Source organism: Ichthyophthirius multifiliis, assembly GCF_000220395.1.
Source record: "Ichthyophthirius multifiliis unplaced genomic scaffold scaff_1120509250733, whole genome shotgun sequence".
Lineage (NCBI taxonomy): Eukaryota > Ciliophora > Oligohymenophorea > Hymenostomatida > Ichthyophthirius > Ichthyophthirius multifiliis.
In genome coordinates this window covers 30,200-100,784 of record NW_004086489.1, presented here as the reverse complement: position 1 = coordinate 100,784, position 70,585 = coordinate 30,200, and the positions used below count along the sequence as shown (strand labels likewise).

Below are 70,585 nucleotides of genomic sequence, written 5' to 3'. Positions count from 1 at the left end.
TTGATGAATAGCTAGTTATGCTTTCGTAAAAAATTTAAACTTTTTCAGAAAGTACAGAAGAAAGAGTTACAAAACAAATTTTTAAATTATTTTATTATTTATGCTTTTTCTTAAATATTTGATTTAGTATACATATAGTCGATACTTCTGCAGTTGTTTTTACAGTCCCTGATCTTCCCAAAGCTATACAATTTACGTTTGATAAAATTAGTTTATTCTCTTCTTCACTTAATAATATTTTCTTAATGTCATATTTTTTTTCTTATAAGTTTTATAAAGCTTATTCCATAATATTTTACTAAAATATTTTATTAAGAAAATAACTTTTTATTATCCAAATTCATTATCCAATTCTTCATTTTAAATGTCAAATTTATTTTTTACATATAATTATAAATCGAAAATAGAAGGTTAACTTTACATATATTCTTTTTTTTCTTAAATTTTCTAACATTCATTTATTTATGTTTTTAATATTTATTCTTTAAAAGATTAGCTTATAAAATAATTTTTCAGCTTAATTAAAAATTTTATAATATAAATATATATATATATATATATATATATATATATTTTTATATATATTATATATATATTATATATATTTTTTTTTATACCAATTTTTCCTTAATATTAAGGTTTTTTTTTTAATTTTTAATTTAATTTATCTTCTAAAAGTTCTTAATTTAAATATTTTTTATAATTTAAAATATCTTTCATTTTTTAACTATATTAATCTTAATCATTACTAGAATATGTTATTTTTTATTTTTATTATTTTTAATTCAATGATAAATAATTATAAGCAAAATTATAGTATCTTTCTTCATCTTCATCTTCTTCTTATTTATATTATTATCCCAAATACATTTTTTAAAAAAAAATTTTTTATAGTTTTTAAACTTATTATTAATTTATTATTATAAAAATTTGTTAATTATATTTATAATATATTATATAATAAATTATTATTTTATATATTAAATAAATATAAATACTTATATTTTAATTTATTATATAAAAGCATGTATAAATTAATCTATTTTTATTTATTATAATAATTTATTTTTATAATAATTAATTTTTTTTTTTTCAATATATTTGCAATAGTAATTACTTCTTTTAATTTTTTTCTTTTATTTGATTTATTTATTTTATTTATTTAATAAAATTGTTAGAATTTTATTTTTATTTTTTTCATTGATTTTTTTTATTTTATTTTTTTAATTTACGCAACAATATACAACAACAAAATTTAATAAAATAAACCTGATATATTTCAAAAGTTTCTTTAACTTTCTAATGAGTAAATTAAAAATATAAAAACTTTCTAAATAATAATTAATTATTTTGGATTTAAAATAAAAATTAAATGAAATAAATATTTATTTATTTTCTAATATATTTTAACTTTTATTATTGAATAATGATAATTTAAATACGATATTTTATATTATGACTTTAATATAAAAAAATATAGATAAGTATTTTCTGTCTTTTAAATGTGTAATAAAGAAAATCAATATTCTAAAAAAATAGATATTTATTGTTTAAAGTTCTTGGATAATTAACTTTTAATTTAAACAATAAGATTATTATTTATATTAAAAATAAAAGAATAAATAAATTATTATAAAATACATAAAGTATATATTTACTATAAATATTTAAAATAAAAAAATTACAAAATATATTATTTTATTTTAATTTTTTATTTATTTATATAAATTAAATAGTAATTAAAAAAAAATCCGAATTCCCGGGTTCGAACCGGGGACCACCGGATGACTACATAACTTTACAGTCCGATGCTCTTCCAACTGAGCTAAATTCGGTTTGTTAACATGTTTCTTTAGTTTTTTCAAAACAAAATTAAAAAAAATCACATTTTTTGTAATATAATAAATATCTTTATTAAAGAAAAAAGTATAAATTCATTAATATTAGAATTTTATTTTATGAATTATTTATAATATTTTTATTTTATATTTATTATATAAAAATAAATACAAATAAATATTTAGTTATATTAATATATGAATTTATCATCATTTTTTTTAATAATTTAAAATGATAAATATTTTTTTTAACAAAAATAATATTTTAGCTTCAATTACACAATTGTTTTTGTATCGAAGTCATCCTATGTTTTGGCCTTTTTTGTACTTCATCAAACCTATTTTAAAGTATTGAATCGTTATTTTCTTCCATTAAATATGCTTAAATTTGATTTGATTTAATTTAACTTTTCAAATTACTAAAAGCCTTAGTACCAATTAATTATTTTCTTTTCAAATTTTTATCAAACGAAGAAATATTTTATTAGAATTCATTACATAATTTAAATATTTTGTTAAATTATTTTTCTTTTGACTCATAAGATTTATGCTCTTTTTAATTATTTGTTAAATTGCCGAAATTATTTCTTTATTTGCTATTTCTTGAAAAATTATAATTTTAATTTATATGTTATTTCCCTATAAATTAATTTAAGGATTAAGAAAGTTTTTTATCTCGTTTCCATTTTCATCATAAGAATAAATCATTACTTTTTTCTCCTTTTTTTACAAACCTATTTTTTCCATATATTATTTTATCTAATTATCTCTTCTAATTTAAGTTTACATTGTATTTTCTTAACTTGCAATATTTTTTGTTGTTTAAGATTATTCTTATTAATTTTTAGTTATTTCTTATTTAATATTAGTTTTTTTAATCTAAAATTATCTACTGTTTTCTAAACTAATTTAATTTGATGATTTTGTATCTTTCATTAATGCTTTTTCTTGTTGTTTATTTTAAATTTTAGTCTCTGTTTTAGCTTAATTATTAATAATATCAATATCTTGAAATATTTTATCAATTTCTTTATTTGTTTATATAATTTTATTATTTATTAATTCTATGTTATTTTAACTACTTGATTTTACTTTTTTTATAAAGTAGCAGCTTTATTTTATTTCTATTTCATCAAACCATGAACTAAATTTTAAATAATAGAAGATTCCATATATATATATATGAAACAAAAAATGCTTTATTTTTTAAATTAAAAAAAAAATATTTAAATATAAAAAAAAATTATTAAGTATAAATTATAATTAGTATAAAAATTAAATATATATTAAAATAATATAAAAAAATGAACGATACATATATTCATTTCCAAGATGATATAAAATATGATAATGATATAAAATAAAATAACGAAGGTTAATAATCAAAAGCTGACATAAAAAAAGAGAATACAAAAACAAATTTTAACTAAATAAACAAGAACATAAAAAGTTTTAATAATATATAAAAGAAAAGCAATAAAAATAATAATAATTCTACGAATAAAATGGCAATTAACAATAAAAATTATTAAATTCTAAAGAAAAAAGTTTTAATTAAATAAACAAAAGAAATTTTGCTCCAAATAATTTCTAAAAAAATAATAATATTCAAAAATAAGAATAATTTAATCAATTAGAAAAGGCTGAAAAATCTTTTTTGCCGAAAAACACAGAAAATATTGAAGATTAGCAAGAATTCTAAAAACCCCAAAAATTTCCACAAAAAACAAAAAAAATCCAAAAGCAAAGAGACAAAACTTTCGAACATTCTAATTAAAAAAAAACTAAAAAATTTGTAAATAAATACGAAAATAATAACAAAGATTAATAATTAAAAGATCTAATAGATCCTTTTACAAACTAAGAATAAGAAATTTAAAAAAACTCTATTTTTACTACATAAACATTCGAATAAATATCCGAAATTCATCAAAAAATAAAAAATTCTTTACAATTAAGTCATTTTGAGAAAATGACAAATATCCAAAAACAAGGTATTCCAGCAATTATTTAAGGCTAAAATATAGTTTTAAAAAGTGAAACTGGGTCAGGAAAAACACTAACTTATTTAGTTCCTTTAATATCTAATTTATTACATTTAGGAGATTAAAATAAAGTAATTTTTTAAAAAATACAATATATATATATAAATAATTTTTAGATAAGCAGAAACGATGGATCATATATATTCGTCATATGCCCAACAAGAGAATTATGTATTTAATGTGAAAACGTGGCTAAATAAATAACTTTAAAATCAACCTTTATTATCACAGGAACATTAATAGGAGGTGAAAATCCCAAAAAAGAAAAAGCACGTCTCCGAAAAGGAATTACAGTACTATTCGCAAGTCCAGGAAGAATTCTATATCACCTCAAAAACACTTAATCTTTTGTTTTTGATAAACTTAAGTACTTAGTTTTTGAAGAAAGTGACCGTACATTAGATATGGGATTTTAAAAAGACCTCGAAGAAATAGTTACTGTTTTACAGTAAAAAATAGACTTCGAAAAAGTTCAAAAGATATTAATTTCAGCCAATTTTAATGATGATATAGAAGCTTTATATTTAAAAATGTCCATCTAAAGTATAAAATATATAGGGTTTTCTAAAAAAAATCAATAAAATGAATAAAATCTAATAAAAAGTGAACAAAAATATGCAGTTCCGGAGTCTTTAATATAATATTATACACTAGTAGGAGAGGAGCATCGAGTTGCTTTTCTTCTTTCTTATTTGAGAATGTTAACAAATACCAAAAGTATAATATTTGTATCCACTTGTGATGAAGTAGAGTATTTTTCATTTTTAATTTAAAATATGACTTTTAAAGATTCTAATGGAGAAGTTCTTTAAGGCGAAACATTTTTGGGAGATATCAAAGTTTTTATTTTGCACGGAAACATTTAATAAAAAGTAAGATCGGAGACATATTTTAACTTCAAAAAATACCAAGGAGGGGCTATTTTAGTCTCCACAGATGTAGCTTCGAGAGGTTTGGATTTTCCAGAAGTTACCCATTCGATATTGTTTGATGCGCCTACTAGTATATCTGAATATTGCAATAGAATAGGAAGAACTGCACGTATTGATTCTAAAGGAATTTCCTTATTAATTTTAAATAATGTCGAAAAGCCTTATATAGACAAAATGAGAGAGTTTAATATCAATTTAAAGTCTTTTAATGACGAGTTAGTCATAGAAGCTACTCAGGAGTTAATATAAAAGAAATATAATATTAATATGGATGCTTTTTAATATGTAGAAAGTCTCATTAGATAATGTACTAGAAACGACAAAAGTAAATATATTCTTGCAAGAAGGGCTTATGTGAGTTCTTTGAGAGCTTATGCTATGTTAAAAGATAAGGATATTTTTAGAGTCAAATTATTAAATTTGAAGGCTTTAGCAAAAGGGTTCGGAGTAGGAAATGTAAAGGCTGGAAATGAAACGAAATCTGATAGATATTAATAAGAACTTGCAGAGGCAAATAAGAATCGATATGATAAAATGGAAAGGTTCTTTAATGAAAAGGCAGAAAGAGTTAAAAATTAAAGAAAACCAATGAATACTAAATAACTTTTTAATATGGAGTTTATGTGATTTTTTAATATATTATATTAAAATTTATATAGAAATATATTTTTATTATATTTATTTATTAAAATAAAATAATTAAAATAAATAAAATAATTATAGGACAAAAAAAATAAAAAAATTGATTTTAGTTTCAAAAAAATATATAAAATAAAAATATAAAAGATGTAAAAGAAATAATATTATTAAAAACCTAAAAGGTAAAAATATACAAAATTATAAGATTTGCTTAGTTATAATTTTAAAGAGAAAACAATATAATGTGAGTAATAAGTTTATGTAGTAAAAGTATATATTAAAAATTATTTTTAAGTATTGTTTTTAAAAAATATAAAATAGAAATAAATTAAAAAAAATAAAGTGTGAAAGAAATATATATATTATAAAATTATAGTAAAAAAATTAAATAAAAAATACAAAAAAAAATATATATATGTATTATGTATATATTTATAAATTATATATGTATATATGTATATATATATTTATATATAATTCTTTATATATTATTATATATATGTATATATTTATATATAAATTTTATTTATATATGTTTATTTTATTTTTATTTTATTTTTTATTTTAATATATTATAATTTTTTTTTTTCTATTTAGTTTAACCTATTCTAAAAAAATTAACAAATTTTCATTTTTATTTGTCTTTAATTACGTCGTTTTAAAATTTTATTTTTTATTAACTTTAAAAATTCGGTTTTTTTTAACATGTTTTAAACACATGTATTTTATTATGAATATTTTCAAAACTATTTTCTAATGTATTGTACATATTTATACTTGTTTAATCTACATTCTGTCCTTAATATATTATTTAATTTGTATTATTTTATATATTGAATTCACTGCTTATTCTTTTTTCAATATATTATATTTATTTTAATATTTATAGTTCTGACAAATTTTCTTATTTTTTTTTCTAATTTTCCTAATTTAAATCTTTTTCAATATTTTTTATATCATTATCAAATATTATTCTACTTTTACTTTTCTAAGATTAATTATTTTAAGTTAATAAAAACTAATCATAATTACTCAAACCTTCCACTAAACTACTCATTTATTATTTTTTTATTTAACAATCTTTCATTAATCTTCTCAATAATAGTTCTTTTTATTTATATAAAAATTTCTAAGAAATAAAAACTACAAAATCAAACGCTAAAACAACACCCACAGCAAAAAAAGTTAATAAATAAAAATGGACAGCCTAGAATAGCAATACTGGAGTCAAATAAACTTAGCTAAATTTAATATTTTAAGAAGCAAATAAAAAACCATAATATAAAGCTAAGCTTGTCCCAAAAAAAGCAAAAAAATTTAATATTGTCCAATATCGAGTAAATATAGCTATTTTTATATCTGCAACCTGTATAAGTATATTTTTATATATTTAATTTTATTATTTTAAAAAGAAAATATTACTAAGATTATTGATGTAAATATAATCAGAGAGAATTACCAAAAATCATTTGAATAACCTTTTTTATAGAAAGTATTTACATCAAAAGAAATATATGTTGTTATAAAAATCAAAAAGCTATGTATTATTCCTTATATAAGCCAAGAAGCGAAATTAAAATCAGAAAAAATCGTTTTTTATTAACCTATATAATATAAACTGGGTATTTTTTTAATTGTGTATTTTTCTTTTTTTTCAATATTTTTTTATATTTCAAAGTTTAATTGTCCTTTTTTTAATAAATTTATTTTCATTTTATAATTAACATCCTAATCAAAAATCGCCCTAAAAACTAAAGGACCTGCTGTAAAACTTAAATTATATAAAGTTATATAAATATCATCGAAAATGGTTTAACCACTATATTAATTAAAAAATGAAAAATAAAATTATGGTATTGTAAAAATCCTTTTTTTTAAAAAAAAATGTATTATATATAGTTTTTTAAAATATTTAATTTATACATATTCTTATAAAAAAAATATAAAATCATTTCTGAAATTCTTATATAAGACCATCTTCCATGTATTAAAAGTAATCTCCATAAACATTTAAATTCTCCAAATGAAAAATCTGAATTTTAAGCAGCTTACATACCTTCATTTCCAAAAATACCACAACCTATAAAAAAATAATTTAAAAATTATTTTAAAAATACCTATATTAGCTTCTTATATCATATTAACATCATTTGCCCCATCTCCTATAGCTAATGTGATTTTATTTAGTCCTAATTTAACCATTCTTACACATTCTGCTTTTTATTTAGGTGTAACTCTACAACAAACAACCGATTCACAATATTTAGAAATCTACAAGAAATTATTTTATAGTTCTTTATCATTAAAAATAGTAACTAAAGATTCTCCTTCTATGACAATGCATTTTTATTATTTATTGAGCAAGCAATATTATATAATTTCTAATATCTCGCCTTATAATACTTTTTTTAGTAAGTCTTTATCTTATTCCTATATTTTTATTATTAACATTTAATTTTGAATTAAATTGCAACTTTTTGCGATATTTTCAGCTGTTTCTAATTTATCTCCTGTAAGCATCCATATTTTAATTTCTTTTTTTTTTAAACAAATAAAATAAAATAATTATTTTATAAAAAAATAATTGTTTATTTTTTTACTTTTATTTACATGCTTTTATCAAATCCTATATTGTTTCTGCTACTTTATCTTATAGTTTATCTTCTACAGCCGTTGCACCTATTAATATAAAATTGTTTTCTATTTCATCAGCTAATTAATCTATATATATAAATATATAAATATTTAAAATATATATAGTTTTATTTTCTTTATATATATATTACTTAATTATTCTTCTCTATTTTAAGAATCTAAAAAAGATTCATATTTTGACTTAATGATTAAAAATTCTTCTTCACTTAAAATTTTCATTGCTAACATAAGTGTCCTTAAACCTATAAGACTAAATTATTCCAAATAAGTGTCTATCTATTTTAAAAACAACTAACTATAATTTAATCTTTATTTAATAATATTATCAGCTCCTTTTATGTACATTTTGTAAACTCCTTAATCATTAACTATCACTGACATTCTTTTTCTTGTAGAATCGAATTAAAAAATATATAAAAGTTCTATTTTTTTATCATTACCAAGTATTTTTAATTTTATAAAATCATTAAAAATACCCAAAAACTTAAATCCTATGCAATTTGCAGTGCTCACAAGCGCTATTTCATCAGGTGAAGGTCCCTAGTATTCAACATTAGTTTTATTTTCTGTATCTTTTTAAATTACGCACTCATGAGTGCATGAAATGAGTTAAAAATACTCATAAGCTAGTTCATTTTGAAAATTTAGAACATAATTTTATTTTTCATCCTCTGATTTTAAAATTAAACTTTAAGCAAAATCTCCTTCTTTATTTTCCAATAAAAATTAAAGTTCCTAATTTTTAAATTCTTAAGAATCATTTTCTTGCTAATTTTAATAAAGTCTTTCCCCAATAACACTTTTTGCAAAAATCATCTAATTACAAGTCAAAGTACCAGTTTTATCTGTAAAAATATACTCTACTTAACCCAATTCTTCATTAATTGTTGTTGTGAGTACTTTAGGCCAAACATCTTTTTATTTGCAGTACATTTCTATATCATTTTATATGAAAAAACCTTAAGTTACTTTTACTATTTCTAAAGAAACAATAAGGGATATTGGAATCATAGTATTATAAAGTAGAAAATAAGTAAAAAACCTCAATAAACTAGATATGGAGTATGAACTTGGATTTTTTTCGTCTTTTAAATACCAATGATTTACCTCATTGTTTGATATATAGAAATTATTTAATAAAGCAGTTAGTATTGAACACAAGATTTGAAAAAAAAGTATCCCTTTAAAAATATAGAAATATATTTTATTTTTTTAAATTTACCTAAAATAAATATATTCATAACTTTTTCTACATTAGAGACTTTATTTTTATTATTTTCTGAATTTTTCATTATTTTAGTATCATTTCCTGTATATATTACACAAGCAATAACATATTCGGTATTTCTTAAAAAAGCTCCTCTTGGAAGTAATTATTTAACAGTAATTAAAAGTTTTTTGCATATATTATTAGATTATTATTAGGATACAAATTTCGAAGAAGTTTCATAATTATTATTTTACAGTAGAATGTTTTAATCTTAAAGATAAGTTTTTTGTTGACTTTGATTATAAATAAGCTTTTTTTTATTATTATTATTTTATTATTTAATTCTATTTACCTATATAAATATATATTTTATAAAAATATATAAATATATAAATACATACATCATCTTATACTTCTATAAAACCTTCAAGTCTATATAAATTTTAATTAGGCTGTTCATATCCGAGTATCATTTACTCTAAAACATTTAAATTATAATTTTTAAAAATTTAAATAGTCTCCTTAATAGCCTGTTTTTGCTTTAAGTTTTTCTCCCCGTCTAAAGCCCCAGTTTCAATATAGCAAATTCCATTTTCAAAAGCAGAATCCAAAACTAGCAAATCTGCCGGAAACGATTCATTATTTTTAACTTTTATTAAATTTCCAACTTCTACATTTGCCCAGGTAATATTTTACTCATAAAATTTGTTGTTTTCATCTAAAATTAATTATGTACTTATACTTGAATTTACTTATTTATCATATTTATGTCTATAATAATCTTCTAATCCTTCTCTTATTATTGAAAGTCCTAAAACAAATACTAAAGGAAAAATTGCTGAAACAGGATTTAATGGGGAAACAATTGGTATTGATTAAAGTATAGCTATAAATAAGAAATATATGTTTGCATGTCTTTAAAATTATAATAATAATGATAAAGGCAAAAAATTGTATATTGTGTAATGTGAAGATACAATAAAATTTGAAGGAAATTATGTTTTTTTATTTTTATCTTCTTTTTTTATATTTATTTTTATTTTACGAGGTTAGTTATACTATAATGGTTATCTGTTTAAACACATATTTATAACTTTTTTTCTTATTTATAAATAATAGTATAAATATGATTATATACATGGAAAATAATTAAAATATTATATATTCAAATTAAAGTATTTATTAAAAAAAATTGCTTTTAAATATTACATTTATTAAAAGACAATTAAAAAAAATATATTATATAATATTTTAATTATATTTATTTAAAAGATAAAAATAAATAAATATTTTTGTTTGTTTAAAAATACAAAATACAAATAAATTTAATTAAAATATTTTAATGAAAAATCATTAAAATATAAATTGAAATTAATAATTAAATATACAATTGAAAATAAAATCATGATTAAAATAAAAAATAAAAATATTAATCAATTAAAAACAACTAAAATATAAAAAAGTAATATTTAAAATAAAAATATAAAAACTACAAATAATAAAAAATTAATCGATTAAATAAGTAATAATTATAAAAAAAAATACAAATAATAGACACCAAAAAGAAAAAAAAAAATGGGTAATAATTGTTGTTCAAAATTTAATTTATTACATAAAAATTCTTCTATAAAATATGATAATTAAAAAGTAATAGATTAATAGGAGTATTATTCATTAAATACAGACCAATCATTTATAATAAAGCACTACCCGAAACATACGAAAACCACCATCCATATGATTAATATTTAAAGCTAGCAAATTTAGGTGAAGGTGCTTATGGACAAGTATTATTAGTAAAAAAAAAATCAAATCATAAATTATATGCAATGAAAGTAGTAAAAAAAGAGGCAGTTTCAGGAAACGCAAAAATGATCGAAGCCGCTTTATTAGAAAAGAAAATTCTAATGAAAAGCAATTGTCCATTTATAGTAAAATTAGTCTAATCTTTTTAAACTTAAAAAAAACTTTATATTATTATGTAATATATGCCTAACGGAGATTTATATTCCGTTTTGTAAAAAGTAAAAAAATTTGATGAACACACATCTAGATTTATTATAGCCGAAGTAAAAATATATAAAAAAGTAAATATACACATATAAATAATAAATATTAAAGGTTGTTTTAGGAATATAATATTTACATGAAAAATAATAATCAATGTATAGAGATTTAAAACCTGAGAACATATTAATTTCATAAAATGGGCATATAAAATTAGCTGATTTTGGTTTAGCTAAAGAATTTGCTAATGAAAAAGAAAAGGAAAATGCTTTATTAGTAACTCCATATTATTTAGCACCTGAAGTAGTTTAGAAATAACCTTATGATAAAAACATTGATTTATGGACTTTAGGTGTTTTGACATATGAGTTATTATGTGGACTTCCTCCTTTTGGATTATAAGGTTCAAAAACACTATATGAGGAGATTGTTAGAAATCAACCAATATATACATACCCTTTTTTTTCTGAATAATCTTTAGATTTTATCAAAAAATTACTTCAAAACGATCCTTAGTAAAGATTAGGAAGTAAAGGATTCGATAGTTTAAAAAAGCATCCTTTTTTCGAAAAAATAAATTGGGAAAAATTAGCAAAAAGATAAATAGAAGCCCCTCTATGTAAATATTTAAGCAAAAAAAAAATGGAGAGATAATATAGATTAAAATCAATATACGAAACTCCAAAAGGAGATTGCTAAAAATCTATTATTTTTGAAGGTTTTACATATAATTTAGATCCATTATTAAAAGAATGAAAACAAAAAAAATAATGTAAAAAAAAAAACTAATACATACATGCATACATATATTTAAAAACTCATTTATTATTTAAAAAATAAATTAATTATATTCTTAGCTTCTCTCACTCCAGTATCATATGCGCCATTTAAAGTAGCAAAATATACATTATTAGTAGCTTCTCCTGCGAAAAAGACTTTGTTTTCTATATTTTATGCCAATATATTCCTAATATTTGTAGGTGCGAAACTGGCATATGAATAAGTACCTTCTATATACTTAATTTATGAGTATTCTGTCCATAAATAATCTTCAAGTATTTCCTCAGTTTTAACTTTATAAATGTTATTTAATTTCTAGAGCATTTCTTTAATTAAAATTTTCCTTTTTTTTTCATCATTCATATCCTCACCAATTTACCCGGAAATCAAGCAGCACAAAACAAATGATTTATCACTTCTCAAAAAAGAGCAATCCCATAAAAAGCCAATTTTACTTCTTAAAAAAATCATCCCAGTATTTTCTCCCCAAAACCTCTTTTAAAACTTCAAGTGTAGCTTTCCCCCTTTCCCCATTTTCAATAAATTAATAGCTCTTTTTTTTTCTAAAGGGATTTCCGGCATAAACTATATTGAATTATTCTACAATTAGCTCAAAGGAACTGTAATTATAACTGCATTACATACATAAATAGCCTAATCAGCTGTTTTTATTTCCACTAAATCATCTTTTAGATAGTTAATATGCTCCACTGCCTTATTATATTTTATTAAAGCAATCTCTTTTTCAAAAGCTTTACCCAAAACATCAAAATGAGACATATTTTAGACCAAAAAATTATCGTCGTGGTCACTTTACCATCCCTAATCATACTCAATTTAAGCCTTAACTGACATTTATTTTAATTCGCATCCGTTTTCTGCTCCCCAAAAAGGCTCATAGATCTCCAAAAAAGATTCATTTAGTCCATTTTTTTAAAAAAAATCTTAGACATTTTCATTATAGTCTATATTTTCGACTTATTCAACAACTTTATCATAAAATTCATTTAATTTATATTTTTCGAAAAATTTCTCCCTTTCAACTAGTTTTTCTCCGTTTATATCTTCTATATAATGTATTAAATTAGTATCAGGTAATATTTTAGCACCTACTCTTAATACTAAATCATAATATAAACTGTTTTTTATATGGATTTCCTCAGCACCAGTCTCAATAGGAAAATCGGGAACAAATTCAGTGTTTTTAGATATTCTACCGCCATATATAGGCCTAGCTTCGAGTATTTTCACGTCGAAAAAATCGCTTTTTTTTAATAGTTCATGAACAGCGGCTAAACCTGATATTCCTGAACCTATAATGATTTATTTTTTTTTTATTTATATTAATTTACGTTTCCATATTTTTATTATTTTATGTATTTTGGTTAAAAATAATTAATTAAAACAAATAGATAATTTTAAATATTTTATTAATAGTCTCATAATTTTACACTTATCTTTTAATTATATTAAATTAAAACATTAGAAAATATAATGAATTCTTAATATCCAGGGGTTGGTGTAGGAGTATTTATTTTCAATTAAAAAATGGACAAATTCTTAATGTCAAAAAGAAAAGATTGCTCCAAAATGGCTTTAATAGGGGGTCATTTAGAAAATTTGAAGAAATAAGAGAATGTGGAAGTAGGGAAACATTAGAAGAAGCAGGAATTAATATAGAAAGTGACAAATTCGTAATTTTAAAAGATGTAATTAATGTAATAAGATAAGAACTAAATTATCATTATGTTAGCTTTTTTGTTGGGACAGTAGTTTAAGACGGTTATCTTTTTAAAAATACAGAACCGGAAAAACATGAAGATTGGGAATGGTGCGATTAGGAAAATTTTGAAAGGTATTTTAAAGAAAATATGCTTTATTATGCGCTTAATGATTTATATATTTTTCATTAATAAAATTTCGATAATATGTTATAGTATTTTAGAAAATAATTAAAATGTATTCAAAAATGAAAAAAAAAAAAAAAGTACAGATATATGTATTTTATAAGATAATTTTACATATAAATATATTTATTTTTTAATTAAATATATTTATATATCTATATTAATAAATACAATTTTATTTTACTTTTAATGAAATATATACTTTATTATTTTATTTTTTGTATAAACATATAATATATATATATATATATATATATATATATATATATATATATATAATATTTTTAATTCTATAATTAATTTATTTTTTATATAATACTTTTTTATTTTAACATTAGTTTTTTTATTTTTTCATTATTGTATTTATTCTTTATAAGAATGTATTATTGATTTATTTTTGAAAGCCAAAAAAATTCTTTTTCCAATTTACTAAAATAATCCTAATTAAATCATTTATTTTAAATAAGGAATATATTATTAAATAATATGAAAATCGAATTTCATGATATAATTTACACACAATTTAACATTATATATTTGAATATAAAATTTATTTCTATCTTATCTATAATAAATGGCTATTATTTACTATGGTCTTAATGTCAAAATACTTCTAAATAGAAGTTAATAAAATCTATTTAATATATAATTATCTTAACTAAGAATATTTAATTTATTGTTAATTTTAATTTTTAAGGGTATAGTTTTTTAAATTTATTAAATTATTTAATTATCAAATAAACTAAATCTCAATTAGAATTTTTAATAATAATTATATAGTTTATTTTCCCTTGAATATTTCATTTTCAATTAATCAATTAAATATTAAGATATTTTCTCAAAATCATTTAAATTATAAATATAGTCGCTAATAGTTTTACTTTTATTCATAAATTAAATATTATTTTCACATTAATATATCTACATTATGCTTTTTAGGTTTATTTTTTCATTTATTTAGAATTTTTATTTCTTTAAAATATATATTCTTACATAAAAGTCACATTTTTAACATTTTTAATCTTCCTAAAGTTTCAAACCTAAATTATAACTAAAATTGGATTAAGTCTCATTTTTATTTCTTATTAAAGCCTAAAACAATATGTTTTCTTTTTCGGATAAATTAACAAGGCTAATATTTAAATATTCTCTTACAATTCCATAAAAATTATCTATTTATAATATAACTTTTCCATATCCATAATTAGTAATATTTGTATATTATATTAATTAATCCCAAATCTTTTTTTTTTTTAAAAAAAAATATATAAACCTATATATATACTAATTATTTATTTGTTTATATATTTTTAAATATAAATTAATTTATTACTGCGATTTCAATAAATTTATATTTTTTATTAAATAAATTAACAAACTTATCTTTATTAATATAAAAACCACTTCTATTACAACTTTCTTATTATTTTTTTTTATCAGTTTTTTTCAAAATAATAAAATTATTATCTAAATTACTAGTATTTAAATTTTTTTCATTAAAATTTAAACACGAAAATCGTTCTTAAAACTTTTAATAGTTTTTAAACTTCAAAAGTTCATCTAAGTAACCATCAACAATGTTTTCCTTTATTACATTGTTCATAAAATTATTCGAGAATTAATAAATATTATAAGAAGTGAGTTAAATAACAAATTTTCTGCAATTTTATTGAATATAAATTTATAAATAATATTATTCTATTTAACTATAATAAACTACAGTAATAATACAATAATAATTAAGTATTTTTTTGACTCCTTAATAAATTACTCTTTCTCCTTTTTATTAAATATTCAAAAAAGATGTACATGAAAGTTCCTTTATTCCTTTTATTTCAAAAGGCTTTTTTTTATTTAAAAAATTTTTTTTGTTAAATAAAAAAAAATATTAAATTTACTCTTATATTATAATTATTAGATAAAATATATTATTTTTTATAAATCTATTATTTGACGATTTTTTTTAATGGAATACATAATTTTTTATAAAGCATTATCCTTTAAAATTTAATACTAGAACATATTTGTTAAATAATTTATTAAATAATATTTTATTCAAAGCAATTATTATAACAAAACTCTTAACTATATAAATTATTTATATCACTTTATTCCAATATAAATTTATATTATTTAGTCCTCTAATATTTAAAAGGATGTATATCTAAAACAAATAAAACAAATTCTTATAAATTCATTTACTTTATAGACCTTAATACATATATTTATACATATATAGTTTCACAAGACTTCAACTTCCACAAAATAGAAAATCTCTTTAATTCAAAATATCCGTTAATAAATAGATTTTGGTCTAAAGTATTTTTATTATTAAAATCCAAACAACAAAGTTCATATTTCAAATATTAAAGGGAAAAAGTACTTAAATTTTTAGCATAAAATTCTTACAAAATTATTTCTTTTATTTTTTATTTCATTTATTAAATTTTTTTTTCAGAAACACTTTATTTTCTTTGACTTTTTAATTGCCATTTATAACCGTTTATTTGTTATATTTTTATTATTAATTAATAAGATATTATTTTTTTTAATATATTTGAATTTAAATAGTTTATTTTAAAAAACTTTTAAAATAGAGAATCGTTTTTAGATTTAATTCTGAGTTTTATTTTTTTATTAAAAGAAAAATAATAGAAAATAAAAAATTAATTTTAAAAATCTTATTTTAAATATATTGTAAATTCACTTTTTTATAATATTATTTGAATGCTTTTTATATTTTATTAAATTTTATATTTTTAAATCTTAAATTAGTTATTTTCTGCATTGTTTTGAATTTCTTGAGGCAAAATGAATTTTTTTATATAATTTTAATTTTAATATTAATAATTAATATTATAATATTTATATTTTCTATGTTTTTTCTTATTAATTTTTTATTCTTCTTTTTCTAATTATTTCTATAAAATTTATATAAAAATATTATTATTTGCCTATATTAATTTTTATTTCAAAATAATTTAATTAATTTAATAAAAATAATAATATTCATAAATTTCAGAATCATAAAAATCTTAATTTAAATAATAATCGAAACAAACTTTAAAATTTATATTATTTTCCTTTTATTAAAAAATTCGTTTTCTTTTTTTTATTAATTTTCTTTATTCCTCAAAATTATTCAAAATTAGTTAAAAATCAGAATTTATTATTAAATATTTATTAAGTTTTTATAAGATAGACTTTTTCTATTAAACATTAAAGCCTATATTTAAAATAAACTACTAAATATCAAATTATTTAAAGAAATTTTAAATAAAAAATTTATAATCATAAATAATTTATGAACTCTTAAAATTTTTAACATTAATTACTTTTAATGTAAACTAAGAATATTTTTTGGCTAATTATTTATTTAACATATTTTATAAACATTCATGGAATTAAAAGCATATTTCTACAAAATAAATCTATTTATTTTATTTTACTGTACCTCTAACTAATAAATCATTATTTTAAAAAGGATTTATAGTGATTTTTTTTTGTTATTATTTAAAAATTCTATTAATATTTTATTAAGACTAAACTATATTAATATTAAAATATTGCTTTTATACCTATTTATTATTTTTCAAAAAAATTAGTAATATATATAAAATATTTTTATTTTTTTTGATAATTATAAAATATTAATGAAAATACAAAATCTACAAAAAATAGTAATATTGATATTATATGTATATAAAATATACACTAAGTTATTATCTTTCAGATCTATTTAGACTATTATTGAATTAATATTAACTATAATCAAATTGTTCATAAGAATTCTAATAATTAACCTAACTAACTTATTTAGAAGAGGCAAATTTGCTATTCATTTATTCCGAAAGCTGTATAGATTTTATTTCTTTACTTTAATTATTTCTAACAGCCTCTTCTTATTAAACTGAGGCATTTAAATTTTCATTTGCATATTTACTAAACTTACTTTTCGTACTTTTAACCGACTTAAAAGAATTCATTCTTCTAAAATTCTTATTATCACTATTTTATTTTATTTAAGTTTATTTCTATCTACTAGAATTTTCATAAATGTTATCTTACTAACTATTAATAATACTATTTTCGTTTATATCACTCATTTATTGGGTTAAAGAATATTTAAATTATTAAAGAGTTAAACTACTTAGTTCACTATTTTAAGGTTATTATTTTAAGGATTAATTATAAAATTTTTTTGGTTAAAACTCGTTTTCTGCATTAATAATTATACTATAATTGCTATTTTCCTAATATTCATTTTAAATTATATATTAATTACTTTCATTCTCTAAAGAAAAGGATTCATAAGTATAAGAATTTATATTAGGAATTATACTTTACTTTTTTAACTCTATTTAAGATAAAATATGTTTTGCTGGTTTAGGATCTTTACAAAAATTATCTTAAATCTAATTATTTTCTTAATTTTAATTTGGTAAAATATGAAAAGACTTAGTTTTTCGATTATTTATTTTCCAGGCTTTAATAATTTTTTTTGATACAGTTTTAGTTATTTTTAAAGGAGACTGCTTTTTTATAATATAATTTTATTTTTATTTTATAATTAGAGTTTATTAAGAATTTTATAATTAAAATTAATTTAATTAAGATAAAATAGCTCTTTTAAGAAAAGATTTTTAATTCTATTTTATAAAATAAATTATTAATATATATATATATATATATATATATATATATATATATATATATGTATATATAAACAAATATTTATATTGTATAAATTTTTACTTTATAAATTCTTATTATCCTTAATTTTTCGCAATAATTAGACATCATTTTATTATTTACAACTTGAAAAGATTAATTGAACTAAATAACATTTCCATTCAATTTTTTTTAATAGTAGTAAGCTTAGTCAATAAAAAAATCAACTAATAAATAAGTTCTTCTATTTTTTGAATTTCATCTTTCGAAAGTACATTTTTCAACTCACTTGGAATCATAAACTAAGGTTAAAAATTTTTATATTTTAATTCTTCAATAAAAAGAACTTTTAATTCTATTAAATTATGTAAAATAAGCCATTCATCTATAATAAGTTAGGCAAATGCAAACTAAGTTTTTATATTTTGCAAATGTAAAGAAAGATTCAAATGTTTTTTTACTTTAAAAAATAAAGGATTATCAATCACTTAAGTTCCTATTAAGCTTTACAAATTCAACATGAGTGTAATTTCATATATATTATTGACTTTTTTTTCTGTTTATTATTATTCAAATAATTTTGTTTTAATATAAATCTTTGAAATATCCCATTTACACGTTAAATAATCAAAGTAAGATTTATAGAAGAAAAGAGGGAACATACTCAGCTTCTGTATATTATTAATTACGAATTTTAATTTCCTTTAACTGATTTCTGGTATTTCCATATTTATTTAAATTTCTCTGTCTTTTTTTTCTAAATCTTATATTATATTAATAGTAGGATTATTTTCGATTTTTTTTTGTTATTTTTTATAAATTTCATCATCGTTTTGATAATATTGCGAAAAATTAAGACTTTAGAAGCTTTATTAAGTTTAAGTATTTAATTTTTAGATATGTCCCTTTGTTATTATTTTATCTACTTCATGTTAAAAATTATTTTCGCCTGGTAAATTAAAATTGGCCAAGTTTTATTATTGATTATATGTATTTTATAATTCGTTTATTATTTAGTTTTTTTAGTTAATTCTACGACTTTTATTTCTTTATTTTATTATTTGCTTTGTGTTTAGCTTATTGTAATTGATTTAATTTAACTTTTTCCCCCTATTTTTCCACCAGGATTATATTACTTTAGCACTTATTACTTATTCTCTTTGATTGTATTAATTTTAAAAAACCGAATAAAATTTTGATTCTGTTTACTTAAAATATATATATATTTTAAGATACTAATAAATATAAAAAAAAATACCTAATTATGTGTATCACTATGAATTAAATTTTGAATTAAATTATTATTAAATATAGTGTTTTTAGAAATTTCTTTTAAATCAAAATTTAATTTTAAATTTTATTCTTTTTTTTAATATTTGTCAAATAATTCTTCTTAAATATTTTTAATAGATTCATCTATTCTTATAGTACTAATTATTTTAGATTATTAATCACAATTCGGAGTATATTTTTATATTTCTTTATTATCCTTATAAATAATTTAAATTATAAAATAAATATATAATAATAAAGAAATACACTTTTATTTTAATTAGAATATCCGCTTCTCGTTAAAATATTATTTTTATTTTTTGTGTCTTAATTTAAATTATCTATATTAGAAAATTAGGAGTTAATTAGTCCTATTGAAGCTAATTTATTTTCTTATGTTTAATTAATAGAAGATGACATATTGTCTACTTTACTATTAATTTTTTAATCTATAAATTAATAACAAATAAATAATAAATATATATAAAAATTTATATATATATATATATATATATATATATTTATATATATATATTTATATTTATATTAATACCAATATTATTTTTCGAATAATCTTTATTTGTTAAAACAAAATAATCTTTATTATTCTAATTTTAATTTTCAGGTGTTTTATTTTTTTTATTAGATGCTGGTTATTAATTTGTCTCTTTTTTAGCATCTGCGTTATTATTTGCATTTTCTGTAAGTAATAAAGTCATTAATTTTTTTCTTTTTTAACTTTTAATTTTATTTGATAATTAATTTTTTACTTTAGGCCTATTATTCATACAAAATTAAATTTTTTCCTAAGTTAATGTTTTATCCTTTAAAATAAATTATTTTATTGAAGAATCGAAAATATTATATTTTTATTATTATAAACTAATATCTTATTTTTATTAAAATAATTAATTCATAAGTGAATTTTTTTTCATGTTAGACATATATTTTTTTATCTGAAAAGTATATAGAAGATGAAACTGGTCTTTTGGATGTTAAAATACTCGAAATATTTTTAGAATCGACAAAATTCACAATATTTTCAATCCAATTTTATTCCTATTTTTTTTATTATTCGATAAAAATATCTTTTCCACTATTAATTTAGCTATTAATTTGAATGAAATCATCTGAAATTCGACTTACTTTATAGTTTTTAGAATCTTAAGTATAATCATGTTATAATTAATTCATTAATTATTAATAATTTTTATATTCAACTTAACTTTCGCCTTTTTTATCAAAATCAAAATTTTTATTGAGTTTTGAAATCGAAAGCTATTTTCTATTTAAACTAGCAGGATTTTCTATAATTCTTTGATCATTTTTAATATATAGATTTTAATGTTCGTTTTTTATATTTGAATTTTATTGATCATTTCTTAAATTTGAATTTTATCTACTTTATTAATTTGAATTAAAGACTAAATTAGGATTTTTAATTTAAATTTATTGATTTTAAAATTGCTACTATTTTTTTTTCCTTTCATATTTATATTATAATTATTAAAGAAATTCAGGATCAATAAAAAAAGCTTTTCTATTAGAACTTATAGTTTTATTTTAAGTAATATATTTCCTTTGTTTTATATTAACAAAATTTATATTAACACAACTATTATTTCTTTCTTTAGTAATCTTAAAATCATCTTATTCTTAATTTAGGTTTTCGATAAGTTTTTATTTTTCCAAATCATTTCTAAAAGTTAATAAATTTAAAATTTTTTAAATTTTATTTCTTATTTTCTTCTTCTTATTTTGTTTGCCGTTTGAATACGTTTTTAGTAACTTATAAGCAGCTTTATAACAATTTAAACATTTATAATAATTTAATTCTTATTTTTTAAAATATTTTCCGATCATCAACATACATTCGAATTTGATTTAAGCCAAATAAATACAATTTAGATTTTATTCATTCGAACAAATATCACTTTTTTGTTAATTGTATTCTTTAGAAAAAAAAAAATCAATTACAGAAAGTGCTTTATTTGAATTTGTAAACATTTCTTCATATTATTTTAACTATTTATAAACCTAAGCCTTCATATAATAAAAAGTACTTATATTTCCGTTCTAATCTTAACTACTATTATCTATATATTATTGACTAAAAGTACTTTCCATTTCGCTTAAAATTTTCAATCCAGCTTAAAAATTCTTTTATTTTTTATAAATTAAACATAGGTTAATGGCTATGTTTGCCCTTATTTCATGAAATTCTATATATTAAACCCAAATAAGGCCATTTTAGTAACTTGGCTCGGTTATTTATTTTGCTTTGTATAAATATTCTTCGGCTAATTAATATTGTTTATTCATTAATAAATTATAACCTGCATTATAAAATATTTAACTTATTTTATATGAACATTCCCAGACCTTTATATCAGTAAAGTTATATTATTTTATTAATTAAAGAAGCTTATTTTCTAAATTTAATAATATACTATTGTTTTATTATGATAATACATTTTGAATATTTTATAAAAAGCTTGATTATTAATTTTAATTCATTTTCTTAAATAAATTTAATGTATGATGTATTTTTGAATAAAAATATTTAATTGTTATTTAATAAAAATAATTAAAATAAAAAAATATAAAATTATTTTTAATTTACTAAAAAAAAAATGAATAACATTAATTCTTAATTTAATTATTATTAAATAATTAAATTTTATATATATATATAAAAAAAAATTAATATATTTAATTTAAAAACTTAGAAATCACAAATAATTAGTTGTATTTTATTATTTTCTATTTAAAAATTCTTACATCATCAATTCACTTTCTTCATCATCATCTTCGATTAACTCATCAATAGTAAATGGAATTTAATTATCTTAAATTTTTAAATTTGTCCTTTATTTAATTTGTATAAAATATATAAATAAATAAAAAATAATACGGGTTCCCCTATTTCAAGCCAATAAGTATTCTTATATCCTCCAAACAATTTTATAAAAGCTTTATTCTTTCTGAGCTTTGATTTTTAAAGCAAAAAACACTTGCTGTAGGGTCACTATTTTAAAACTAGAACTTATCATGACTCAATAAAATATAGAAATGATTCATTGCTTATTAAAATGCATTTAGAATATCTTCAAATTTACTAATTCTTGTCAAAACTTCATTTTTCCAAAAATCACATACTACATCTCTCGTATCTGGGCAATCAATAATTCTACAAAAAGTCTTAAAAACAATATTCGAGCTCAACGTAGTATCAATTTCTTTCTTACAAATACTCTTATAGCCGAAATATTCTCTATAAACAGCAAATAAAGGCAATTATGGTTTCTTCAAAACAATACAAGAAGGCATTATAGCCATCTAATTTTAATCAGTTTTATTCTATAATCTTGTATTTAGTTAAAAAACAATTTAAGAATCAATTTTTTTCGACATTGCCTTTACTACAGATCGCCATCCTTATCTATTAGTCCTAATATCATTTGGGTCAATAACCGCTGGTTTACTAGGTTCACCCCCTTATAAATTAAAATTATATGTACCGTCTTTTATTAAATTGTTTAAAGGTATAGTAACGAAAGATATGGAAATTTATAAGTCATTTTTAATGTTACTGTTTTAAGTTTATGGAATATAATGGATTACTAATTCTACGCATATATTTAAATTCGCATGTTTATTTTTGTCATAATTATCAAATTTTAAATATACTATATTATCTTCTCTATTTTTTTATACAAATGACCTATTTTTTTTATATTTTGTATTTTATAAAATAAATATAAATGTAATCTTTATTTAAAATTATATATATATATGTAAAAATATATATATATTTATATTTATATATATATATTATATACCATCTATCTTCATATTGTTAAGTCCAAAAAGCTTCCACAGCACATGTATTTCCAATAAATTGATTTCTTCCACTATCAAAGAATGAAATATATATTTATCTTTTCGAAATTCTTTCACGTGGGAAAGTTTGTTCTTAAGGAATAGGTACACCATTACATTATTTAAGATTTAATTCTGCAAAAAATGAAGGGCAATTATAATTATAGTCGAAGACAGATTAAGAAACAGAAATTTATTTGCTATTATCATAATGTAAATCAGGATAAATTTAGAATTCATTTAATTTAGGTTTTAAAGAAGAACTAGGATAATTCATACCTTTTTAATGTAAGCTTCTAAAAAATGATAAGCGAAAATTATTTGGCATTTATTTAAATGTTTCCATTAAATCTTTTATAGAAAATTTTCTGCTTGATCTAATCTATAAATAAATTCAAAATTATATAAATAAAATATTATTTATAAAATATATATATATATATATATATATATATATATATATATATATATATATATAATCTTATAAAAATTAAAAATATTTACATTAAGAATTGCTGTTTAAGCTAAAAGGCTTGTTCCTTCTGAATTTCTGGTAATAAAAAGTATCATTTCATCAATATCAACTGTTTTACTTCCATCAAAGTCAATTTCCTTAAAAAGAGCTTCTAATTCCGGTTATGTTAATACAACTCCCAAATTCTTAAACACTTATTAAAGTTAAACAATATTAAGTAATCTACTATTATCAATATCTACTTTTTTAAACTCTCTTTTAAGCTCATCAATTATAGTTTCAGCAGTCATCATTTCATTTTTTATTTTTTCCTACATAATAATTTTAAATTCATCAAAACTAATAGTCCCGTCATTATTTTTATCATATCTTCTCATATATTCTTCCAGTTCTGCATTTGAGGCATTTATCCCGATTTTCGCTAATAAATTATTCAGTTCATCTATTTAAATTTACTTATCGTCATTAATATCTACTTGTCTAAAAAGTTGATAAATCTATTATTCTAAATCTTTAGTTAAAGCAAGTCCTTTTTAATTTTTGTTAGTTTATACTATCTATTCATGATCATCCACAAAGTATTACTCGAATTCTGAATATGTCAAACTCCCTCCACTATTAACGTCTATGCAATTAAATAAATTCTAAATTTCAAAATCATTAGGTATTTATTATCCTTATTCGCTTAAAATAGCCTTTGTTTTTTAAACAAAAATCTCCAAATCAATCAAAGGAGACATTCCTACAGGATAATAAATATCGGCGAGTTATTTATAATTTTAATTGCATAAATCCAATAATACTTATCTTATTCTTTAAGCCTTATTTACATCTTTAGCTCCTCCTATCCTTTAATTTCCTTATTATACACTTTTATTTCCTAATCCTAATTATTTTATTAGATTTTATTCTTCAACATGCCTTTTATGATCAAAATTTAATTTTTATAATAATTCGTCTATTTGTATATAACCTACTTAAGAAACTAAAATACTAATGAAAGTATTAAAATTCGCAGAAGGATAAAACCCATATTCTTACATGAATATTTTCTTTAATATGTTTTCCTCTAAATATCCATTATTTTATTTTGCGACTTGAATTAATTATTAAGCACCGATTTTATGAACTGCATTTATTACTTTTTGTAATTCTTCTTAGTATATTTTTTCCATTTTTGAGTTTATTTCTGTTTCAGCTTCTTCTTATTATTAAAGACCTTTATTATTCATACCTTAATTAATATTAATGTTATAAATATTAGGTTACCCTATGATTTAATTATTATTCATACTATTATAGTTTTATTAATTACTTTATATATTTTAATTATTTATATTGTTGTAATTTTAATTATTACTATACATATTTTAATTATGTATGTTATTTTAATTATTATTATTCATATTATAATTATTATTGTACATACTTTAATTATTAATATTTTAAATATTTTAATTATCATTTAAATTCTTACTGGCATTAATATTCATATTTTGTGGATTATAACTTGTTTTTAAATTGTTATTATTATGTATAGGATTATTATATTAATCATAATTTATATTATTATATATAGGATTACAATTCTAATCATAATTTATACTATTATATATAGGATTACCATATTAATCATAATTTATATTATTATTATTTTAACTTTTTCCTCCATAATTATCTTATTTCTATTATTAAAATTATTTGGGATTATTTTCATAATTACTTTATACTACTTTTGTTTATTCATAAAAGTTACTATTATTATTATTCATATTATTATTATTATTCATAGGAAAATCTCCAAATTAATTATTCTAAATATTTGTTCCCATTTAAGGAGGAAATTAATTTTTTTTCATATCAAATTATCTACTAGAAGGAGTATCAAACCTAATATTCTTTTCTTACTTATTATTATTTTACAAAAATTAATTTTTATTTGCCATATATTGACTCAAGGAATACTAAACCTGACTTAAAATATCCTAATATATTTTTTAAGCCGCTCTAAAGTCAATATTCTAGTTTATATTCAAAAAATAAGATAACTTAGTAGGAATAATTTATTTCCTTTAATCAGAAATCTAATTAAAAATTTCATAAATTTATTAATCCGAAAAATCAATATTAAAAAGATTATCAATTTAATAAATAACGTCAATATTCCACTAAGAATATTAGTTATCACTTGAAAAAAACAAAAAAGCTTCTAAAAATTAAACTCATCATTACATCTCATTAAATTATAAAGCACTTTTTTCACGATTTCGCATTGATCGTCGATTAAGCAAACCACTTTCATAAACTACATTCTTCCTTCTATACAATATTGCTAAAATAGGCTTTAAATTTATTTGAATTCTAAATTTAAATCAAGGCCAGTTATCAAATTTTCCAGGTCCTTCTACTCGAAATAATAAGACTTATTAGTGTCAAAATAACTGAATAAATCTACAGGGCTTATGTTTATTAATTTACATACCTAACTTATTTATCTTATTATTTTTGATGTCTATATTGGATCTATACTATTTATTCTATCAAATCTCTATATTTTTTTAAAAATATTAAATTAATTTATAAATTTATGTGTGATTTTTTATTTTTTACAGGTGTATATTCTTCTGAAATATTCAAATATTGACAAAGTACTTAGATAGATAATTAAGTCTAATTTTAAGTTATTTAATTATAGAAATCTTATAATTCTTAATTTGATAAAATATTCATTTAAAAAGCATATTTTAAAAATTAACTAAAAATATTTACATCCCATTCTATTTAATTTCTTTATTTTTAATAATTTTAAACAATTTATTAATAAAATTATTAAACAGAAATTCCGTTCTATTTTATTGTGTATATAACAGCCTCTTTAAAAAGCTTTTTTATTCCATAAATTTTAAACAAAAAGTTCATATAGGCAAATTATTTAGTTTTAATATTAATAAATTCATTATAAATAAAGTCCAAATGTTAAGTAGAAGCTTAAACCTTAATAATATTTAATATTTTTTGCAATCTTTGAGGACTATATTTTTAATTTTTAAATATTTAAACATAAAAAAAAAAAAATACTTTTCAATTTAAAATGTGAATTTATCATCTTCTCCAATAAAAAGTAAAAAAAGATCAACCTTTTGAATTTCTATTTAACTTTTAATGATTTCACAAAACTATTCGATATTAAATTTTGGGGGTAAATTAACACTAGGCAATTCAGGTTCTTCTAAATTATTTTTTTATTATAATTAGTTATTACTATTTTTCATATTATAATTATTTTCGAATTAATTTTATACTCCACTAAAATGTCTTTAACTATGCTCAAAAGGATTTTATTTAAAACTGATAAAATTATTATTATTAGAACTCATAATATCATTTTATTAATAAAATTAATTGTAATTATTCCAATCTGTTGGTTAATAATTTAAAGCATTATTCAACATTTAAGAATACTTAATATTTTCTTTTACATTCATTTTTCCCATTAAAATCATCTCGAATTCTTATTTTTATATTTTTTAATTATTATTAATATCAAAAGCATTAAAAGATTCCAAAAGCTTAAAACAAAAAATAAAATAAACAAATAAAATAAAATAAAATATTTATTAAATACTTCGTCTTTAGGAATTTTAACATCAGAATATTCTAACAAACTTTTAAATTAATTTAATCCTAAATATTCATTTTCAGCGAAAACATCAAATAAATATTCCAAAAGATAAATTGTCTTTTTCAATATAAGCCTATATTTAATTTCTAATTTAGGATATGTCATATTTATTATAAAGAAGATCATTTAAGAAATTAACGGAGTTTATTTAATCATTTTATCCATATTACTTATATAAACTATCTAATTCTACTGGCACTATTTCAATTTTTAATTGTTTAAAAACATTCTTGAATTAAGTAAAATTCATATATTCTTAAATTATATAAATAAAAAAAAATATAGTTTATATTGTATTTTTTTTTTTATAAATACAATCTACAAAAAAAAAGTCGATATAAAACAAATTATTGTATTTTTTTTTTGGATATTTTTTAAAAAAAAAGACATAAGAAAAATTAAAAATAATATATAAATATACCTTATTATTAGAAAATCTAATAAATATCGCATTATTACTAAATAAATTATCTTCTTAATCTCTTTAATAGCTAAAAGTTATTTATTTACGCTTTTTCAATAACATTATAAAATTCTTCATAACTAATTTTTCCATCTCCATCGTTATCTATAAAAGTAAATAATTCATCTAATTAATCAAAATTGAAATTTAGTCCTAAAAAGTTGAAAAAAGTCTATTAATTTAAAATTTTTTTATAAAAAAAACATAATAAATATATTCAAAAAATTAAATAATACCTATAAAGATTATATTGTTATAGATCCGCCTTAAGCATATTAATCATATATTGTTTTAATTGATTTTCCTTTTTTTTCTTTATATTCAATAATTTTTTATCTTATTTTATTAAAATTCATATGATCATCTTATATGACGGCTATGAAAAGTTCCAAAGAAATACTATCTAAATTTTTCTCGAGTAAAAAATGTTAAAACAGTCTTTCGATTTCTGTATCTTCGATATTATTTTTTGTAAGTTTTTTCATATATTTAGAAAATTCAGTATAACTGATTTTTCCATCATTATCTGTATCTATATTCTTGAAATATTTTCTTATTTCATCTTCTGATGTTATTTCGACATTCTAATATATATATAAATGTATATGTATATAAATTTAATAAAAATTTATATTTTTACAGATTTTATTTTATTTAATAAAGGTGCAATATCAACTTCTTTTAAATTAGGATAAACTTATTTTGTAAATTAAGCTAAATTTATTTTCATTTCTTTATCTTCATCAAATTAATCAAAAAAATCTATAAAAAAAAATGTAGGATATATAAAAAATTAAAAAAAATACTTTCAACTAAATCATCTGGTAATTTTTTTAAACTAGGTACTACATTATCATTTTAAATACAATTAATAAACTCTGTATAAGAAATAAAAGTATCATTATCTTTATCAAATCTTTTAAAAACATATCTAATTCCAACATTTTTTTTTTAAATATAATTCAAAACATCCTATCTGAAATCTTCTAAAACATCTTCTAATTCTTATTTAGATGATTTTTTTTTTTCTTTTTTCTTAATTCTTAACTTTTTATTATCTTTCCTATTGTCCTCATCTCCTCCCTTTCTACTACTTCTTCTAATAATATTATCTAGTCCTTTATAATTAATCATCCCTTATTTATTTTTATTCCACTATTCTATTAAATCAGCTTCTTTTCTACTTAATTTAATCCTCTTATCATCTAAAATATCGAAAAAATCATTCACATCAATGAACCCATCATTATACTTATCCAGTCTATTTTCCTTAACTAAATCTTATAAAGATATTCTATTAGTTTTTAGCTTGTCTTACAAGCTAATAACTGCATTATTAAAATCTTCAAAGTTCTATATTAATAAATTAAACAAAACCATATCTTTCCCTCTCAAGCAATTTCTTTCTTCAAAAAATTATTTTAATTCCCTTTAATTAATCCTCTCTTTAAAATTTAAATTCTCCAAAATTTCCATAAACTCAGAAATAGAAACTTCACTATCATCAATACGTTCGCATTTTTTTACTATATCTGTTTTTTCATTTTGAATAAAGTTTTCTAATAAATCATTTATTTCCTATTTTTCATTTTAATCTTCTATTCTCTTATTTTCTCCATATCTTTCATTACCTTATTCTCTTCCTTTTTAAGAAGTTCTTCTATCATAATCATCTCCTCTTCTTCTATCATAATCATCTCCTCTTCTATTATCATAATCATCTCCTCTTCTATTATTATAATCATCTCCTCTTCTATTATTATAATCATCTCCTCTTCTATTATTATAATCATCTCCTCTTCTATTATTATAATCATCTCCTTTTCTATTATCATAATCACCTCCTCTTTTATTATTATAGTCATCTCCTCTTTTATTACTATAGTCATCTCTTTTTTTATTATTATAGTCGTCTCCTCTTCTATTATTATTATAATCATCCCCTCTTCTATTATTATTATAATCATCCCCTCTTCTATTATTATCATAATAATCTCCCCTTTTAATATCATCTCTTCTTCTATCATTATCTTCATCAAATCTTTTCTAACTATTCCCAAGGTCTCTACTACCAGATTAATTTCTTTTCCTATTATGCTAATAATCATCTTCATCCCTTCTTTTATTATCTTTTCTGAAATCTTTATCATCGTCATCATAATTTTTTCTTATTTAATATACCGAATTTTCATTCTAATTAATTTTTGTTTCCCTATAAAAAAAAAGAATTAATAATAAAATAAAAAAAATTACTTAAATGCTTTATATAATTTTTCAACATTTAACTCTCCGTTATATTAATCCTTAAAATAATCAAAAAACTAATCAAATTATTATTAATAATATCTTATTCCATAAAGTCTTATTTTTTAAATCAATAAATCATCCAATTACTATTTAGTATATCCCCTTCTCAAATCAAAGACATCATCAAAATATTTATTTTCGTTCTAAATAGTTTTCTTAAGAATTATCAAAAACTCCATATAATTATTATTATTCTATTTTTCCTTCTTATTCTAATCCTTAAATTAATCATATTTCAACTTAAGCCTCAACACATTAAAAACAATCCCCCCATAAGTCAAATCTTCAATAACCGGAATATATTACTATTAAATCTAACTACTAATCCCAATATTTCTCAGTTTTTAATCTAATTCGTTAATATTAATTTTCTTTTCCTAATTATTTAAAAATAATTCATCAAAAGAAACATTGGATTAAATAAGAGATTATTATATTAATTAATAAAACTCCTTTTATTTTTATTCAAATTCAATTTAATTAACTAAAGCATCTTTTCCCAAAATATTATTTGAAAATTCATCTAAAGTAATCTTGCCATTATTATCTAAGTCCATTCTTTCAAAAATATATTCGATTTCATCTTTTTGCATCGATTTATTAATAATAGGAATCATTTCTAAAAATTCCTTCTTTGTAATAATACCATCACCATTAACATCTATATTAATAAAAGCATCTGAAATATTTCGTCTGTTAGATTTTGTCATATTTCTCATATCCTATATAAAAATAAAATAATAAATAAATATAAATATATATATATTTATATATATATATATATATAAAAAAAAAAATTAAATAATTTTTTTTTTTTTTTTAATTACTTATAAGATTTAATTTGCTTTTAATTCTTTTTTGTACCCAATCTCAAATTTAGAAAAAGAAATGTCGTTATTTGGTAAAGAAATTTCTTCTAAAAACTATTCGAAAGTTTAATCTTCTTTTAAATTTAATTAATATTAAATTGTATCTATGAATTGTTTTCTATTTAATTAATCATTATTTTATATTTGCCTAGTAAATGTTTCTAAACCTATTTCTTTCTTTTCCATTTCTTTAAATATTTTTATGTACCAAACAATAGTATTTTTTTTTTGCTCTTTTATTTATTTTGTTTAATGTTCACAATTATAATAGTCTAAAACTTCAATAAATATAGATAAATCCATCTTTTATCCTTGACCATTCATTAAAATAAATAATCTATCTATTTCTTATTCAAAATCATAACTTTTAATATCAAGTTCATTAAGTTTTTAACTTTTTTTTTAAAAAATAAATATATATTTTTTATATAATATATATATACTCAAAATAATTTCTTCCAACTTATTTTTAATTTGATGTAAAATGTTCTTATGCCTTAATTTTTTTAAGGTTTAAATTTAAATTAATAGTATTAAAAATTATTTTATATTTATCTAAATCTTAAATATTAATTCCTCCTATATTACTCTTTATTTTTATATTAGAATCATCTGTAACCTCTATATTCGAAAATATATATATTAAATAAAATAAAGAAAAAAATTAAAATACCTAATAAAGTTAAAAATTCTAAAGAGGAAACTTATCTTTAATTATTTTTAGTTTCCGCAAGTTAATTAAAGATTAAAGAAAATTAATTTTCATCTAATTATAAAATTAAAACTACTTTTCTCTTAAATTAATCAAATCCCAATTTGACATCTAGCTTATTTTATATATCAAAAAAACTCAAAATATCTTATTTTGGCAATTTTTTAGCTGCAATTTTTAATTTTTCAATAATTCCATTAAATGAATTTTATTCATTTTTATTTTAACTTTTTACTGATTATTGAGATTATTACATTTGTTCTATTATATTAAAATATATATATATACATTTATATTTTATCTATTTATTTTACATTATTATTTATTTTCGTTTTCATCATCCTTATTACCGAAAACATAATTCCCATATTAAATTTTTTAGTTTTTCGAAAATTAAAATATTTATTCTTAAAATTCTTTAATTTTAATATCATCTGATATTCCTTTATTAATTTTAAAGTACTCTAAAGCAAAAAAAATTTCCTTTTTTTCAAATCTAAACTTCAGAACTTCTTAGCATTTTTCAACAAAATCTTTCAAAGGTACCAAAAGTGATTTTTTAATATAATTATTTACAAAAGAGCTCAAAGTAAGTTCTCTATTGTTCAATGCATTAGCAAATTAACTAAAAATTAATTTTAATTATTATTCTAAAGAAGCCTTTAACTAATCCTTTAAAGGCCCGGCATAAATATGTCCTTAACCTGATGGATCGATTAATTAATTAATTTTTTCCTTTACAAAAAAGTTTAATTAAACTTATTCACTTTACAAAAATTTTATAAAATCTTCAAAAAGCAGAAAATTATTATTCTTTTTAATTTCCTTAGAAAAAAAATCATCAAAAGAATTAAAATTCTTAAAAATACACTTAAATATTCTTTCAAAATTATCTTCTAATTCTTACTAAGAAACCACTACATAACCTTCTATAGCTTTCAAAATTTTCATATAATAAATTGTTTAATTAGAATAATCAATATCGAATTTAACTTTAATCCTTATTAATTCTTATTCACTTAATACTATATTATTTCGACCTAATATAGACTTAAAATCTTAAAAATGTATTTTTTCAGTCTTTGCCTCATCATATTATTTTAATTCTCTTTCTAAATTTATATTATATTATTTCAAAAATATTGCTATTTTCTAAAAATATTATTTTTTTTAAAAAAATTAAATTTAAAAAAAATACTCTTAAAGATTCTTAAAGTAGTAATTCTTCATCTTTTGAAGATAAATCTACCAAATCATTTTTAAGGCTTTTTTCGAGAATTTTATTTTAATTACTGTCTTCTCCTTTATTATTTTCTTTTAAAAATTCATTTAAATAATAAAACCCGGAACTTTTAGGATCTAAAACTCTAGTTATAGAATTTAATTAAAATTCGTTAAATTAAATTTAAAGAATATCTTCTATAATCCTTTTGAATTCATATTTAGTTATTTTTTTATTATCTTTATTATATCCATCAGAACTTTACAATAAATCATTTATTTTTAATCCTTTTTATTTACAAATTTAATCGCATTAGCTTTTTATTTTCCTTATATAATTATCATCTTCTAAAAAAATATAAGAATATATATATAAAAATAAAAATATATATATTTATATATTTATATATTTATATATTTATATATTTATATATATATTTATATATTTATATATTTATATTTATTAGTTAGATATATAATTATTTTACCTATATTCATAATATTATTAATATTATCATTTCCTCCTTCAAAATCAGTATCATCATTATTAAAAAAAGGTATTCTTTTTTCTTTTAATTCTTCTAAATTTTCTCTTATTTCTTCATTATAAATGACCATATTTTCTACTAAATTAAAAACTCCTTTTCCATATCTTTATTTTATTTCTTCTAAAATACTTTATCCTTATTTCATTTAATTATTTTAATTAAAACATTTTAATTCTTCTGTATTCAATAAAGTGCAAGCTTAAATATAAGAAAGCCCTAATGAAAAAATATCTGATTATTATCTATTTAAAATATTCCATTTTAAAACAGTTCCTTTTTGTATTTCTTCTAAAATCTAAGGTGATCTAAAAACATCATTATCAATATTTGTATTTAATGAAATATACCCAGGTTCTGAAAGTACATAATCTCCTCTATTATTTTTTATTATATTAGAAGGCTTTATATTTAAATGACTATATTAGTCCCAATATAAACTTATAAGCATTTCCAAGGTTGAATTTATTATGTTTTTAATTTCTTTAGACGAAAAATATTATTTGGAAGGTTTTCTCCTTTCTATTTCATCCTTTAAAGAATACTCTTTTTTCAAAAAAAATAAACATAATATATGTTTATCGTCCTATTAATCTATATTGAATCTTTAAGGAGCTAATATTCCTCTTACTTTAGTTTTTATTATTCTTTGCATTTCGTTTGCGTATTTCTAGAAATCCTATATTGTGGAAAATGTTAGCTTTTTCATCATATATATTTCTAAAGAGTCTTATTTATTTTAAGCTGTATACATTGATATGCTATTGTTTATTGGACCTTTTATATCATAATTAATTAACTTAATTTGATGTTCGGGATTCATTTTATTTTTATTATAATTTATATAAAAAATATTTTTAAAATTTAAAATTTTTTTTATTTTATTTTTTTCTTAATATGATTATAAAAAAAAATTGATTATTATTTATTAATTTATTTTAAATAAGTATTATTTATAAATATTTTATCATTTATTTAATGCCTAAAAACCAGCATTAATTACTTATTAAATAATATCAAAAATATCCTTTTAATAGAATTGATTTTAGTTATAAAATTCTAATTTATGAGCTATTTCTTTTTAAATCATTATTTAATAACTATTTTTTTTTTAAATAAAATATATATATATATCAAAACATTACATTTAATTTTTTTTTTTACATAATTTACAAACCTACAAATATTATAAATAAATTTAAAATTTTAAAAATCAATTTTTATGTAAATGCAATACTTAAATATCTATTTATTTATTTTTAAAAAAAAAATATTAATAAATCTGTATAAATTATATGTAATTTTTTTACATTAAAACAATAATATCGCCTACTAAAACTACATATCCTAAAACTATTAATTAATTCATTGCATTTATGCTAAATAAACCTAGTATTTCTCCTGCAAGTAGTTATAATTACTAAGGTATATGTTATTTTAAATGTAAAAATATAACTACAGCTTATTCAGGGAGCTTTTTATATTAAGAATATATTATTTATTAAAAATATAAAATAAAAGTACTTAAGGACAGTGATATATATTAGAATTTTATTATTTATTAAATAATTATTATGATTATTAATTCAAACAAATAAAAAATGAACCGTGAATTATTATTATAAGCGCAAGAACATAACAAATTACTATATTATTTATGAGTCCCATTATTATTATTTTTTATTATATAAAATAAATTATTTTTCTTTTTTTTTAAAAAAAAAAAATTTAAAATTTATATATAAAAATTTTTTAACTAAAATTTTTTGTAAAAATAAATATGATTTTTAACTTTAATTAATAAATAAAAAAATAGTATTTTGTTTTATTATAAAAAAATATAAATAATCTTAGATATATAATAAATAAAAGTATTAATATAATTAATTATATATTTTAAATAAATATAAAATAGTATACATTAATATTTAATAATAAACTATTTGTTTCTTAAAAAATATATATAAAAATTTTGAAACTAAAATAAAGATTTTTATTTTTAATTTAATATTTCAATAACACAATTTCTAAAATTTATTTGATTATTAAATTTCATTGATTCTATTTGAAATAAATTCTTAAAATTTTAATAAATTAATATATATATATATTTTATTTTTTACTTATATAAAAAGTAGAAAATAATTAAACTAATAATTTTTTACATATAATAAGTCTTTTAAAACAATAAAAAACTAATTTTTATTTAAAAGTAATGTATAAAAATATTAATGATAGTTTAAAAATAATTAATAAAAATTAATTTAAATAAATCTCATTTAAAAAATATTATATTTCTTGTTTAATAAATAAATAAATATAATAAATAAATATAACCTTAATACTTTTTATAAATATAAATAAAAATAAAATTAAAATCTAAATTTATTTTATATTTTAACAAAATTATTTTTAAATTAAATAAAATTCTGAAATCTAATAAATAAAATAAAAAGTAATTTTGATTATGATTTTATGGAAAATTATATATAAATCTTAATATTTTTTTAAAAAATATTAAGATTTTATAATTTAGTAATATTTTTGTATATATTTTTTAATTTAATGTAAATTTATTTATGAAAATCAATTAAATAAAAATATGTCTAATGAAATAGATAATTCAGCTTTTTTTATTAATTTTTTAAAAACATTAAAATATTTATAAAAAAAAAATATGAACAAAATGAAAAATATCAAGTGAATTCTAAAAAAATAAATATAGAAGTAAATATAGCGATTAAATTTAAATTTAATACTAAATATTATTTTAACAATAAATAATATAATTAAATGTATATTTAAAAAAAAAAAAATATCATATATTTATATATTATTAATTTAAAATTATTAATAAATAAAAATAAGATACAAAATTTATAATTATTTATATTAATTTAAAAAAATATATAAAATAATTTTTATACTGATTAACATTAAACATAAAAATTTATAAAAATAATTAAAATAATCATTAAAAAAAAAATATTATAAAAAAATAAAATTATTTTAATAGAACATATTTAATATAAAAAATTATTAATTAGAGAATCATATATTATTATGAAAATATAAATATAAATATTATATATATATAAAAAAACAATATATATGTACTTATAAATTTATATTTATATATATATATATATTATATTTATATATTATATTGGATTTTTTTTATATTATTTTATATAAATAAAAACTTCTTCATAAAAAAATATATATTTTTTAAATTAAAATAATTATTTTACAATATTTAAATATAAAGAATGAAGCTAATCAAAATTATATTTTTTTTATAATAATATATTAAAAATCTTTATAAAATAAAAAATATTTATTAAATTTAATTGAAAATAATTAATTAAAAAAAGAAAGTAAAAAATGTAATAAGTATAATAAATATAACAATCTGAATAAATTTTATAAGAAAAAGAACTTCTTATTAGCGGTGGAGCAGGAGCCATAAGTTTTTAAGCCGGCTACATTTAAGGATTATTGGAAATAATACCGAAAGAAATCTTAAAGTAATATAAATTAGGTGGAATATCATCAGGTTGTTGTATTGCTGCATATTTAATACATTGTTTACACAGCGAATTAGACATGAAGTATTTTTATGAGAAATATATAAGAAACGTATTTAAATAAGTTAGTAAATCATTATTCGGTTTTTGGGATACAGGCAAAATGATAAAAGAAGGAAGTAAAGAATTCTTCCGTGATTTAATTAAAAATGGAATGACTCTAGAAGGAAAATTACATACATATATATCTGTAAAAAAAGGATTTTTTAATTTGAAAAAATGCTTATAGATAGTTTTAAAGATGAAAATTAATTCGCTGAAGCTGTACATTGTTCATGTACTATTCCGGGAATTACCGGATTTTAAATATGGGGAGATTATTAGGGCCTTTAGGCTATTGATGGGGGAGTTACGATGGGGATACCATATAAAAATAAGAATTCTAAGTGTATATTTTTAAATGTATTACCAAAAGTATTCACTATGTATCCTATTATAAGAGAAAGTCCAAAAGATTTAAAAACTATTTATATAGCGGAAGAATTTTCGTACAATTTTCCAAATGATTATTGGCTTTGGGATGAATATAATGCCGATAAATAATTTTTATAGGGATATTTAGCAGCTAAAAATCATGAAGGGATTATTAAGGAATATTTTTTAGGAAATTAATGAATTAATAATTAAAATTTATATAGTTTTTTTTTAAAAAAAATTATAAATAAAAAAAATGGAAGTTTTTATATATATTTTATAGAATTTATATATTTTATTTTTTAAATTATATATATATTTTTAAAATATAATTAAAAATAAATCTATTTCTATTTTTTTTTTTATTTTAATTTAATATTTTTAAAAAAATGGATATAAATAATAATTAAACAAAAAAAACATATAAATATTAAATGATATATAATATAGAAAATATAAAGAAATATTAATTAAATATAAAAATAACAAAAGTATGTTAAAAATATAATAAAATAACAAATATTGAAATATAAAATAGTTAAATCAAATTTCAATACAAATATATAAATATTATATATATTTAATAAAAAATATAAATAGTATTTTTTTTTATATAAAAAAAATATTAATATAAATATATATATATATATATATATTATATTTATATATTTTTTTCTTATATATATTTAATAGTACATTATTTGTATATATTAATAATTTTATTAAATTACTTTTTTTTTTCTTTAATAAAGTTGTTCATAAATTTTAATTTTAAATAAAATATAAATTTTTTATATTTTTATTAAAGTTTTTTATAAACATATGTTTTATATCTCAATGTAAATTATAAAATAAAATAGTTAAATTATTATATTTTTTATTTTATAAAATGTTATTTTAATATATATTTAATAATTTTTTTTATTTAAGGTAAACAAAATTAATATTCAATATAATAAAATTTAATTTTTCAAATATAATATTTTTAATATAATTAAAAAATTATTAAAAAGCATTTTTAAAAAAGTGCAGTAATTTTAACTTATAATATTATTTTAGAAAATCTTTATTAGATTTCATATAAAATTCTTTAATAATATATTAATTAAAAAGACTATGAAATATTAATTATTTTTCATGTAAAATAATTTAAATTTAATTAAAAGAAATTAAGAACGTCTGTTTTTGTTTAAAATATCTAATTTTTAGATAAAAAGGAGTTAAAATATATTTGATAATATTTTTATTAGAAATAACATTAATAAAATTATTTAGCAAAATTTTGGAAAAAAAATGAATAATTTTTTTTTATGATAAATAAAATGACTTAAATAATTTAATTGAATAAAATAAATAAAATACTTATAAAAATATGTTATAAAAGAATAAAAAGAAAATCTTAAAAAAACAATCTAAAAATAAAAAAAATATAATTATTTTTTATAATAAATAATTACTACTTAATTGCGTTAATATAAAAATAGAAATAACTTCTAAAATTATTATTCTTGGAAAAATAAATGATATTAAAATAAAAATCATAAAAGAACTTTTTATTAGATAGATATAGGCAAAAATAATATAAATGTACAATAAAAAAATACTATAAAAATAAATTAATTTAAACATAAAATATATTTTGAAAAAAAAAAACTTAAATAATAAAAGTAATATAGTGTATAAAAATACTATAAATTATTATTATATATAATATAAATTTATAAAATAAGAATACTTAATATAAAAATATATATATATAATTATATATATAAATATTTATATATTTATTTATTTTCAATTGAATTAAGAAACATTAAGCATACCTACAAATTCATCTAAAGTTATAGTACCATCATTATTAATATCTATAGTTGAGAATACTGCATCTATTTCATATTCTTTAAATGGTAATTGCATATCTTTAAAAGCTTTTTTAAATTCATTTCTGGAAATGGTTTTATCTTTATTTTTATCAAATCTTTAAAATGCATGTTCATAATCAATTCTATTCTATCTTAAAATCCTTGCAAATTTAGAAAATATTTATTTAGTAATTTATTCATTTTAAGATCCTTCTATATCATTATATGAACCTTAAATTTATTAATATGAAATTGATTATTGTAATTATTATGATAATTATTATTAAATATCTTAACTTTTATTTATTAAAGATTAATTATTTATTAAACATTGTTTAGTACTAACTCTTTTACCTATATATATATATAAATATATATATATATATATATATATATATATATATATATATATATATATATTAATATTTATATAGTTTTATATATAAATTTTTATTTATTTTTTATTTAATATATTTATATTTTTTAAACGTTTATTTTCTATTCTATTTAATTCTGTTTTTACAGCTTAAATAAATTCTTAAATAGATACTTTTTCATCATTATTTTTATCTAAGAATGAATAAAATTCATTCAATTATTATCTAGAAAGTTCAATTTATAAATTAGTAAATGTTTTCTTTAATTCAACTTTAGAAATAAATTTATCATTATTCTAATCAAATTTATCAAATAATTAACTTCTAGTAACATTATTTTTATTCATATAAATATTCAATTTATCACAAATTTCCTCAATAGTACTTAAAATAACCTTATAAAATAAATAAATTATATATATAAATATATATAAATTTAAAAAACTATAATATATATATATTTATAAATTTACTTATTCCTTTTAAAATTAATTTATAAATTCACCATTTTTATTAGCCTCTTATTTTAAGCCTTCAACAAGCTCATATAAATCAATTTTATCGTCATTGTTTTTATCAAAGTATGTTATTAATGCATATATTTCCTCAAATTTTAATTTTATTCTTAATTTTTCTTAAATAAAATTCATTAATTCAAAATTACTTATAAATCCACTTCTATCATTATCTATTAATTTAAATAAATCAGAAAATGAATGATCACTGTTTTTCAAATATTATAAAATCTAAATTTTTGAAAAATATAAATATATATATATATATATATATATATATATATATATATACTCTCATTTTTATATTATTTATAAAATGTATATGTAGTTTTTAATCTAATGTAGTTAGTTAATCAGATTCTCCTTAAAGAAACGCTTTGAATTCATTAATATCTATATTATTATCATTATTAAAGTCTAATACTTTCAAAAATTAATAAATTTCTTCTTTTGTAATTTATTATCCTTAAACTTCTAAATAACTACTTAAATTAAAAATACTTATTTTTCCATTTCTATCTTAATCAATATCATTAAAAATTTATTAAATATTTTTAATTCTTAATTTTTTTGATATTAATGCACTTATTTTTATTCTTGAACTTTCAAATAATTATTTTTCTTATTTCTAAAAAATAAAAAAAGTAATACGAGCTATATTATTATAAATATAAAAAAAAATACGCTTAAAAATTTCTTATTAGAAATTCCAATATTAGTATTATTTAAATTATTTCTCCTTTATTATTAAATAATTTCATCTAATAAATAATCTTCTGACCCACTCTAAACGTCCAACAAATAATTCCTATAAACACTCTCAAAATTTTATTTATTAAACGGTTAAGGCAATCTATTATAATAAGCATCTACATCATTTGGACTTAAACTCAATTATAAAGTTTCTTAAAAAAAAATAAAAAAAAAAATATATATATATATATATATATATATATATATATTATTTTATTTATATATAAATATATATTTATCTTTATTTATATATTTGTTTTTATTATATAATACCATTAACAGTTTAAATAAAATCTTCCATTGAAATAATTTAATCCTAATCTCTATTCATTACGTAGAAAGCAGTTTAAAGTGCTATCCCTTTTTATTTAAAAGCTCTAGCTATTCTCATTGTTATATCCGTTTCCCAATTTTTAGATAATAACATATGCTCATATTTCGGTTTATATTATTAACCCCATCCTTCATACCAATAAACTAATACATGTAACGTTCCTTTATTAATAACTTCTTAATTTTTTATAAAATTTGTAATTTTAACATTAGGATTAACTACTTCTCCTTCAAGTAGTGCCTTTAAAGACATTTTTCCTTACCCAACCACATCTTTATTATCTTCATCTTCTTCTTCTTTATCTTCTATAGGCACACTATCATTAAACACCGTAAAATGCAAAAAATCATTCTTTAAAAGCTACCTAAAGTTCTCATCGACAATCACATCGATCTAAACTTCCCATTGCCAATCAGGACTAGGTCCAATTTATGTCGGACTGACATAATCCTTCCCATTCAACTAAAAATAAACAAAAAGTGACTAGTTAGCTGGCATTTCGACTCCTTTATCAACCTTTATAACCAGTTTTTTTTTCAAGAAATCCTAGTACATATCAACATCTTCGCTCTTCTAAATTTACTCAATATTCAACTTAAGTTTCTCTTAAGCCCACTACACACTTTTAGAGATCGGGAACCTCATCCTAAACTTCACATCTACACACCCTACAAATTTATTCTACAAAACTCCCTATTTTAGTCCTCTAATTTTCACACTTTGCTCTATAACAGCCGAAATATTTGGTTTTGTATTTTCGCTTATTATTTAAAACAAGGAAATATTTGCACTTCCAATTAATATAGCGTTTTATTGCTATACATTATACAATTCAAGTTTAATAAATCTCTCTTTTAAATATGTGATGTAAAATTCATCTACTTTTACCTTAAAACTAGCTTGGAATTCATAGTTATTTCTCAATCCTTCCACTACTGAGGAATGTTAAGTATCGTGATTATAAAAATCTATAGTGAAAAAAGATAAAAAGCACTAGAGGTCGTTTATATTTTCATTTTGTCTTAAAATCTCATTTTCGTCCATATTTATTTTCCCAATATATAAATCAAAAATATTCTCTCCGATTCCCAATTCTTCCTCGACTAAATCTTCACAGGAAAACTCTGAAACATCCTTAGTATATTTTACATTATCTTTTTCGTATATTTAAACTGCCTAGTTATTTTAATATTAGACATATCCTTTTATATCTGCTAGTTTAGCAAGTTCATCTGCTTTATTAGTCATAACTTTTAACTATTCGTAAATTTATTCGATTTCCATCTTATGTAGTTTATCTTTTTCTTTATCTATTTAAATTTTAGTACGTAACATAGTAGCCTATCTTTCTAAATGTAAACCAAGTTCTCCTTTTTCTAATATTAAATGTTCTACTTTTTTTTTATATTCACTTAAATTATCACCATTCTAAGCGAACAACTCTTAAATTTTTTATTTTTCTATATTTTCTAAGTGTAACCATAAAGGATCTTAACCGTCCCATTTAACTAATCCTAAAGCCTATTAAAAAAATAATATTTTTATATAAATATATATATATATATAATTATATAAATATATATTTATTTATATTTTAATATATATAACATACATTAATAAAATCATTTTATGTAAAATCTGACATTTTATCGCCTTAAACAGTTCCTTTTTATAAAATTTCTAATTAAGATTTAATATTAATATAATCTTATTTTTTTCTTTAAAATTAATCTACCATTTCAACTAGTTTTTTTTCCGTTAGAATTAATTTCTCATTAGTTTAATTCAATATATCTTTTTAGTTTTTTATCTATTCTTTTAACCTAAAATTCTCTTCTCGAGTTTCCCTATATTTAATTTCATTAGCAGACTAGTTTTTAAAATCTCCAAAAAGAGGATCAGTTGCATATTACTATAATTCTTTTTCTTTTTGTCTTTTTTCTGCCTTTACTTAGCTTAATTCTTCTTCCATTTTCTCGAAATTCTTCAAATTAAGTTTCAGTATATCAACTTCAGTCTTCAAATCTTGATTTATTAATTATTCCTTTTAAAATTTCTACCTCATTTCTTTCAATTCCAATTTACTTTACTCCAAAAGTTATTTATTAGCCTCAAAATGAGAATTAACTTATTCCTATTTCAAATGTAAGTCTTTAATTCTGCTATTTGTTTCTTATAAATTTACTGAAAGACTACCTTTTTCACGTGGATTAGAATTCAATAATTAATTTTATAAACGTTTAATTTCTAATTCACTTTATTTTAATTATTCTTTATAAGCATCAATTACTTTTAACATATCAGTTATCTAATATTATATTTATATTTATTATTTTTATATAGTTTTACTTTATATTTATCTTATTAACTTAGTTCTTTTAAATTTTTTTCATTTTCTAATTAATTGACTGTTTTAATTAATTTTTTGGCTTAATTTTATCCTTTATTTTATTAAATAAGCTTTTTTACAGATGAAAGTGCATCGATTTTTTATTTCAATTTTATATTTTCTTATTTAATTTAATCTAATTAATCATAATTATCATCTCCTTATTTTTTCTGGACTAAATTCCTATTATTAAAATGGACTTCTTTTTATAATTTACCCAATTTTGTATTTAATTATTTTAATTAATTTTCTAAAGAGTTCTATCTTTTTTTTAAGTCTAAATTATTTTTATATGTTAACATAAAAGCTTCATTTTTTTCCTAATCAGAAATTTTATTCCAATTATAAGGTTTAATGGGAGAATTAAATATTTTTGTTTTTTTTTTAATTCTTTTTATAAATCCAAACGGTCTTTTTATGTTATATTAAATAATTTTTAACTCTTATTACTATCTGTACTTTTAGATACTTAATTTATATCTTATTAAAAGAAATCATTTATACGTTCGTTTACATCTTTTTGAGGTTTTCGAAAATTTGAATAATCTAATATATATAAAAATTTATATTTATATTTATATTTAAATATATATATTATATTAATATATATATATATATATATATATATATATATATATATTTATATATATATTTTTTTACTTTAACTATTATTTGTACTCTTTACTAAATCTTAATTTTTGCTTCCTATTTAACTTCCAGTTAATTTTTTTTCTTTATCTATTTTTTAATTTTTGTTTTTTTTATTTTTTTTTTGTCTTTTTTAAAAAAACCAAATAAATTAGCGTTAGATAATCTTTTTCCTAATTCAGAACCTCCATCTGCAATTATAGAGTCTTTCTTATTGACTTCGCTTTTTTTCAAAACTGACATTTTATGTTTTTTTTAAATTTTTTGTTTTTTTTAAATTAAAAATATTAATTAAATATTTTTTTATTTTAAAAATTTATTATTTATTCTTTTTTAAAAAATTTTATTTAATAAAAAAAAAACATTAAACTTTATATATAATAATAATATTCATAACTTTTGTTTATAAAAAAAAAAATTAAAAAAGAACATTATTAAAATATAAAAAAATATAATATAATAATATATTAATGAATATATATATATATTTAATTAATTTAAAATTATATTTTTTTATTTTAAATAAATTTATATTTATATATTTTTTATGTAATATAAATTAATCAAAAATATTAAAAATTTAATCAATTGTAAATATATATTAAAAATGACTTTTTACTCATATTTTATATTTTCTTTTTTTTCTTAACACGAGCTTATATATACAAGTACAAGAAAAATAACCAAAACCCAATAAATTATTATATATTGCAAGTACTTTAAAATTTTGAATAATTAAATATATTTTTTGGAACAATTTTATATGTATGTTTTTTATTAAATTTTCAACAATTTTTTTTATATTATTAGTAGATAATTCTTTTAATTTTTTAAATTAAATAATACTTAAAATATGCAAACCTATAAAAGTATTGACTTTTAGATTTCAGAAATATTAATATAGTTGGGTATTCATAAAAATTAAAAAGATTTTAATGCAATAAATTATGTATAAATATTTTTCTTTTATCTTAGTTAATTTAAATTATTTATTTTTAATAATATGTATATAAAATTTTACTTATTTTTTTAGAAAAAAAAAAAAAAAAAGTAATTTATATTTTATTATGTGAATTTTTTTTATAAAATTATATAAATTTAATAATGATTTAATTAATTTTTATTATTACTTTTAATTTATTTTTAATTCATAATATCAAAACTCCATTAATATAAAATCTTTACTAATATTATATAATCTTTTGATTTTTATTATTTTCATAAAGAATTGTAAAAATATTTTAAAACTAATATTAATAAACTTTTATTTCATTTCTAAATAATAAGAATTTATAATTAAAATATATTTATATTAAATATTAAATTAATATAAATAATCAAATAGACAACATAATATAATAATTTTAAATTGTATTTTAAACCTTTAAATTTAATAAAAAAAAATTCAATAAAATATATTTAATAAAAAATAATTATTCATAATTTATTAAAATATGCTAATATTTCTAATTTATTATTATTTTCTTAATTATTATAATATTAAATAAATTAAGTTAATAAAACTATATAATATTATTTTTCTAATATAAAGGTAAAAATAATACATTTAATTAAAAAGAAATTTTTTATTTAAATTATAATCATATTTTTTTATTTTATTTTTTTTTTAAAAAAAAAAAATCAAAATTAAAAAACAAAATTTAAAAAAAAAAATATTTCAATAAATATAAAAATGAAGCGTCGTAATGCCAAAATATGTAAAATTAAAAAAAGAAAAATATTAGAAAAAAAAAAACTAAATTAAAATAAAATAAAATACGATATAGAGGATTATTAATTACAAAACAATCAAAAAATACAAACAGCGAAATTCGGAAACAAATCGAAATCCATATTAATATCTGGTGATGACAAAAACAACGTTTCAATATGGAAAATATCAAAAGATAAGCCTTTATTAGTAAAAATTAAATAAAAATAAAAAGTTAAATAAAAATAAAAAGCAATTTAATTACAACTAATCAGTAAATAACCAAGTTGAAGTAACAGCCGTTAACTTTAATCATTCAGATACTGAAATATATTCTGGTTCAAACCGAGGAATAATACATGTATGGGATTTAGAATCCTAAAAATGTATAAAAACTTCAAACAAACAAAAATAAAATAAAATAAATAAATATAGTATCATGTACATTAAAAGGACATACAGTAGCCGTAAATACAATATCAATTTTTCCTTTTGAAGAATAAAAACATTTAATAATGTCAGGATCATGTGATACGAATATAAAAGTATGGGATTTGCGTACCAAAATAGCCATAGCAACTTTAAAAGGGCATTAAAACATTGTCAATTGTGTCGCAGGTTCACCCGATAGTAAAATGATAGCCTCAGGAGGATAAGATGGGTTTGTTAAATTATGGGATTTATATTAAAATAAAGTTATTTAAACTTTCACTTTACATGATGGACCGATTACTTCTTTGAAATTTAATCCTATTGAAATGGCTTTAGCTAGTGCAAGTGCAGACCGAACTGTTAAATATTATGATTTGGATAATTTTTAATTAGTAAATTCTAAAAGAAAAAATATATATATAATTTAATTTTATTAGATTGGAAGTTCTAAACCTGAGGCAACTGCTATTTAATAAATATTGTTTAATGAAGATGGAAATTTAATATTTACAGCAGCACATGAAAGTTTAAAGGTAAGAAAACAAAGCAAAAAATGAAAAAAGCATGTATATATATTATATATTTAAAATCAAAAGGTTTGGAATTTAGAAAAAGAAGGAGGAATTTTAATAGATAATGTAGAATCATAATGGAGAGGAATTTTAGATTTAGAAATTTCAGATGTAGATGAAATGGTATTAGGAATTTCTTATTCAGCTTAAAATTTTTCCTTATGGGCTTGTCCATTAGCATTAATAAACATGGATCCGGAAAACCCTTAGGGTGCAAAAGTAACATAATCATAATAAAAATGTATGAAAATGCCATAAACATAGCAAAACTAAACGTATGAAAATAAAATCTTTTAAAATAATAATAATAATAATAATTCTTATTAGATTATACATTAGAGGGATTTAGAAAGTAATGATTTACATAATAATAGATGCTATTCTGAAATTTCTCATAATGCTAATAAAGTTGTAGATTTTTAAATTCCTTTACATAATAATAATAATCTTTTGAATATGAAAGAAATAAAATCATTTCCTGAAATTAAAGCATAATACTAATAATAGTAATATTAATAATAATAATAGTAGATTATATAAAATACAGCTAAAATATAAAATTAAAATAGCATTAGTCCTTAAAAAGATGAAAACATGCCTATAGAGGAAGATATAATAATACAAGAAGATGAATAAGAAACAATATAAAATAATAATAATAATAAAAATAATAATGTTTTAGAGTAATCGACCGTAAGCTAAACTGATAGTCTTATTAATAGTGTTAATTTTAATTCTATATTTGATGAAAAGCAGAATACAAATATTAAAAAAATCGATTTAATTAATGAAGTTATTAAAAAAAAAAAAAAAAAAAATAAAAATAAAAAAAAAAAAGATTTCCTAAGAACATTAAAAATTCAAATTACTAATGAATAATAGACTAAATTATATTAAACCAATACAACACTGGTGGAATTTAGGAAATTAAAAATCTTCGATATATGCAATTAATTAGTAATAAAAACATAAATAATAAAAATAATAATTATATATATGTGTATATATATATATTTATAAATCTATATATATATATATATATAAAAATAATATATATATATATATATATATATAAATATCATATAGATATATATAATAAATATATCATAAGATTATTTGAACCTTGCTATATAATGGATGCTTTAAATATGACTGTTAATATGAATAAATTATAGTATATTCAGAATGTAGAAGGAGCTACTATTTTACTATAGAAAAGTAAAATTTTAATTGTAAGTAAATATTAGGTTTGAAATTAAAATAAATAAATTCAAATTTAAATTAATTTATTATTTTAAAAAATAGTCTCATATTAAATTTGGTCTAGAATTTGCTAAAATGATACTAGATTAGTATAAAGATGTATTAATATTAAATTATAAATTTAATAAATATTTATATTATAGGAAATTATTAATATTAAAACTTTTAGTTTAATGAGTAAAGTAGATTTATCAAGAGAAGAAAGAATAAAAAAATATAATTTATTAATCGACGAATTTAAATCTATATATTAAATACAAAGAATTAAAAAAATAGCTGACAAAAAAAACAAAGAATTAGTAAATAAATAATAAAATTAATATATATTATTATTATAAAGATAGGATAAACTGCACTTTTACTTTTAAATGATTTAAAATAAATGTTTTAAAAAATAGAAAATTGAATAAAAATAAATAAATAACAAATAATTAATAAAAAAAATATATATATTATAAATTATATATATATATATTTATATATATATATTTATCTTTATTTATTTTTCATCTTAATTTAAATGGATTTATTTTTGTCATTTGATAATAATTATCCACAAAACTCGTAATTTCGCATGCTTTTACCGAATGATTTTTCATTTATTTTTAAATATGCTTTTTTTTATTTAAAAAATTAAATATATTTTTTATTAATAGCAAATTTACCAATTAATTTGAAAACCATCCTACTTCTTAATTTGCAGTTTAAGGGTAATTATATTTTTATCTTGGTACTAAAGTAACAGATTTTAAAGTTTTATCTAATTTTTCATTTGAAAAAGCTTCTTCAACTGGATCTTCTGTGAAATGATTTCCAAAAATTTCATTTGCGTCCTATTTTGTTCTATTTTGAACTCCTTTTTATCTTTTTAAATCTGAAGGAACAACCGCATTAGGTTTTTCAGCAAGGATATACACTTTTTAAAAAATATGTAAAATATCAGTTTTATTAATATAATATTTTTGTTTGTTTAAATTATTACTGTTATGTGGATTTAATTAAAAATAATCCATTTAATTTTTATCACAATATTACATTTCCTTAAGAATATTTTCTGTGTGTACTATATTACGATGTACTTCATTTAAACTACCCCCTAATCTTGAAGCTTTTGAATTCATTCTTTTAATTACAATATTATATTTTTTTTTTATTAATCTTTTTTCTTTTTTGTAGTTATAAAAATTTAAATTAATATTATATAAAAGAAAAAAGAAAATAATGTATTATATAAATAATATAAAATAAAGTGTTATTTTATTTTGTTTAATATTATTTTATATTTTTGATTAATATTTATTTATTTTTTATGTAAAATAAAAATATGATGAATGTATGATTATTATAATACTATATGATTATTTTTAAGTATTAATATATATTTGTATTTTTAAATATAAGATTATTTTTATTTAAATATATATAAAATAAACAATTATCTAAATATAATTATATAGTATTTTTAATGCATTTTTTATATTTTAATAATATGTTTTAGAAATTTCAATTTATTATCCTCTTTAATTTTATATATTTTTTAAAAATATTTATGTGATTTTTACTTTACATTATATATACAAATAAAGAACTAAATACACATATATATATACAAGGATCCATTTCCCTAAAATTTTGATTAAATTCTGTAACAATTAATTCTTATATAATCATCTTTGAATCTAAAAAAAGCATAATTTTGATATAAGTCAAAATAATTTGAAGGATTTATTTTTAAATCATAATTTTAATGTCTAATGAAATGAATTTTGTAACTAAAAGATTCAAAAAAATAATAATCTTTAAAGTTCTAGTCATGTATATAAAAAGAAGGAAAAATATCTTAAATATAATCGACTTCTATGTCTTATATATTAATTTTATCATTATTTTAGAAAATAATCTGATTTTATTTAGTTTATTTAGATTATTTTTATAAAAAAATTTGTTCTTTTTATACATAAAGAATTTATTATTTATGTTTATTTTTAGATTTTTTTATTTTACTAATAAAAATTTATATTACAAAAAAGGCAAAATTTCTAATTAAATAAAATAAAATATATATATATATATATATGTATATTAAATATGTAATTAAATTATTAGATTATAATTTAAATACATTAAAAAAATAAAATATTTCAAAATATGATAAAAGTAATAAAACAATTTTATACAAAAATATTTATTTTTTATCAATAAAATAATTATAAATTAAATATAATTAACTATTTTAAAATTTAATTTTTTTTTTTAATAAAAAATATCTTAATATTATGATTGAAATATAAAGATAAAATAAAATAAATAATTAAAAATTAATATGAACTTTATATTAAATTATAAATTGTTTAAAATATAGATTAAAATTAATTATTTAAATAAATTATCAATATCAAACAATTTATTATCATTATTTAAAATCTTTTTTTTAAAATAAAAGAAAACTAATAAATATTTAGTATATACATTTCAAACAAATAAAAAATAAAAATATATAAAAAATTTAAAATTTATTAAGAAAATAAATATATATATATATATATATATATATATATATATATATATATATATATATATATATATATTATTATTTTAAAAAAATAACAATTTAAATTATATATACACTTTTTAATCAAAAAAGTAAAAAAAATACTTTTAATTTAAAAATTTTAATATTAAAAATATATAATAAATATTAAATATATAAAATAAAAGGAAAAATTAATAATTATAATAATCTAAATATTTTTTATAAAAATGCAAAAACTTTTTTATAAATAAACTAAATTAAATAATTTATGTATTAAAAATGTAATTTTTTAAATAAAATTATTGTACTTAATATATATTTAGGATTTTAATTTTTATTATAATTTAATTTCAAAATCTTTTTAATATAATTAAATTTTATAATTTTTTATATATTATAATATCTTAATTATAATAATTTAATAATTCTATTCTTAATCTTATTATTTTGTATAAATAATTTAATAATAATAAATTATATTTATAATATTTAAGTATTATATAAATATAAAATCAATAATATATATTATAAATATTATTATTTTTTTCTTGCTTAAATTTTTTCTAAAAATAGTTTTATATTTTTTAGTAAATTTCATTTATTAAAAGAATACATAATAATAATCTTAAATTAATTTTTATTTATATTAATTAAAAAAAGCTATTTACAAATAAAAGCTTTAATATTATATTAAAAATAAAAATCAATTTAATTAATAAATAACATATGGTTAATATATATAAAAGAACAAAAAAATCAAATAAATATATAAATTTGTAATATTATACCGAGTTTTACTTAATATTACTTTTATATATATTTGTATTCCATTTTTAAAGTATTTAAATTAATAAACCGTAATAATCATATCTATAAATATAATTATGTTTATAATACATATTTACCTATAAAATGAGTATAATAATAGACATTTTTTTTAAACATTTCTTTATTATTATTACTTCTACAATTAATATTCTTTAAATAGCTCTAAATCTTATTAAAAACTCAATTTACTAAATAATCAGAACAATTTTTTAATTAATCTGAATAAAAATTAAATATGAAATTTTATTCTTTATTATTTCAATCAAATTTTTCTTGAATCTATTAAGAAGGTAAAATAATTTATTTTTTATTTAGTTATATATCTAAAAGTATTTATATCGTATATATATATATTTTTTTTTCAATTTATATCTTATTTAATATATATAATGGCTTTATTTTTGATTGATTCTATAATTTCTCCTCTTAAAATTAATTATATTCATAAAAATTCAAATTTTGATAAAGCTAATTAATTTCATTAATATCACAAAATAATTATTTTTGTTTGTTTGTTTTCCTAAAGCAGTTTATTTAATTTTTTGAAAAATAATACTTTTAAATATATTTTTATTTATTATAAATATAGGTGTTTTACATTTATTTTTATTTTTTTCATATATTTATAGAATTTTTATTTTGGTTTAATTATATAAAAATTTTTCATTAATAAATTGATGTTTATTATTTGCCAAATATAAGTATCTTATTAAATATTAATATATTTTGGCTATTTCTATTAAGATTTTGTTATAATAATTAGCACAAAATTAAATAAAAAAATTATATAATAAAATATTAATATATAAATCAGTAAACATAAATAATTTTTTTTTTAAAAAAAAAAAAATTAAATTAAAAATAATTATATATTTTATTTTAAATATATTTAGCATTATAATATAAATAAATATACTATATAAATAAATGTCATATGTAAATCATATTTAAATATATTCGAAATTCATTTATTTTTATAAAAATTCTATAAAAAGATTCAGGCTTAAAATAAAAAGTTATTTAAATTCAGATTAAAAAAGAAAGTTCAAACCAATTAATTTAAAAAGTAAATTATATTAAAATATAAATAAAAAAGAAGATTCTAATCCAAAGATAATATAAAGAAACAATTAAATGATAAATAAAAGCAAATACTAAATTGAAAACAAAGTTTATACTACAATCGAAAAAAATAATTACTTTGCTGATAAATATGAAAATTATGAATATAATAATTAAAAAACTGATTCTCATAATTCTGAATATAATAGATACAATTAAATAAGTACTAAAACAATCAATTCTTCTCCAATAAATGCATTTGATAGGTAAAAGTTTACTTTTTTTTGTTTATTTTAATAAAAAAAAAAAAAAGAAGTTTTTACTATGAAAAATAAAACCGAAAAAAACTCGACTTTTAAAAAATGAAAGAAGAGATAAATATAATATTGTAAAAAAAAAAAAAAAAAAAAAAAAAATTATACAAAAAAAAAAAAAAAGTGAAAATAATTAAGCTAAAAGTAATAAATAATAAGAATTAAATTATTAATTATAAACATTAAATGCAAAACTTTAATTAGTAATGGAAACTAAAAAAAGTTTTTTTGAAACAAATAATAATAAGAATTAGCATTTATATAATTCTTAAGAAAAATTATATAAATAAAGCAAAAAAATAATCAAAAAATTATCTTAAAAAAAGTCAAGAAATTCTTCGTAAACTTCAAAATAAAAATATGATTCTTAAACTGATTAATAAATATTTAATTAATTATTTATAAATAATAATAATAGTGATAATTAAATAGATTTATTTAAAGGAGGCTAAATAGAATAAAAAACATTAAATATAGTTAAATATGATACCATTTTAGACAAAAATAATCAGTTTTAAACTATTACAAACTCCATGAAAAAAAGAAAAGAAAATTTAATATATGAAAATGAAATTTAAATAGAGAAAAACTTAATAAACTAAAAAATATAAAATAAGGTGAAATTTGATAGCAAAGAAACAACTGAAATTAATGAAAATTTATAAAATAAAGAAAAAGATTATTTTAATGAAAATAATATTTAATCTTAAGAAAAAAATGAAAAGATTTAATAATAGAAAGAAAAAAATCATATTGATGAAATAATAGAAAAACCTATTTAAGAATAATTTTATTAGCAAAATGAAATTTTAAAATAAAATACTTAAGAAACTTAAATTTAATAGAATATTCCTAAAAAATAAAATAAATTAATAAATTTCTAAAGTATATAATTATAAAGAACACCTTTAGAAAATTCAAATATAAATGATCATATAAAATAAATTCAAATATAAAAATAATAAGAATATTAATAAATAGAAAAAAATACATAGCTATAAGAATAAATATAAAATTATCAATCAGAAAAAAAAAATACTAATTAGAATTAAAATAAAGAATAATAGGCTTAAATTTAAAAGAATATATCATATTCATAAATAGAAAACAATATTTTAATATAATACTAAGAAAATGACAAATAAGACCCTTATGATATTTTATTAAATACTTTTCCTATTCAAGTTATAAATAATTTTTAATAATGTTTAAGAAATGTTTCATAAAACTAAGTCAAATAATTACCTATTGAGTATATATTTTTTTTTGTTAAAAATAAATAAATATATAAATAATAGATATGCAAAAGAAATTGTTAATTTAGCTTTTGAAATACTTTAGTCTGTTAAAAATAGTTGTCCATAGGTTAATGATGAATGAAAAAAAATATTAATGATATTATTTTTTTAACAAACAAACAAAACAAAACAAAACAAAAACTTTTGGTAAATATTTATTTATAAGATGTAAAAGGTAAATTTATATTTTATTAAAATATAAGAATTTGTAATTTTTTTTTTAATTCCATATATAATACAAATAATAATAAAATTAATTTTAAATTAACATAATTACTTAAAAATAAAATAAAAAAAATATGATATTAATTAGTAAATAATAAAAAAACACAAAGAAAATATTCATTTATTAATAATATTATTTGAAAATTATTTTTTATAAATTTTTGGAGAAGTAAAAGATTTTGTACTTGCAAAAAAGTTTTATTTATTCTAATTGTTATTATTATTAGTAGAACTAGGTCCCTATATATTAAATTAAAAGTTCGGTTTATTATTATTACTATGTTTTGTAGTATTAGATCCATATATATTAAACCCCATATTCTACATATTCTAAGATTTCTAAAACTAAACCGAGAAATTGCTTTTTCTATTTTATTATTTATTCTCAGATAAAAAATTCGAAAAATCCAAGACCTTACTATTCCCATTAAGATTATTATATTAAATCATAACTCTTTTTAAAGATTCATTCGGTCCATCATCAATATACGATTTATAATTTTTTTTAAAAAATACGTTTAAAATATTATTCTTATAATTATTTTAACTTTCAATATTTTCCGTATTAATAATTGAAGTATTATAAGACTAAAATTCTTTTTTATTTTTTTCATTTTCAATTTAAATCTTAAATTCTTTTGTCATATTTTCTATTTAATAATCAGTTTTTATAGGTGATCCAATATTACTTTTGGAAGAATATAATCCTGGTTAATTTTTAAAAAAATACTAAGCTTAATTAAATTATTATTCAATAATTTTTTAATTTTAAAAGGGAATAATTTAAAAATCTTTCATTAGAAATTTAAGACTTCTCCATTTATTTTAAACGAGATTCCCTATATTTTTTACCTGGAGAATTAAAAATTTAAATATTCTAATCGTCAATATCTTCCAGAAGTTTTATTTAAATAGTAGCATGTTCAAATATTTTGTTATTTTTAAAATTCTCTTCAGTTTTATATTTATTTATTTAAACTTTTGATATTTCATTATTTTTTTCCTCTATTTTTTCTTCTTCTTTTTTAATTTATTAATTTTGGTATTTCTTATATATATTTTTTATTAATTCTTCTTATTATTACCCTCCATTTATTTAAGAGTTTAAACTAAAACTTTAGTTAAGTTTTTAATTATTTTTTTTCTAACTAATTTTACTTAATTACTCACTTAAATTTTCCGTTTATTAAATTCCTTGTGGTGTATTATTCTCATTTACTTATTTTAACTTTAATTTATCGACTCCATAATGCCTTAAAATATCTTAAAAAAGATTATATTTATAAATAATACTCACTTTGTTTTCATCTTCTTATATTATTTTTTACAATTCTTCCGCTAATTAATAAAATTTAACATTTTTTATTTCAAAAAACTTCATGTTTTTCCAATTCTTTTTAAATTATTCTATTTTCTACCTTATATTCTATAAAAACTCATAGTCATTTTTTCCTCTTTTAATATCACATATATCACCAATATCATCTAAATATTCCTTGATAGTATTTATCATTTTTCTAAAGTCTTTTTTTATATTATTCTCGTGTAAATTAAAATATTTCATTAATTTCTCATCGGCAGGATCTTATTGAATAACATCTTTTACACTCAAAAAATATTTTTTATCTAAAAAATAAATATAAATTTACTTTTTTTTTTTTCTTATATAATAATATATTTATTTATTTTAATTATTAAAAAAATACCCATTTTATAATTAGGAGGTCCAAAATGCCATCCTTTTTAAATAACATAATTTGGCATTTTTTTCACATTTAAAATTCTATAATGAGCTGGTCCATTTATTTGTTTTGTAGAATCTGATTAACAAATTTATTTTTAAGTAAAATGTATTGCTTATTTTCTTTAACATCCTTATTGTCTTAATTTTAAAAAAACTATAGCATCTTTTTCTGTTTGATTTATTATTTTATGATTACCTTTAAATTTCATACAAGGCATATTAACTGCATTATTATTGATCATAAATAATAATATTTATTTTTTAATTAATATAATATTAAATTTTTATGTTTTTATGAATATTATTATTGTAAAAATTTTAATTTTTATTTAAATTTAATATTATAAAAAAATAAATATTAATTATATTATAAAAATTTTTTAATAATATATAGATTTTATTCATAATGATTCTTTTCTAAAATTAATCACATCTTCATCTCCTGAGGGAATATACCAGTTTTTCTTCGACAAAAACCTACTTTTATATCCTTTTTCATCCGTAACTTCCCTTTTAATATTCAAGAAATCCGGAATTAAACACATTTAATTTTCATCCTACATTTTAACCTTTAAGGTACTAAATCCTTCCTAAATATTAATATAAGTATCAATAACATAAGATAGTCCTTCCCATATAAAGCAAAATCTTTATTTTAAAAGCGGTTTTCTATTTTTATCAGTTAACTAAAGATAAAACAAATATTCTTTAAAATTTAATTATCTTTTATTTTTTCCTACTATAACCCCATTTTTAAACTCACTTTAAGACCAAATATATATATATTAAGATAACCACCCTCTTCTTCTAACTTTAGTATAAATTTTATGCTCCGGTCCTTCTAAATAAAGTGAATGTTAAATAAAATTATCTTCAATAAAGAACTTTAAAACCTTTAAGTCTTCAGGAAACTAAGGAGTCAAAAATTCAGTATCTAAAAGGAATTTTTTATGTAATTCTTTCAACTAAGCCGGCAAACCGACTGCTTATCTTATAATTGTGACTACTTTATTTAGTTTTTCTTCAAAATTTTTAACAGAATAATTATCAACTAATTTAAAATATGGATGTCCTAACCAGGCTATTTATAATTTTCTATCTACACAAATAGCCTCTTAAGGAGATTCGTGTCTAGCATTATTATTTTTATTATAGTATTACACAGCTCCATCTGCAGCAGTTATAAGATGTATAACACAATCATATCTTTAAAAAATAAATTATATATATATATTATTATTATATATATATATAAATATATATATATATATATATATTTATTTATTTATATATATATAAATATATAAATATATACCTTCTATCTCTAACTTATACTTCATCAATATTCATTTATTTAAGCATATTATTCCATAAATTTAATGGTAAATAAGCACTACCATCCATTAATCCCCTATCACATAAAATAATGGCTTTTTACTTAGATAGCTTAGCAATTCCATAGAAAGTATCTTCTAATTAAACTTAAGATCTCATAAGGGCTTTTTAAAAATTAATACTTTACTAATCATCATAAGTTTACATTTAAATCATCCCTCCTCCATTAGCTATTATAGTGGAAGTTTCGGGTACTGTAAAAACATTAAAGCCTTCATCTCTTAATTTTTCAGAGACTAAGACTAAACAGGATGTTTTCCCTGCACAAGGACCACCTGTGATGCATATTTTAAATATTTTATGTTCTTCTTTTTATTCTATTTAGATATTACTTTCATCGTTATCGATTTTTATATTTGTAAGAGATATCATTTTATTTAGGTTTTCTTCAATTTATGATTATGCTTAATGATTGTTTTGTAGCTTTTTTTATTTTAAAGTCTATAATAATATATTATATTAAGATTATGTTTAGTCGATTTGATTTAATTTCTTGTTTGTTAAAAAATAGGCGATGGCTGTTGTTGAACTTATCGCTAATATTTTTGTGATAAAACTTAAGTCTATGTTTGTAGAAATAGTATTTGGCATTTTTTTATATATTTTTCTTTTTTTAAAAAAAAAATATAATATATGTATCAACAGAGAATTTAAGTTTTTTTTTTTTTTTTTTTCAATTTTCAATTTTTTTATATTTATTTTATTTTTATATTTATTTTTTTTTTTTTTCATTATTTGAATTTTTCTATATGTTCTTCCAAAATTTCAATTGCTTTAGTTTTTTCTTGTAGTTTTTATTGTATTTGAATAATATTTTATTAAGTTTATTAAAATTCCTTATTAAAATCTTCTATTTATCTTTTTTTTCTTTTTAAATCAGCCTAAACCTCTATTTTTTATCCTTCTAGTATTTGTTTTTCCTCCATTAAATAATATTTTTACACTTAATAATCATTTTAGGAGCAATTGTTTTTATTTAAATCGATTTAAGAAAGATTTTTTTACCGAAAAACCTAATTTTTATCCCTATTAGTATTATAAAACTAAATATTTTCATTTAATTTTTAAATATTTTCTGTTCTTAATTTTTCGTGTATTTATATGGAATTGATACATTAATTTTTCAAAAAAGAATATAAATCTTCTTCTGAATAATTTGACATTTATTTATTAAAAAAAAAAAAAAAAATTAATATTATAAATAATTATATATATAAAATAATAATAATAAGTATATCATTATTTTATTTAATCATAAATAATGTCTTTATATGGTTTTTTAAACTAATATCTTTTCTCTATAGACTATAATTCAGAGTTTATTAATCCAAATTTTTTTATTTCTTTAAAAATTTAACCTTTTTCTTCTTTAGATTTACTTAAACTGCTTAAATTATTGCACGAATAAGACTTTTTTTCTATTAAACTCAAAGAATTAAACGAACAATCGGCTTATTAAATATATTTTTACTCTTATAATTACATATTTTAATCTTAAAGTTACTTAATGACATTAATAATTTCCAAATTATACATTTTTAGGTTCTCATTTTCTTAAAGTAAGCCTTAAATATATTATTTTTATTAATGAAGTGCCTAATTTAATTATTCTATATCTTTTAAATACTAAGTGTTGGCTTAAGATAATTAATTTATCAAAATATCATATTAAGAAAGTGTTTCTTGATTAAATTGATTTTTTTTAAGTTAGTTTATTTCCTGTTCATATGAAAAGGAGATTTTTTTAATATTTTCTTGATTTTCAAGTAAAATTTAGTGTATTTTTTGGTTTTCATTTTGAAGTAATTTTTCATATTCTTCATTTTATTTTTATAAAAAGGGAATTTTTTCATTTTCATTTTTAAGAATTTTTTAATATTTTTCATTTTAATTTTATAAATTTTCGATTTCATTTTATTAATTTTTTTGTATTTTTTCATTTTCTTTGATTTATTTTTATAATTTTTAAATATTTTTATATTCATTTTTTGCATTTTTTATTATTTTTTCTTATTCTTCTTTTATTTTTAAAAGGTTTTATATTTATTTTTATAAGAAACATATATTTTCTTATTATTAATTTTCATTTTTTTCATATTCTAGTATTTTGTTTGATAAATCTTCTTATTCTAAATGTTTATTTTTTATTATTTATTCTTATTTATTGTTTATATTAACTAATTCTTCTATTTTTTATTAAAAAATTTAAATTTTTTGTTAGTTTTCTTATTTGAAATTATTAATTATTTTATCTTATTCTTCAATTTATTTTTATAAAATAAAAATCTATTTTTCTTCCAAATCTTTATTATTAAATAGTAAAATTTCCTCTTTTTACATAATTTAAATCTCTTTCTTTAAACTTTCATTTTCTTTTTAAACTTCCTCCATTTTTTTTTCTATAATTTACATTTTTTCTATTTAAATATTTTATTCTTTTTATTTAATTAAATAATTTTAGTATTTTTTTGTATTTTCTTCCATATTTTTTATTTTTTATTGTTAATTTCTAATAATGATTTACTATTTTTATATTAATTCCTTTTTTTAGTTTTAATTTTCTGGTTTTTCATGATTTTTTTCTTAAAAATTATTTAATTATTCCTTAAATTTTTAAATCTATATATTACTTTATAAATTCTATTCTTGATTCTTTTATTAGAATAATTTTTTCATTTAAGAAATCTCACAAACAGATATTATTTATTTTTCATAGTTTTTCTTTGATATTAATTTTTTATCTAATTATTTTAATTAATCCTTGAAAAATTCTAATTACATCTCATGTTTTACCTATAATTTCTATATAGATCTATTTAAACTTTTGTTTGTTTCGTCAATTTATTTTTAGCCACTTAATTAAGGCTTTTATTAAAAATATTAATTCAAAGAAAAATGTTTCTAAAGATTTCCATTTTAATTTAAGCTAAATTTTTCTTTTACTTATTTATCAGGAGTTGTCTATTAAGTTTTTGAAAAAAATTACTATTACTCTAAAATTTTAGATTAAGGAATTTATGATTGATAGATATTCTATGTTAAACTTTTTTCATTTATCTAATTACAACAGGATATATAAGAAATATTATTCTAATAAAAAAATTAATATAATAATATATAAAATATATTATTAAGAGAATAAAATAGTATACATAGAAATAAAATATATTAAATTATAATCATATATATAAATATATATAAATAAATAATAAATATATATTTATATATATATTTATATAAATTAATAATTAAATTTTTTTTATATTTTTATATTTTTATATTGTTTTCATTTTTTTCATCTTTTTTTTATTTTGTTTTAATTATTTTTTTTTAAATCATTATTAAATTTTATGACATTCCTATTCTTTCATCAATTAATAAATAAAACAAATATAAAAAGTCTTAAAAAGTAATTTATATTTATATAATTATATTTATACGTATATTTTATATTTTTTATACCTTTTTTGTTATTATATTTTATTAAATTATTTTATTGTCGTTAATTTTACTATATTTTTTATTTAATATTATATTTATTTATTTTTTACTATTTCTATTCATTTATTTTTTATTAATAATCATTTAACGTTTTTTTATAATATTAATATTTTCTTCTTTTTATATTTTTTGGTTTTTATTAAATTTACAATTAAACTCATTATTTTAAAAATCATTATTTTATTCTTTTTTATTTTTAAAAATAGTTTATTTAATTTTATATATTTTTTGTGTTTATACATATTAATGAAATAAGTTCACTTTTATTAATTTAATTCTAATATTCATTTTTTTAAAAAAATATATATTAAATATTTATGTATTATAAATAAATACATTTTAAAGCTACATTTTTCACTTTTTTTTAATAAAATAAAATATTATTTAAATAATAAAAATATAATTATTGTTTATATAATAATATATTTAATAATTTTTATTATATATTTTTTTAATAAAAATTCCAATTTAAAATTATAATATATAATAATTATTTGAATATATCAAAATATATAAAAAATATTAAAATTTAAAAAATTATTAATAAAAAAACATACTCTCAAATAAAATATATAAATAAAAAAAAATTAATTAATAAAAATTAAAAAAATACACACACATAAATATAATTTTTTTTTTTTACAATAATAAAATAAAATTATCAATTGATTCCCCATAACTATTCATAAGAATTCATCATTCTCGATAAGCAATATCCTGCCGAAAGTCCATATTTCGAAATACAGATATTATCATCTGTATAATCAACTTCCATAGCCGGATCCCCTTTACTAACTCCTCCTACAATAAAAACTGCTGGTTAATTATTTGGTAATTTCGAAATAAATTCTTTAAAATCAACCAACCTTCCTTTTACTGAAAGTCCTATTTTAGGCGCATTATTGGGTAAATGTACTGTAATTGGATTTTTAATAACTTTAAGTAAAGTTTCACTACTCTAAATTGCCCTAATTTTAAGTTTTGATAATAACTAAGCAAATAAAGCCGCAAATCTTTTATATGTTCTTGGAATTTTAATATTGGGTGAAATTTCAATCAAAACATTAGACTCTGTATGTATATAAACTTACAAAAACCCAGCTTTATTTAAAGGTGAATCCAACATAGAAAGCAATGAATGATGTATAATATCAGGTCTATATGTAGAAAAATCCCTTTTTAATTTTCTTGATATATAGTTTTTATGATCATCGGAATTTAAAAGGACAATATCGCCCCCTATTTTGGCTGTTTCTAATGGACATTTTTCTAATATAACTATTACTTTTCGTTTATCTTTTATATCGTCTTTAGTAAGGAAATCATCTTGATCTTATACTTCTTTTTCTTACTATTCTTCTTATTCTTCTTTCGAAGGATTTTCTTATACTTTTTAATTTTTTTAGACATTTTTTTATTTTTTAGTTTTTTTTATACTTTTTTATTTTTATATTTAATTTTGTTTTTTGTTTTTTTAATTTTTTGTTTTTTAAAAAATATTTTAAGTTTTTTTTATGATTTAAATTTTTTTATTTGTTGATATTATATATTTTTATTTTTTTGAAAAACATTATATATTTTTTTTTTTATGAATACAAATATTTTAAATGAAAATGAAAAAACAAGAAATAATTTAGAATTATTAATATAAGATAATAAATATGAAAAATTAATTTAAAGTTTATTTTAAAAAAGTAAAGATTTAAAGGAAAAATATAATCAAGAATTTATAAGATCTTATATATAAAACGAATTAATTTTATTTGAAAAAGAATTTTCTTAATATACAGAAATCACAATAATAGATTTTATTTATGTTTTTATAAAAAACATTTAAATAAATTTAATAGAAAATATATATTTAATAATTTAATTAATAGAATTTTATTAAAAAATTGCATTTTTTTAAAAAAATAAACCTAGTTAGTTTGTATAATTTCAAGATATAACATTATTTATAGTATGTAATCATCCATTAAATGAAGATTTTTAATAAAATGATGATGTTAAAATTCCGAAAAAACAAATTCCGTTAGCAAAAATGTTTGGATTATCGAATAAATAAAGAATTGTTAGAGATATTGATATGAATATTCCCATTATTTATAAATATGAAAACAATACAATAAAAAAATTAAATAAAGTTCTAATAAATATTATTAAATATTTATATTAATATTAATAAAAATAATAATATAAATATAAATATATATATATATATATTTATATATATCTATATATCATTATATTATATAGGATAGTATATATATTGATTTTTAATACAATAAATATAAACTTATTTAAAAAAGTATTTATTCTTAAGAAATAAGAAAAATTATTATTTTAGATTAAAATTCTAGTAATTTTTACATATACAATGAAAAATGTATTTTCGAATATTAAATTAAATCAAATTATTATTAAAACAGGTATAATATTTATTAAAATTATATAAATTCAATTATTTTAAAATATATTTTAAATATTATACTAAAGTTTTTAAAATTGTTAAGATTTTTTTTTTTCTGATAGTTAGAAAAGATTAGGATCGATATATAAAGATGGATTTCTTTTTTTTTGGGATTTTTTAGATAATTATTAATATTAGAAAAGTTTTCAAATAAATCAATATATAGAAGAAGAATAAAAAAAAATATGGTACATTTAGTGTATTAATAAATGGATAACTACAGGAAATATGTATTGTTTTATTTAAAATTTATAAATAAATAAATAAATTTATAAATACACACATATATATATATATATATATATATATATATATATATATATATATATATATAGAGGAATTTTAAGAATATGGAATATAGAAAAAGAAGAAGTTGAAAATAATATAATAAATGAACTTTTTATAAATGGTATTATAGATTTAATAGAAATCTAAGAATATTAAATAGTTTTAATTGCATCATAAAAAAATATTATTTCAGTATGGGATTTTTTTGATAAAAAAATATTATCGAAAGTAAATTTTATGATAAAGATAATTATAAATATTAAATTAAAATAAATTAAATATATTAATTTATATAAATATAAATAGTATATTATAACATTTCATAATTAAATAAATAATATACAATATTTTAAATTATTTCAAACAATTATTTTAAGTGGAAATGAAAATATAATATCGTTATATTAATATGATAATAAAAATTAAGAAATTAATTATAAAGGAAATTTAAATGGTATTTTATAAATATATATATTATATAAATATATATTTATATCAAAAGGACATAAATATCCTATTTCAACTTTTACATGTATAGAAAATACAAGTATGATAATAAGTTCTGATATAAATTAAATAATAAAACTTTGGGATATTATGTTTATTTAATGTATATAAACAATATAAATAGAATCTAAAAAGCAAATATTTTATATTCATTCGAATTCAGAAAAGTTTTTTTATAAATTCTAGAATTAATAGTATTGATTTTTTAGAAAAAAACTAGTAAATACAATAATTAAACTTTCCTCTCGGATGTTCCTTGAACTTTGTAAATAATACTTTTATAATTACTACTAAGTTAGATTTGAGAATTATTTAGGCTTCTAATGGTTAAATTATTAAGATAATTTAAGGAATAAATGAAAACTAAGTTATTACATTTTTATAAAAATATAATATTCAAAATAAAAATAAAAAAAGGAAGTAATTATTTCCTGTTATTAAATTTTAGAAAATCCTGATATAATAATTATATGCAATACAAAAGGATTTATAAAAGTTTTTTCTTTACAAACAAATGAAAATTATTTTTAATCATAAATCCATAAATAAGCTATCACATCTATAAAATATGATAAAGAAAATTCTTAAATAATTACTTCTAGTGCTGACTCTTGTATAATAATACATAGAATAATATTCGAAAAAGAAAAAAAGATAACCCTTATAAGAGAAAGTTATATTTAAAATGCACACTAGGGGAAAGAAATAAGCCTATTATAAGTCTCTTAGTACCATAATTTGATTATTTCTTGCTCTAATGATTCTTATTTGATGTTTTGGAATTATGAATATGCTAGAATAATTTCAAGTTTATAAATAAAAAATGGAACTCCTTCTATTATATAGGTTTTAGATGGATTTTCTATTGTTTTAGTGGGTACTACAAACGGATTTATATATTTTTATAACTTTTAAATAAAAAATAATGAGAATAATAATGAAATTATTGAAATTTTTATTATTGCATAAATTGATCTTTAAAAAGCTTCGTTTTTTTAAGAACAAGAAAAAAATAACTTTTTTTTAGTAAAAAAATAAGTAATTTAAAATATAAAAAAAAATATATAAAAAAATTAGGAATTTCAATAAATTTAATAAAAACAATCTAAACTTGCATAGATTACTGCTTTTTAATATAATTTAGAAAAATAAAAGCCAATATCTACATATGCAGACACCCATAAATTCGAAGAAAATATAAAGTTAGATTAAAATAATTCAGAAGAGCATCAAATAAGCTAAAATCCTTCCTGTTTCTTAATAGATTAAATTTTCGAAAAAAAATCGAATAAAATTCCTTTATAAACTAACCTTTTTGTGGGTTTAAAAAACGGAAAAATTTTAAAATATGATATATAAAATATATTTAAATAAAAAGGAATTATTTATAAGGATAAATATACTTAAAAGAAATACAATTAAAACTCTTTTAGATAATTTAACATTAAAATGTTTAAAAATGAAAAAATTAAGGAATTTTAACAAAAAAAAACTAATATTATTAATATTCTAAAAATTAATTAAAATATATAAAAAAATGAAGTTATTGCAAAATTATAATCTTCAATTATTAAAATAAAATAATTAAATAAATAATAAAATAATTCTAATTTAGAACTTTCAGAGTATTTAATAGATTTTGTTTAAGCACATAAATTAAATATTTGTTAATTAGATTAGATTTAAGTATTTTATTTATATATATAAATATATTATACAATTCTTTTATAATATATAATACATTTTTTAATATATTTTTAAAAAAAAATTATTAAAGGATAATGTTTTTGTATCATGTAGTTTTGATTCTTTTATTAAAATTTGGAATTATGATAATAAAATTTAATTATTAGCATAATTTTCTATATAACATGATTTACCAATTTTATGGAATTTTCAAATAAATGAATACCAGATATATCAAAAATAAGTTTTTTTATGCAATTAAAACTACCTTATCTCTTATAGATTAATATGAAAATTAAATGTGCTTCAATGATAAAAAGAAATTTTAATTTTAATTTTAAACTTTTTAAAACTAATAAAATGATTGTAATAAAGAGAAAAATGAAGAATTTAATAAAAATAAAGATATTTTGCTAATGAAAGACATATTTTCATCTAAAGATCTTTAATATGAAAAAATAAAACATTTATATTAAAATGAATTATATGGAATATCGTTAAAAGAATAATTAGAAACAAAAAGAAAAAATGAAAAAAAAGATGATAATATAAATAATAAATGTATAAGAATAAATTATAAATTATATATTTATATATATATTGTTTTAAAGATTATTCAAATACTAATTAATCAAAAGAAATTTTTAAAAGACATTAAGATGTAATTAATTTTTTAAATCCTAATTATAGATAAATTTTTTCGGATAAATTTCATTAATAGAAAGATTTTAATTTAAATGTTTAAATTTTAGAAAGAAAGCTTGATTAAAGTTTAAAGAAAAAATAATAAACTATTGAGTAAAAAAAATTATTTTAATGTAAAATCATTATATATAAATAGAAATGAAAATTAAAACATATTTTTAACATCAATTTAATAAAATGAGAATTTATAAAGTTCTTTTTCTTTATAAAAATAATTAAATTCATAGAGACAAAATACCGAATAATAATTAACTAAAAAAAAATTTTCTTTATATTCATAGCATTAAAAAATTAATTATGGTTAAAAGTTTATAAAATTAAATAAATTATAAAAAAATAATGAATTTAAATTAAATATATCTAATTCAAAAACAGAAAAAAAGAATTTATGGATTATGCTTATTAAAAATAACTCCTTTCATAAGAATTATATAATGTGCGTAATATAAATAATATAACAGGTCATTAAGCTAAATAAATATTATTCAAAAAACAAGATTTAAATTAAAATTTATATTATTTTCCAAAAAGTGTATAATCTTTAAGTAAAGAAAAAATATAGAATTCTACATAAAACATAAGCTATAATTTAAAAAATGAATGCTTATTATAAAAAAAGAAAAAAATGTTTTAAAAACATTATGTAAAATTTACAAAGAAAACTTGTTTAATCAAAACAAAAACAAAAACAAAAAAATTAAGAAAATAAAAATTCATAAAAGATAACAATTTTTAGAATATTTGAGAAATATTTGAGAAAAAAAAATTCTTATTAATAAAATAATAATATATATTTCATTTTTAATATATATAAATTAAATATATATTTTAAACTTGAAATGTTTTTTAACATATTTAATATTTATATTTCAATAATTTTATTAATATGTTGGGCAAGCAATTATTAAAAATATAAAAAAAATATATTTTATTTAGTTATAAAAAAAAGTATAATTATATATAAACACAAAAAATTAAAATTATGAAAAATTATAATAAATATTTTTGATAACATTTATAATAATTTTATATTATTATATAAATAATAGATATATTTAAAATTAAATAATTATATATATATATATATCTAATTATATATATATAGATTAATCTAATATTTTTATATCATTTATATTCCATTTTATATAATTAGTTAATTATTAGAAATATTTATATTTCTTTCTTTTATATTATTATTTTTAAAATACTTATTTAACATTTTTCTTATTTTATTTTATATATTTTCATTTATATTAACTTTTTATTATATATTTAAATACATTTATATATATTTTTTAATTTTTTTCTTAGTTAAAAACAATACTTATATGATAATTTATTTATGGATTTTATTTATATTTATTATATTTTTTATAAAAAAAAAAGATAAAATATAATATTTTATAATATATTAATTAAAAAATAAAAACAACATAATATATATTTTAATTTATTATATTTAAATAAAATATATTTATATATTTTTTTTTTGATCAGAAATTTATGAGTTAAGATTTATAATAAGATATAATAGATTAATTAAATTAACCTTAAACAATCTAAGGATTACTTGTAAAAATTTATAAAAATAAATCATTATAAAAATAAAAAGTCAACTAAGGTTCAATAAACGAAATTTCCAAAAGATGCTAAATTTAGAGATTTATTGAAAAAAAATAAAGTATAGCTTTTTATTATTTTTCAAATCATCATTATATAAAAAATACTTTCTAATTAAAAGATATAAAATCAAATATATTTTTTTTTTTTGACTTGTAAAATAAAATAAGATAATAATGAAGTATTTTATTTTATGAATAAAACATTAGATCAAATAAATATCCGATTATTCATAAATATAATTAATACGACAATCATATATATATATATAGTTATTAGAAAAAAATAAATAATAATGAAAAAAAATAAAAAATAATATCTTTTAACAAAAATATAAAATTAATTAATTTAAATTTTATTTTTAATCTAAAACAAAAAAATATTAAATAAATTAAAATTATTTATTGTAAATAATATATTAATAAATAAATTTAAATAATATATCCATTTAAGAAAAAAACAATATCAATAATTATATTAAAATAAAATAATAATAAATAAAATTTTTATTAATAATATAAATAAAAAAAACATATATAATATATTTTACAAATATTTGAATAAAAAAAAATCAATTAAAATAATATTAATATAAATTATATATATATAAATATATATATATAAATATATATATATATATATATATATATTAAAAAAATGAGTTAATTATAAATTTAATAAATTTAAACAGATTAATAAAATACTCCTTTAGGATTTAAAGTAAAAAATAAAAAAAAACCAAAAATAATAAATATTATTAAAGCAAGTTTAGGCTGAAAAATTAAAATTTAAAAATGATGCAACATTTGAAGATTTTATTAATAAAGATAAAATTTTATCTTTTTTTATTTTTCAAATCATTCATAAACAAAACATATTATTAATGAAAAAGATGTAAAAGAATTTGATGACTTATAATTATAATTAAGGGAAAGATTTGGATACACTAGATTTATTTCATTAGTATCTATATATGCACTTTCAAATTATATATATAAGTTTAATATTCCAATGGCAATTACATACAAATTTTCAGTTTATAATGTTTTATTTAAATATTTAGTATTTCCTTCCTTTTTTGCATCAGCTGTAAGTCATTTTTTTTTCGAACCAAGCTTTTATAGACAAGCTAATTTAATTATTGAAAGATATAATTTTTATGATAATTCTATATTTAGATAGTTATTCGAATAAAATAAATAATAATGATAAAAAATTTGATATTATATATTTTTTTTGTATCAAAAAAATAAAAATAAATTTAATATATTAAAAATAAATAAATAAAAAATTTAACTCTAAGTAAGTTCTTAAAGTTAAAATATTAATCAAAATAGGAATTTTTATAAAAATATTTTATTTAATGTATAAAAATTATTTAAGTTATAATCTCCATTAATCAAAAATATAAATAATATTTACTTTAGAGTAGAAAATAAT

The 70,585-nt window shown here is 17.0% G+C and overlaps 12 protein-coding genes and 1 non-coding gene across 13 annotated transcripts, besides 121 other annotated features; 4 read left to right on the top strand and 9 right to left on the bottom strand. All coding sequences in view use genetic code 6, as the record gives it.

The window, feature by feature from the left end:
- Positions 1-531: 531 nt before the first annotated feature.
- Positions 532-605: a microsatellite.
- A 436-nt stretch (positions 606-1,041) lies between these two features.
- Positions 1,042-1,089: a microsatellite.
- Positions 1,045-1,086: a microsatellite.
- Positions 1,090-1,135: 46 nt separating the features above from the next.
- Positions 1,136-1,165: a microsatellite.
- Positions 1,166-1,180: 15 nt separating this feature from the next.
- Positions 1,181-1,230: a microsatellite.
- Positions 1,188-1,231: a microsatellite.
- A 519-nt stretch (positions 1,232-1,750) lies between these two features.
- IMG5_092710 lies at positions 1,751-1,835 on the bottom strand. Its single transcript has one exon. It is a non-coding gene; the product is annotated as a tRNA-Tyr (tRNA).
- Positions 1,836-3,043: 1,208 nt separating this feature from the next.
- Positions 3,044-3,095: a microsatellite.
- Positions 3,051-3,095: a microsatellite.
- Positions 3,084-3,141: a microsatellite.
- Positions 3,142-3,420: 279 nt separating this feature from the next.
- Positions 3,421-3,465: a microsatellite.
- A 345-nt stretch (positions 3,466-3,810) lies between these two features.
- IMG5_092700 (hypothetical protein) lies at positions 3,811-5,442 on the top strand (the record flags this gene model as incomplete). The annotated part of the gene is made up of 3 exons (XM_004035641.1): positions 3,811-3,954; positions 4,000-4,426; positions 4,673-5,442. 3 exons carry the CDS (start codon positions 3,811-3,813, stop codon positions 5,440-5,442), a joined length of 1,341 nt encoding a protein of 446 aa, XP_004035689.1.
- A 132-nt stretch (positions 5,443-5,574) lies between these two features.
- Positions 5,575-5,619: a microsatellite.
- Positions 5,620-5,757: 138 nt separating this feature from the next.
- Positions 5,758-5,809: a microsatellite.
- A 52-nt stretch (positions 5,810-5,861) lies between these two features.
- Positions 5,862-5,972: a microsatellite.
- Positions 5,863-5,973: a microsatellite.
- A 1-nt stretch (position 5,974) lies between these two features.
- Positions 5,975-6,021: a microsatellite.
- An 878-nt stretch (positions 6,022-6,899) lies between these two features.
- Positions 6,900-10,404, bottom strand: IMG5_092690 (phospholipid-translocating p-type flippase family protein, putative; the record flags this gene model as incomplete). Its single annotated transcript, XM_004035640.1, has 8 exons — positions 6,900-6,932; positions 7,180-7,273; positions 7,378-7,534; positions 7,572-7,988; positions 8,065-8,175; positions 8,241-9,290; positions 9,332-9,589; positions 9,744-10,404. 8 exons carry the CDS (start codon positions 10,402-10,404, stop codon positions 6,900-6,902), a joined length of 2,781 nt encoding a protein of 926 aa, XP_004035688.1.
- Positions 9,673-9,715: a microsatellite.
- Positions 10,405-10,894: 490 nt separating the features above from the next.
- IMG5_092680 (protein kinase domain protein) lies at positions 10,895-12,082 on the top strand (the record flags this gene model as incomplete). The annotated part of the gene is made up of 3 exons (XM_004035639.1): positions 10,895-10,898; positions 10,982-11,388; positions 11,441-12,082. The coding sequence occupies 3 exons, from the start codon at positions 10,895-10,897 to the stop codon at positions 12,080-12,082; spliced, it is 1,053 nt and encodes a 350-aa protein (XP_004035687.1).
- Positions 12,073-12,116: a microsatellite.
- A 601-nt stretch (positions 12,117-12,717) lies between these two features.
- On the bottom strand, positions 12,718-13,329 carry IMG5_092670 (hypothetical protein; the record flags this gene model as incomplete). Its single annotated transcript, XM_004035638.1, has 1 exon — positions 12,718-13,329. One exon carries the CDS (start codon positions 13,327-13,329, stop codon positions 12,718-12,720), a length of 612 nt encoding a protein of 203 aa, XP_004035686.1.
- A 792-nt stretch (positions 13,330-14,121) lies between these two features.
- Positions 14,122-14,164: a microsatellite.
- A 77-nt stretch (positions 14,165-14,241) lies between these two features.
- Positions 14,242-14,295: a microsatellite.
- Positions 14,286-14,344: a microsatellite.
- Positions 14,333-14,370: a microsatellite.
- Positions 14,371-18,685: 4,315 nt separating this feature from the next.
- Positions 18,686-18,738: a microsatellite.
- Positions 18,739-20,433: 1,695 nt separating this feature from the next.
- Positions 20,434-20,503: a microsatellite.
- Positions 20,504-21,294: 791 nt separating this feature from the next.
- Positions 21,295-21,355: a microsatellite.
- Positions 21,316-21,375: a microsatellite.
- A 1,094-nt stretch (positions 21,376-22,469) lies between these two features.
- Positions 22,470-25,545, bottom strand: IMG5_092660 (hypothetical protein; the record flags this gene model as incomplete). Its single annotated transcript, XM_004035637.1, has 5 exons — positions 22,470-22,476; positions 22,738-22,824; positions 22,871-23,680; positions 23,799-24,220; positions 24,343-25,545. The coding sequence occupies 5 exons, from the start codon at positions 25,543-25,545 to the stop codon at positions 22,470-22,472; spliced, it is 2,529 nt and encodes an 842-aa protein (XP_004035685.1).
- Positions 22,533-22,565: a microsatellite.
- Positions 23,741-23,797: a microsatellite.
- Positions 24,266-24,316: a microsatellite.
- A 114-nt stretch (positions 25,546-25,659) lies between the features above and the next one.
- Positions 25,660-25,753: a microsatellite.
- Positions 25,698-25,775: a microsatellite.
- Positions 25,776-25,813: 38 nt separating this feature from the next.
- Positions 25,814-25,964: a microsatellite.
- Positions 25,839-25,964: a microsatellite.
- Positions 25,965-26,069: 105 nt separating this feature from the next.
- Positions 26,070-26,104: a microsatellite.
- A 1,162-nt stretch (positions 26,105-27,266) lies between these two features.
- Positions 27,267-32,024, bottom strand: IMG5_092650 (hypothetical protein; the record flags this gene model as incomplete). The annotated part of the gene is made up of 9 exons (XM_004035636.1): positions 31,593-32,024; positions 30,712-31,487; positions 29,970-30,670; positions 29,265-29,786; positions 29,099-29,220; positions 28,695-29,042; positions 28,506-28,630; positions 27,939-27,978; positions 27,267-27,344 (listed from the first exon to the last, which is right to left on the bottom strand). The coding sequence occupies exons 1-9, from the start codon at positions 31,956-31,958 to the stop codon at positions 27,267-27,269; spliced, it is 3,078 nt and encodes a 1,025-aa protein (XP_004035684.1). The 5' UTR covers positions 31,959-32,024.
- Positions 27,649-27,705: a microsatellite.
- Positions 27,885-27,919: a microsatellite.
- Positions 29,141-29,185: a microsatellite.
- Positions 30,115-30,488: a microsatellite.
- Positions 30,124-30,443: a microsatellite.
- Positions 31,514-31,552: a microsatellite.
- An 8-nt stretch (positions 32,025-32,032) lies between the features above and the next one.
- Positions 32,033-32,076: a microsatellite.
- Positions 32,077-32,635: 559 nt separating this feature from the next.
- Positions 32,636-32,674: a microsatellite.
- Positions 32,675-33,466: 792 nt separating this feature from the next.
- Positions 33,467-33,528: a microsatellite.
- A 391-nt stretch (positions 33,529-33,919) lies between these two features.
- Positions 33,920-33,961: a microsatellite.
- Positions 33,955-34,027: a microsatellite.
- A 1,266-nt stretch (positions 34,028-35,293) lies between these two features.
- Positions 35,294-35,332: a microsatellite.
- Positions 35,333-35,659: 327 nt separating this feature from the next.
- Positions 35,660-35,697: a microsatellite.
- Positions 35,698-36,416: 719 nt separating this feature from the next.
- Positions 36,417-36,448: a microsatellite.
- A 639-nt stretch (positions 36,449-37,087) lies between these two features.
- Positions 37,088-37,120: a microsatellite.
- A 61-nt stretch (positions 37,121-37,181) lies between these two features.
- Positions 37,182-37,279: a microsatellite.
- Positions 37,280-37,423: 144 nt separating this feature from the next.
- Positions 37,424-37,458: a microsatellite.
- Positions 37,459-37,918: 460 nt separating this feature from the next.
- Positions 37,919-38,314, top strand: IMG5_092640 (patatin-like phospholipase family protein, putative; the record flags this gene model as incomplete). Its single annotated transcript, XM_004035635.1, has 1 exon — positions 37,919-38,314. The coding sequence occupies one exon, from the start codon at positions 37,919-37,921 to the stop codon at positions 38,312-38,314; it is 396 nt and encodes a 131-aa protein (XP_004035683.1).
- Positions 38,315-38,380: 66 nt separating this feature from the next.
- Positions 38,381-38,441: a microsatellite.
- Positions 38,387-38,430: a microsatellite.
- Positions 38,442-38,665: 224 nt separating the features above from the next.
- Positions 38,666-38,734: a microsatellite.
- Positions 38,734-38,774: a microsatellite.
- Positions 38,742-38,782: a microsatellite.
- A 1,069-nt stretch (positions 38,783-39,851) lies between these two features.
- Positions 39,852-39,896: a microsatellite.
- Positions 39,860-39,907: a microsatellite.
- Positions 39,863-39,901: a microsatellite.
- Positions 39,867-39,905: a microsatellite.
- Positions 39,908-43,812, bottom strand: IMG5_092630 (hypothetical protein; the record flags this gene model as incomplete). Its single annotated transcript, XM_004035634.1, has 6 exons — positions 43,567-43,812; positions 41,894-43,475; positions 40,826-41,040; positions 40,465-40,747; positions 40,306-40,329; positions 39,908-40,206 (listed from the first exon to the last, which is right to left on the bottom strand). Exons 1-6 carry the CDS (start codon positions 43,690-43,692, stop codon positions 39,908-39,910), a joined length of 2,529 nt encoding a protein of 842 aa, XP_004035682.1. The 5' UTR covers positions 43,693-43,812.
- Positions 40,331-40,408: a microsatellite.
- Positions 40,349-40,457: a microsatellite.
- Positions 40,397-40,461: a microsatellite.
- Positions 41,114-41,158: a microsatellite.
- Positions 41,796-41,855: a microsatellite.
- Positions 41,811-41,873: a microsatellite.
- Positions 41,849-41,889: a microsatellite.
- Positions 43,490-43,560: a microsatellite.
- Positions 43,496-43,546: a microsatellite.
- Positions 43,497-43,560: a microsatellite.
- Positions 43,813-43,956: 144 nt separating the features above from the next.
- Positions 43,957-45,614, bottom strand: IMG5_092620 (hypothetical protein; the record flags this gene model as incomplete). The annotated part of the gene is made up of 3 exons (XM_004035633.1): positions 43,957-44,889; positions 45,004-45,081; positions 45,611-45,614. The coding sequence occupies 3 exons, from the start codon at positions 45,612-45,614 to the stop codon at positions 44,450-44,452; spliced, it is 522 nt and encodes a 173-aa protein (XP_004035681.1). The 3' UTR covers positions 43,957-44,449.
- Positions 44,893-44,995: a microsatellite.
- Positions 45,064-45,113: a microsatellite.
- Positions 45,085-45,117: a microsatellite.
- Positions 45,233-45,271: a microsatellite.
- Positions 45,615-46,618: 1,004 nt separating the features above from the next.
- Positions 46,619-46,658: a microsatellite.
- Positions 46,627-46,666: a microsatellite.
- Positions 46,667-46,714: 48 nt separating this feature from the next.
- Positions 46,715-46,747: a microsatellite.
- A 112-nt stretch (positions 46,748-46,859) lies between these two features.
- On the top strand, positions 46,860-48,858 carry IMG5_092610 (katanin p80, putative; the record flags this gene model as incomplete). Its single annotated transcript, XM_004035632.1, has 3 exons — positions 46,860-47,088; positions 47,138-47,667; positions 47,731-48,858. The coding sequence occupies 3 exons, from the start codon at positions 46,860-46,862 to the stop codon at positions 48,856-48,858; spliced, it is 1,887 nt and encodes a 628-aa protein (XP_004035680.1).
- Positions 46,914-46,955: a microsatellite.
- Positions 48,338-48,380: a microsatellite.
- Positions 48,505-48,543: a microsatellite.
- Positions 48,696-48,811: a microsatellite.
- A 516-nt stretch (positions 48,859-49,374) lies between the features above and the next one.
- Positions 49,375-49,415: a microsatellite.
- Positions 49,413-49,458: a microsatellite.
- Positions 49,416-49,462: a microsatellite.
- A 759-nt stretch (positions 49,463-50,221) lies between these two features.
- Positions 50,222-50,278: a microsatellite.
- Positions 50,279-51,449: 1,171 nt separating this feature from the next.
- Positions 51,450-51,506: a microsatellite.
- Positions 51,498-51,557: a microsatellite.
- A 68-nt stretch (positions 51,558-51,625) lies between these two features.
- Positions 51,626-51,655: a microsatellite.
- Positions 51,644-51,685: a microsatellite.
- A 15-nt stretch (positions 51,686-51,700) lies between these two features.
- Positions 51,701-51,760: a microsatellite.
- A 2,022-nt stretch (positions 51,761-53,782) lies between these two features.
- Positions 53,783-53,829: a microsatellite.
- Positions 53,784-53,842: a microsatellite.
- Positions 53,843-55,890: 2,048 nt separating this feature from the next.
- Positions 55,891-56,939, bottom strand: IMG5_092600 (protein kinase domain protein; the record flags this gene model as incomplete). The annotated part of the gene is made up of 3 exons (XM_004035631.1): positions 55,891-55,936; positions 56,648-56,855; positions 56,936-56,939. The coding sequence occupies 3 exons, from the start codon at positions 56,937-56,939 to the stop codon at positions 55,891-55,893; spliced, it is 258 nt and encodes an 85-aa protein (XP_004035679.1).
- A 435-nt stretch (positions 56,940-57,374) lies between these two features.
- Positions 57,375-58,833, bottom strand: IMG5_092590 (hypothetical protein; the record flags this gene model as incomplete). Its single annotated transcript, XM_004035630.1, has 2 exons — positions 58,289-58,833; positions 57,375-58,179 (listed from the first exon to the last, which is right to left on the bottom strand). The coding sequence occupies exons 1-2, from the start codon at positions 58,738-58,740 to the stop codon at positions 57,375-57,377; spliced, it is 1,257 nt and encodes a 418-aa protein (XP_004035678.1). The 5' UTR covers positions 58,741-58,833.
- Positions 58,195-58,287: a microsatellite.
- Positions 58,834-59,028: 195 nt separating the features above from the next.
- Positions 59,029-59,094: a microsatellite.
- Positions 59,053-59,093: a microsatellite.
- Positions 59,056-59,097: a microsatellite.
- A 454-nt stretch (positions 59,098-59,551) lies between these two features.
- Positions 59,552-59,595: a microsatellite.
- Positions 59,596-60,148: 553 nt separating this feature from the next.
- Positions 60,149-60,268: a microsatellite.
- Positions 60,235-60,294: a microsatellite.
- Positions 60,260-60,398: a microsatellite.
- Positions 60,281-60,397: a microsatellite.
- Positions 60,399-60,779: 381 nt separating the features above from the next.
- Positions 60,780-60,844: a microsatellite.
- A 641-nt stretch (positions 60,845-61,485) lies between these two features.
- Positions 61,486-61,539: a microsatellite.
- Positions 61,530-61,599: a microsatellite.
- Positions 61,538-61,600: a microsatellite.
- Positions 61,550-61,607: a microsatellite.
- A 17-nt stretch (positions 61,608-61,624) lies between these two features.
- Positions 61,625-61,650: a microsatellite.
- A 584-nt stretch (positions 61,651-62,234) lies between these two features.
- Positions 62,235-62,295: a microsatellite.
- Positions 62,296-63,259: 964 nt separating this feature from the next.
- Positions 63,260-63,324: a microsatellite.
- Positions 63,278-63,360: a microsatellite.
- Positions 63,361-63,377: 17 nt separating this feature from the next.
- Positions 63,378-63,433: a microsatellite.
- Positions 63,434-64,018: 585 nt separating this feature from the next.
- Positions 64,019-64,092: a microsatellite.
- Positions 64,019-64,109: a microsatellite.
- Positions 64,063-64,139: a microsatellite.
- Positions 64,140-64,622: 483 nt separating this feature from the next.
- Positions 64,623-64,673: a microsatellite.
- A 200-nt stretch (positions 64,674-64,873) lies between these two features.
- Positions 64,874-64,932: a microsatellite.
- Positions 64,876-64,932: a microsatellite.
- Positions 64,933-65,082: 150 nt separating this feature from the next.
- Positions 65,083-65,123: a microsatellite.
- Positions 65,124-66,705: 1,582 nt separating this feature from the next.
- Positions 66,706-66,738: a microsatellite.
- Positions 66,739-69,424: 2,686 nt separating this feature from the next.
- Positions 69,425-69,462: a microsatellite.
- A 272-nt stretch (positions 69,463-69,734) lies between these two features.
- Positions 69,735-69,795: a microsatellite.
- Positions 69,743-69,795: a microsatellite.
- Positions 69,796-70,585: the final 790 nt, after the last annotated feature.